We start from the raw sequence: 72089 nt of genomic DNA, 5'->3' as shown, positions 1-72089 counted from the left end.
TAGCAGAGGCTTTTATTTTGTTGTGCTATGACTCATTTCACTTAGTTAGGTACTTTATGTTGCTTCATTTTGTTTTGTTTGGGTATTTCCTTAAACCTTAAAAACTTAATTTTAGTCAGTGCTGTCAAACAAACCAGCACCACGCACAGTCTGGGTTCTCAGTTAACACCCTGCTCCTGCATGGTTCAGGAAAAGGAAAGGGCTGCAGAAAAAATACAATTTTCCCCTTCTGCTGGTTACTTCTGAGGGCAGTGGTCTGTAACTTGAGCACTGGCACATGAAAGCTGTTGGTGTTCCGCTCCCTCCTTGCTGAAAATCCATAATGGCTCATGAAAACTTCACAGGAGGTATCAAGAGTTGTCCGTAATGAATAACTCTGCTTTCATGTAAACTACTTAAAGACAAGATTTCTCTGCCAAGATCAACAGATTACAAAAAAAAAAAAAAAAAAAAAAAAGTTTACAGAACATATTGTTTCAAAGAGATAAAGAGCCAGAAGAGACACAGATCTTGTTTAAGAACCAAAGCCCATTTAATTTCAGACTGCTCCACAGTCATTCTCTCCCCTCTTCTCTACTCTTACCAAAACCCCTCTGTGATTTTTTCAGTTTACAGTCTGCTTTTCTTTTATGCTGGTTCCACCTAAACCTGCCTGTTCTAAAGGTCCAGTTTGAATTGCACAAAGCAATGAATGCCTCTGAAGGCTAAAGTGCTAAAAGGGCTTCCACCAGCCACAAACTGACCAGGCTGCACCTTGGCATTGAGTGATACTCATCCTTTAGCTTTGATGGCTTTTCAAAAATATCGGCTTTCAACCAAAAAGAAGAAAAGTGGCTAGAAATGCAAATGTCATGGACCAGTTCTAGATCTACTGCTTTCAGAACTAGAAATTCCCTGAAGCTAGCATATTGCTCATATATTACTTCTTAGTATTATCATGAGGGTTGAGGTTTCTTACTTGATTTGCCATGTGTTCAACTCTGTAATTGGTTAATTGCATTTCTTTATTGGTTATTCCACAAACCACATCTAAAAATCCTAATGCCAGAAGCGGTAAGGTAATTTCCAAGTAAATTCTGGGAAGGAAAAGCAAAAAATTGGATAAAAATACCAGTACCAATCTAGTCCTATGTATTTTCAAGTACTACAGCTTCCCCTAGAGCCACTGCTATGACTGAGAAATTCATTAGGACACTGTAAGACTTCTCTATGTGGCAGAATTCCTGTTTGTGACAGCATGGAAATATACAAAATACAGTGAAAGACATTCATATCCAAGTTATGCAATTGTCAACGTGTTCATATTTTAGTCAAAATTCACTAAGTGACAGGAATGTGACATCCCTTTGAACTGATTTCCAGTTATTTTTGTTTGCACATAGTTTGAGGTCATTAATCAACAGAACTTCCTTGAACCATTAACAGAACCGTTGCTCTGCTTGGTTGTTTCTCTTTGAAGGGGATTACAAAACCATTTGCTGTAGTTTCAATCCACATTGGTTCCTGCTCTGAATTGCATGTTAAGTTTTGGGATGGAGCAAATTCTTCATCTGGTTTCATGTCAAAACCATCTGAAGTCAGAGAATTCTGCACAGAACTGATGCAGAGCCATAAATTTTCCAAGTTCACTGTGGATTGGCCCAATAGTGTTTTTTCAAGAAAGGGTGGGAACTGGAGCAAATCCTTGAGGGAAACTGAGTTGTTTAAAACAAAACTCAAGACTGTGCAAATTTTACATCATTTCAGGTTTCACAGCCAGCATATTTGGAACTATTTCCCTATCCTTTTGTCCAGAAAATGGGACCTGGCCCACAGTGTTCAGAAAGGCTAGGAGAAGATCAGCGGAGGAAAGAAAATTTGCCAAGTTGCTCTTGAACAAAGTTCCACATATTTTTACTCCAAAGTATTCATACTTCTGTTAGGTTCACTTCCCTAAATGGACACATGTGCAAACTGGTGGACCTGACGTGTCATTTCCCACATTCAAATGTACAATCTAGGTCCAGTCACAAGTGGACACAGAAAACAAAGGATGCCATCATTTGTTTGGGCAAATGCAAAGCTAGCCAGCTTGCATTGGGTGTTGAGGATCAAAGACTGAGAAAAAGAAGTCCTCTGATATTTAAAAAAAGTATACACCTGAGGAAACCACAGTCTGATTCTGGTAGCAGGAAAAAAAATCCATACATGCTTGTAGGATAAATCAGCTTTGCCAGATTCTCAGTTAGCAAACCAGAGCACAGCTTGGTTGGAGCTAGCATTTTATAATACTAAAATTATTTTAAGAAAAATGTATTCTCAAAAATTATTTATTTCATGTTCTTTATGAGTTCCTTCTTCTCTTTCAGATGCTTTGTTGCAAAGCAGGAGCTGACAGTTTTAGAGAGAATATTTAAATTCTATCTCATCTTCCTGAGCTGTTTCATGTATGCAAAGCATCAATTTCAACTCAGCACAAGAAGCAAAACAAAGTTTTTAGTAGTGTCTCCTGTGAGAATAATTGGTATAACTGGAAAAAATAGATAAGCTTTGGGGTGTACAAGAGGACCTTTAAGTGCCAAAAAAGCATGTTTAACATTTTCCATTGATAAAAGCCATTAGTCACCAAAGTGTGTCCTTCTGCTTGATCAGAGCACCATAAATCTAAAAAAATAAATCCAGCTAGCACTGTCTGGGAACAGACATGTTCAAACACTGTTTGTTGTCCCTTCAAGGATGACAGAGCAACCCTGAAAACTGTGTCCATGATTTGATTTTCCAAACATAGTAATCCGGTGCTGACTGAGAGAGCCTCAGAGCTGTAAGACACCCACATGGGTTGGGGCTGTGTCACACAGGACCTACAAAGGGTCTGATGGAGACCAGGTGAGCAACAAGAGGTATCTCAAAGGCACTGGGTAACCACATTTAAGCAACTGAGTTCCATCTTGTGTGTCACAAGAAAAAACCATTGAAGCTGAAACCAGAGTTTATAAGAGAAGAGGCCTGCAGTGGTGGTCATTTACATTTTTTTACCTAGATTGATTTCATCTGGAATTAAGTTCTAAAATGGCATGAGAGAATGCATATAAATCAAACCTCTCTCCCTTTTTCACAAACTTTCAATAAAGTTGTTACTAAGGTGCTGGAAATATGATAGTTAAGGTTCCTAGAGAGAGACTTGTACAGGGCTGTGCATAAACCTGGCTATTGCTCTATCAAAAATAGCTGGAAATTAACTTGAAAGAAAACAAGATTTCTTCTGAGTGCTGAGATCCAAACCCAATAGAGTACTTAGGCTCCCAGTGCTTATTTGGGCACCTGACTTGTATTGAGACCAAGAGGAATGAGCTGTTGGTCCCGTGCCCATGTGCTCTCTGGACAGCACCAGCGCACCTGGATATCTTCACTCAGTGGGAAAGGCAACGCAAAAAGTGTCAGTTCCATTTGGTTTTGGTGTTTTTTCAAAACCTCCTCTAAGAGCTGACACTTCCAGGAATAGAAAATACAATCAACATTCTCCTGAAGTTTATAACTGTCCACGTGGAGTACTCATGCCACTAGTGATGACCACCCTAAGCTTCTCCAGAGCTGATCCGTGGCTCTGGGGGGCTTCTCCAGAGCATGAAATCTCATGGGTTCTTGTGGATTTGCAACTGTTTGAGCTTGAGGTGGAGAGTTTGATCTGAAGTGTGCTTCTGTTCAGCTTCATCTGCAGCTGCTGTCAAAATTGTGCAAAAGCACACAAGGTTTTGCATGATATTCATGGACACGGAAAAGGTACCTGTTACCTGCTTGAGCCTTAACAACGCAAAGGGATGTTTTGGACTTAGGGCAAATTCATTTTTGCAGGGTTTTTCTTTAAAGTTCTTCTGCAACCAAGTCAGATGTTCTTGCACATCTGCAGGTCTCCCACTGAGCGACTGTCAGGACTGCACAGTATTAAACCAATCTTGGCATTTCACAGTGTCCACTAATTATAAGCACATCTGTTGAAGAGCAGTTAGAGGAATGAAAATCCCAGCATCAACGTGGTTGATGCATATGTTTGTATACCCTTACAGCCAGGGTGGGAAAACACTACTTTAAAAATCTGTAATCTTCATTTCTCTTCCAAACAAATGTAAACGCTCCCTCAGCTCCCCTGGGGAACATCGCTGGAATATGGAAGATTCTTAGGGAAGATGAGCAAGCCTGAGGGCAAACTTTTTTTGTAAATGTCTTTGTGCCTGTTAAAACTGATTTAAGATGAAAATAAAATTTGGAGAAAGCAACCAAACTCAGTTCTGGCACCTGGGATCAGTGGGAAATAGCAGTCACTGCAGCATCAGCAACTTTTGGATCATGGAGTCATAAAATATCCTAAGTTGGAAAGGACTCACAAGGATCATCAAGTCCAACTCCCGCCCTGCCTACAGCCACCCCAAGTATCCACCATGTACCTAAGACCATGTGCACATCCCTTGGCACTTTGCCCAGCTGAGAGCCATATGTGACTGTAGATGGTGCCTCCTCTCACCTCTTGAACCTTAACTTGGGTCCAGCTTCATGTTTGTGGCATTGTGAGTTAACTGTCCTGCTCAGAAACAAGTCTGTGAGACTGAAATATTCTATTGTTTATCTATTTTAGCAAAGAAAGCAGTGACAGCAAAAAGGTTACCACTTCATTTACACAATTTTCCTCATTCACAGTAGATGATCTTGGCAACAAGACCTCTTATAAGACCGGTTTTCATATTCAAACAAATATCACATTACTACAGACAAAAGCATATTACTACTTGGTGGTCTGAAATCCTGTGTCCTGAACCTTTTGTATTAATGTGGATAAGGAATAATGATCCTGGAGTCAGTAGTGTCAGTCGGTGTCACAGTCAACTGAGAAGGGGATGCTTTGTCTCTGTTTTTGTTTGAGCTTCCAGCTCTCACGGGAACTTTGCTCACACCAGGCCCTCCTTGACCCAAATACTTCTTGTCTCCCTTCACATGTCCCTTGTAGCCAGGAAAAAGCTATTGGCAAAAGAGTGGGCTCTCCAGACATAACGCTGTCTGTCAGCCTTTGGTCCTGTGAGCAACATCAGCCCAAACTGCATCCCACTGATCTGTCACTTTTTATCTTGCATTTAAATGTATTTAACAATCAACAGAAAGTGTTTCAGCCTGTGGTGTCCAGCAGCTATTTTTTGGGAGAGGATACAGCTGGTGCAGAGCACGCAGTGGTTTTGCACCACGGATGGGTGAGCTGCAGAGTCCCAGCAGCCCGTTCGTCAGAGACATCAGCCTGCTGACAGCTCCAGTGCAACATCCACCACTCAGTCAGACACTCTGGAGTCATCCTGTCTGCCTCACAGTGCCGAGAGTCCTGGCAAGCCAGTTTATCTCTCTGCATAGATACTTGCAGCTCTGCTTGGACTGAAGCTGTGGGGCACATCAGCACATTAGCAAAGCTGAGAAGGAAATCTTAAATCCTTCATGACCAGAGTCTGGTACTTGGGATGACCTGGGTGGGAGATGGGGGCAGAGGAGTCTGACCTTTGTGAGTCACCACCAGTATCAGCAGCATGTTGCTCAATCCAGGGGATTTTGCCTGGCACCACTCTTACTCCCCAGCTCTGCAGTGCTCACACTTTCCTGGGGAAGAAACCCAAGGTGGACTGACTGTATTTTACCATGCCCCTGAAGAAAAGATTTGCACAGTTCAGGGACACAGCTGAAGTGAAAATCAAGCTGACCCCCACTGTGCAGGATAACCAAACCTTGGGCTTGGCTACCTGACAGTGTAGACAGCAAAGACTGTTTATTTGCAGGGTTGTGATGAATATGTGGACAATCAGGTTTCCTGGGAAGTGGCACCAAGCCTGCCAGAGTTTGACAAACTTTTGGACAATGCTCTCAGGCACATGGTGTGATTCCTTGGTTTGACCTGGGTAGGGTCAGGAGTTAGACTCAATGATCCTTGTGGGTCTCTTCCAACTCAGGATATTCTATGATTCTACAAATCAAGGGCACTCTTGGCAGCAGCTGCCATGCTGGCAGAGGACAGGAAAGGGAACAGGCTGCAAAGTTGGCACTGTTTCATATGCCATAAAACAAGCAGAATATCCTTCCCTGGGTCACTGCATTGAAATCAGCAGAGGGACAAACTGTCCTGCTCATGACTCAGGTGATGCCTCTGAGCAAGGAGTGCTCTGCTCCTATGCTGAGACCATGAAGTCAGATGTGAGCAAAATTCCTGTCTGGTTAAAATAGGGTGAGCTAAAGGACAAAGAAACAGCTCTGTTATTGTCCAGATCATATCCTTAGAGGCTATGATGCAGCTAATTCAGCAGAGGAAATAAAAAGTACTTGGATAAAATCTTCTTACACATTCCCATGCTCTACTCTCTTGTGAAAGTGTTTTTAGTGTAGAACTACACCACTTTAATAATATGCACTCCTTCAATAAAAAAGCATGACTCACACCTCTGCACAGGAGATAAAAGATGTGTGGAAACCATAAAAACACTAATCCAGCATGTAAAGCCAGCAAAGCCACTTATCTTCATGGAATATTTTAATGTCTGTGTTGTTCTTCCAGGAGAGCTATGGGACAATTTACACCTTCAAAAAGCCTCAGCTTGTAAATATATATCTAAAATATCTTTTCTAAAGCTGGTTCTGTAAAAGAGTTTTTAAAGAAATGATAGGGGGTTTAACAGGGCATTCTAGGTTTTAGCACCCTGAAGGTTACATTAGCCATACCTCTTTCATATATACATATAATGGAAAGGAGGAAGAAGAGCCTCCAACAGAGATGGCAAACAGAGAGGTGCTGACAGGGTGTCTCGCTCAGCATGAATCCTAAATGATTAGTGGTGCCATAAGCAGAGCAATTAGACCCCAGCTCCCTGCTCCCACCTGCCTTGTCTCACCTTGCATGGAGGTCATGCCTGTTCCTTTGGGCCACCTTTCCCTCTGGTCACTAGCTGCACCCCAGCAAATCTTGTCTCCTACCCCAAGTGCTGTGGAGCCTCGTGGTTAGGGCTCAGCTTGGCAGACCCTGGGAAGCCTTTACCACGAGCCCAGCAAGCAAAGTGAGACACTTGTCACCATCTGTCTTTGCTCTAAACTTGGTGCAAAGACAATCACAGTCCCTTGAGCTCATCTTTGGGTTGCCTCCCAAGGCAGATACCTCCTTCCTCATCCTCAAGTCCCAGTGAGATGGGGCTCCCGGAGCAGACACCTCAGTGGTAACCATTTTTGGTACTACTTGACATGATAAAAATTACCTGGGAGAGTCATCAGAGTCTGCAGTGGACAGAGAGGAGCATTTGTGGTCTGTCTGTCTGACAACACCACAGTTAGAGCATTTTGGGCTCCAACTGTCCAAAAGCTTCAGCTTCATTTCACGTACACACACAGACATACACACTCACAACAGTTGTTATATAGTCCGTGCTCTGTGGCTGTGCTGAGGGTGACCTCAATTAAAATGTGTCTTTGTAGGCAAAGTGTGGTGATGAACAGAGGTCTACAGGTCAGGAAGAATTCCTGGACTTCCATGAGGTTCATTACAGGCATCCATGCAGCTGACACAGAGTTTGTTATTAATCTTTGGCTGTAGCACTCTTAATTACACATCCCACCAAACTGAGATTTAGTAGACATCATATCATCTAAGTTTAGTCTAATTTAAACTGCTTTAGAAATACCTGGTATATTTTACTGGTATCACCCCAAATCTGAGCAGGCAGCTGAGTCTGCAGACAAGGAGGGGAGGGTGATTTGCTGTGGCAGGACTCCTGTCCTGGCCAGCAGCAAATCAGTAGCCGTGTGGAGCATGAGCATTTAATGGGGATATCACATATTCCCTGAATGTTCTGATGGAACATAAAAATCATAGGCAGCCACCCAGGCTTGTGTGTATAAATATCTTCCAGTTACAGAGCTGCTCCAGATCTGGGATCGCATAAGGAGATGTATGCACCACTGGTCAGAGGTGTCCAATTTGGATGCAAAAATTAGGATTTTATGCCAATGGTGGGAAGCAAGAATCTTCAGGAGGTCATTTAGGATGCTATATTAGGAGCCTGAGAGGGACTGTAGCCAATGTGGAGAAATTAAAGTCTCCAGACTGAGGTAAGCAGCCCCCATGAGGTCCCTACCCAGCTGATAAAACCCCTACAAGCCTCTAATAATCAGTGTTTGATAAGAGCTGTCAGGGAGGCAAGGCCACACAACTAAATCACTGTAGGATACTCACACTTTCGTGGTTCATCATCAGTGTAAATCCAAGCTAATTTTTGTTTTTGGAATAGCTGAAAAGTGGAGGCTAAAATATATTTTTAAGATATTAAAGTAATAAATATCTCTTCAATTTGTCAAATGTCCATACTTTTCTGTCCTCTCTTGGTCAGTAAGTTCAGCTCTGCTCAGCTCCCACCCACCACCCCTTTATAGTGCATAGAAAAGGGAATTAATTGAGATTGTCATATAATTTTGTGCTTAAAAATTGCTTCTATCCCTTGCTGCACTTTTCCGCCTCGCTGCCAGACATGTGACCACTACTTTACACATCCCAAGAGATTCAAGCATGTTTCTAACTCCTTTTAAGTAAAGAGCAAGCAATGAAAAGCTTCCCCCTGCTCTGGATCATGCTATGGATCACGTCAGAGTGACTTCTGTGCATCTGGTGGTACACTGGAGAAGAACTGGGAGCTCCTTTATGAGATTTTGTAAAGGCAATACAGAGGGATTAGCATGCTGTTAGTAATGCTGTTTGTTGCAGTATAATTTATGGAGGATGACTGGTAGTATCATCAGTTATTGCTGTTGTGCAACACTTAAAAATTTGCAGCATTACATGGAGAAGGCAGTTCAATGGGCCACAATATTTAGCAAGGGTAAAAGCAAGGGAAAAAATATGTAAAATTGTGGGGCAGTTCTTGTCAGCATTAGAGAACAAGTGTGACTAAGAGACATCTCTGCTGATGAGGGTGCTGAAACACACTAAGAAATTTGAGCACATATTCTTGGTGAGCACAATACTGCCCTGTGCAGGAAAAAGGGAAAAACCACATGGGGGGAGTCGGAGTCAGGCCATGCAGGGAGGGGAAGTTTTTTGAAGGCTGCTTACTGGTACTTGGTTCTCCAGCAGAAAGGCTGCTATGAAAATTTACTCACAGGAATAGTAATGGCACCTGTATTGGGATACTTCTTGAAATTAGCTATTTATTCTCTGCTCCCCCCTGCCTCCCCACAACCCTACTGGTATAACAAACCTCAGCTTCTTTCCAAAAGCATTTTAAGCTGCTCAATTTTCAAGCCTCAGAGGCTATGTGAGATAAGGATTTTATACTTGATGCCATAACTCTGAAGAAACTACCTTTCATGCACTGAGGAAATGATTAATCCCTGTCAGACTGCAGCTCACTGAGTTGTTCTTCTGCAAACAGCGTCATTGTGCCCAGAACATGAATACAGGAGAAGGAGGTGAAACCCACAAATAATGGCCTGGGGAATGGTCTGGCACCTCCCAGAATCTGTCAAAACTTTTAATATCTTGGCAGATTTTCCCCTTATAACAGATATCTTTCCATTTTTCTATCTTTCTTTTATCTTTTTCTCTTTTTGCTTTTTCCTTGTTTGTTTCCTTCTTTCTTCTGCCTCAGCACCTTGCCTTGCCTAGCCACCTTCCTAATTCAAACACACCCAGATTACAAAGTTTATATCTGTGAACAACATCTTCACATGCAGAAATAAAGTCAATTCCAAGATTTGGCATTTGCAGGAGTTGAGCCTGAAGTGTTAAAGTACAAACACTTTCTGATCAGTCATTCCCTTGATAACAGATGGCCCAATCTATGCTCCAAGATTGTCTTTAACTCTGTCTGACCCAACATAAAACCAAATGTTCATAAACTGCAGTTCTCCATACCCCAAGATGTCCATTTTTGGCTGTAAATCTGGAGCACATGCTGTTATCTGAGATTTGTAAGTCATGTGCGATACAGGGAGGTGCATTATCTTACTTGGGGGGTGTCTGATCGACACAGGCAGAGCAGTGCTTCCGCCAGCAGCTCCGGCTTCTCCAGGGAAACTTTCTCTGCCAGTGTTCTCAATGTGATAAAGTCATTTACTTATTTCCCTGGGCAATACCTCACCTTCTACCTTGGGTAAATGTACCAAGCCTAAGCCACAGGAATCACACTGCGCTTGGACGGGAAGGGACCTTCTTGTACCTCACTAGAATTTTGGTGCAAGATCTGCAAGGATGAGAGCTGCTTCTTTCCATTGGCATTAGTGTTGCCTCAAGGGCAGGAGAGCAGAGAAAAAAATGCCAGATGTAGAGCCCATGGAGGGGCTGAAATAACACCTTGAAGTTAACGAATTGTGAGAAATCAAATCATAGCTCAGATGTCTGGCTGGAAACATTCTTCCCCAGCATTCGTTCAGCTACTAATGGGTTGTGCCACACAGTGCTGCTGAGAAAGGAACTGGGAGATATCTCCAACTGGATGCTTGGCACACCCTCATTTAAGGAGGAAAAGGGCTGGATCTGCTGTTTCTGATAAAGTCACACATTCTGTTAATCAAATGGATGCACAAAAAGTATCACCTTTCTTACAACACATTGAACTTTTGTCTCAGGCTTCAAAACAAGAAAATAAGAGAGAATTTGTTATTAAGGTGTTCATAAAATAGACAAATATTCAGGTTTCATTGATGCAAAAAAATGTGTTTTTTCACAGGCATTATTTTTTGCAGAGCAGGGGGAAGGGGAGCTCCTAATCTGTTTATACTAGGATTAATATTAGGAGCGAGTTAGTTTTTCCAAGGTTCAGCAGAGCATGAGGGGGAAAACAAAACAAAACTTATTTTCAGGAATGTTTACCAATGGGTTCTGGTCATGATTTGTGTTTTGAAACTTGGGAGGCCAGTTTTTGAGCTTCACTGTTAGTGTTTAACTTAAGGATTAGGAATTATTGAGTTAGGTTCATTAAAATAGCTGGGTTTTGTCCTTCAAAAATTTATGAAAACACGGTGTAAGCCTTGGAAAGAAGGTCTCTTTCTGGGTAACAACAGTCTCATTCAGCTCTAAGCATATGGCTGTCTTTGTTTTAGAAACCTGTGTTAAAATAAGGATAAGGCTCCCCATTCCAGCAGAATCATCAGCTCTGTTCTCAGGGATTTACGTAGCTCAATAATACTGGTTTAAGCCTTGAGAAACCTACTGAGATTCCAGCATATTAAAACTACTGTAAGTGTGATGGGAGTAATTTCTTCCCCAAATTTCATGTTCAGTTCCCGGTTTGAAGAGAGGAAAGTGTGAAGCACCAACATCATAGACAGGATAAGGCTGGCAACGGGCAGTTCTTAACTCTCTGTGTGAGTAGAGGATGAAGATACTGAAATATTAAAAGAAAACCCAAACCAAACCTTGAGGAGGGACTAGTCCCAGAACTCAGTATGAGGACATCCTCTTGGGAATGCATGAAGAGGTCAAAGGTGCTTGTCCTATTGCAATGGGCTATTCCACAAAAGGCAGAATGAATTCCTATGCCCTGGTGCAGGAGGAGGACAAGGCTCCTCCAGGGGCAAACCTCACCCCCTGAGCTTCACAAATGATTTACAGCAGTCTGTGTGGCTTTGTGCCTATGCGTGGCAGGATCTCTACACTGCCATTCTCAGCAGGTCCAGTTCTGCCTTCAGCCACTTTAATGTACCAGAATTCAAAGCAGCTGTCCCCTTACAGCATGGACTAGGATCAGCCCCAACTTGTCTACGTGTGGTTGTGCTCACAAATGTCCCATTAATTGAGAACAGTCCTTAGTGGGTTCTCATTCCAAGAAGAGTTTTAGAAGTTTGGGTCACTGTAAACAGAATTGTGCTCTCCTCTGTTTTGGGTGTTTTACAGCAACTCGGCTCTTTTTTTCTGCAGCCCAACCAGCTGACTGTAGCTGGCAGGAAGACAGTGAATCCATTTTACAATGACTTTCAAAGTTTCAAAATGTGTTTTGGATCTGCCTTGGAGTGAAAACAAAACCTTTTGAACTTTTTTGTACTGTGAAGTCATGGCAAGACCATTTTTGCCTGGGAAGACTCTAAGCTTCCCTCTGTGATGCAGTCTGCGAAGACAGCCTTGGCACTGCTGCTGGGTGTCAGGTGGCAGCTCAGAGCTCTGGAAACAGCAGCTCAACAATGTATAGAAAAACCTGGAAACCTTCAGATATGGCTACAGATCTAGCTGATTCCTAGACCAGAGAAGTTGTGGATGCCCCATCCTTGAAAGTGCTCAAAGCCAGGTTGGATGGGGACCTGAGCCATCTGTTTCAGTGGAAGGCGTCCCTGCCCATGGCACAGGGGCTGGAATGAGATGACCTTTAAGATCAATTCTGTGATTCTGTGATTCTACTCTGGACAGCTTCTCCTAAGTGGGATAGCTGCTGTTACTTTTCTCAGGAATGCTACAGCTCTTCCTAATGGTGTAAGATCACAGTGACATTGAATTTCTGTGACAACAAGCCAGCCATGGGCAAAGTGGATCTGAATCTCGATTCCCAGCCACACCTTTCACTTTTACACATACCACCAGCTTGCTGATGTAGATACCACTCTGCTCATCTTTCCATGCTTAGCAGGGGGAGAGACACTGTGCAATAACTAAATAAAAAAGAAGAACCAAAAAAAAGCCTTTTCAGATTTGAAACCACGTCTTTTCCTTCCTTGTGTTTTTATATTCTTCCAACATCTCTGCTTCGTTTGTTGTTTAAGAGAGATAAACTTAAAAAATGCAAGCCCTGGTCCAGAAAATACCAATTCTAAGTTGATTTTTCCAGGCAGAGACCCTGACTATGCCTTATTTGTACTCAGTGGTATATGTCAGCTGTCACATACTTTCAGACCTGTGAGGAATTGCACCAGCATTGGATTATAATGTACTTGATTTTGAAGAGAGGAGAAGCTGTACTACTGTAATCATTATTTAAACCATATCCTTTTGATTTCTTGGATGCCAGGCTCCCATTCACACATAGCATTTCATGCAGTCAAAAATAAGGGGCCTGCCTTTGAGGGGAAAAAAATAAACAACACTTTTTTTTTTCATACAAATTACTCACTCTTTGCATAAAAACATGATTTCAGCTAGAGAGGGGGAGAAAGAAAATTTGAAAATGTGATCTTTCAAACACAGGGGCTTCCTGTGAAACATGACTCCATGTGTCAGGTGCTGTGATAGCACAAAGCTTCTCCCTGAAGAACTTTCAATTTGAATAGAAAACAGTTAGAAAAACAACATATTTTTAGTATATAGCTTTGTATACTCCAAATGGAGAAATGAACCAGTGAGAGAGTGGATATCTTATCAGAAATATGTCAGTTTGAAAAGGAAGCCTCTCTGGGAAGGCAGTCAGATGCACTAACCACAAGATTATCATTCTTAGTTATTATCTTTTCAAAAGATTTCACATCATAATTTCTGCCATTCTGGTTAATACCACATTAAATGGAAAAAGCAACCTACTTGTCACATAAATTACTAGAGCAGACCTGCCACCAGTTACCCATAAGTGTGCACTGCCTGTTTTACGTCCTTGATGATGCTGTGAGGCTTATAAAATCCACGTGGTTCACCCAGGTGTTACCTCCACACAACCTTTGCTATCTCTTTCTGCCTCACATATCAATTATTTCCACACATTGTTGTAGAGCTCATCTTACATGCTAGGATTAACTAAGAGTCAGATTCAAACACAGTACCCAATCAACTGGACATCAAGGCATTGTCCAAAGAGCTGGCAAACACCAAATGCCCAGCAGCCCTTCCAGATGGAGATTAGCTGTTTTCCCCTTGCCCATCCATCTCCCTTTTCCCCCATCAAGCATAACTGGGCACCTATGATTTCTTAGCCCGAAGTACATGGTTTATATTTGAAGAAAGGCATTTGTAAGAAGGATGACAGATTCACGTAAGCATCCAGTGAACTCATACTGTCTTCTTCAATGTTTATATTAACTTATTATGCTCTACTGTTCTCAAATAATTACATAACTCTTCACAGTCATTTCAAACAGCCCTTCAACCCACATCAGCCTCGTGTATAAACATTGGTGCTTTACACAGTCATTTTGTATGAAATTTGTCTGCAGGGCAACAGTTTGCTGCACTGTATGCCTTTTGTGAGATGACTCAGGCAGCAGTTAAGACTCAAAATGCTTCTGATTCCCTTGCAAACAATCTGTCTGCCTTCCCTTCTATCTGAAGCCCAGGATCTAACAAGGGGTTGCCCAGCATGGTCTGTGTCCAGAGTCCTGCTGATAAATCACTGAGCTGCAAATAACAGACACAAACAGATCCCAGGCATCTGGATCCCTTGCTCCACAACTTCAGGCACAAAGTCTTCCATTGTTTCTTCTAAACAGGTCCAATTTCAGCTCAAGCACCCATTGTTAATGGGTCAGATGCTGCAAGGTTGCAAGAATATGATTCTGTGCCCAAGCAGCATTAATTTGTGTCTCATTTGGGGTCATTAGCTTGGGCTCAGCCCTGCCCCAACCATAAATGAAGGAAAACACAGCCTATCTGGAAAGATTTGGTGGCTTTCTGCCCTTTGAGGAGCAGTCCCATGCAGTACGATAAAAAAGACGTGAAACTCCAGAAAATTATGCAAAACAACATAACTCTCAAAGAGACAAAGCTGCCTCTTTGGAAAAACTTCAGGCACTCTTAAAAGCAAGAGTGCATAGGATGAGTCACCGTCTGACTTCCCACCCTGCTTTTGAGCAGAGAGGTGGTGAAACAGTCCAGCAGAAAAAAATGTGTCATCATGACAAGCCTGTTCTTCTCACAGTGTAAAAAGTGCTCAGGAGGCAGTGAATCCCAGCACCAGGAGCAATTAGGCACTGGGTGTAAGGACTGGCAGAAGGCATAAGCATCATGTAATTCCAGTTTAAGACCTTTTTAAACACATAGGAGAAACCTGAGCCAACATCTTTGGCCTCGGGACAGATTCACGTCCCTCCACCTTCATCCTTAAGTGTTGCAGTTTTCTCTCAAAGGGAAGGGGATTTTGCACAGCACTAGCCCTTTATTACTTGAAAAGAAAACAAGGAAGAAAAAAATTTCAGGAAATTTTCCTGATTTCTCTCCAAATTTGAAGAAATGGACACTTCTGCCTTTCCTCTCACTGGCAGGAGGGGTTGTGATCTTTGTTCTTTGAAAGGGAGAAAGATGAAAATCTCTGGGCTGAGTAAAGAACATTTTTCAGTTGTCTCTTTCTCAGTGACACATCCTCTTATTGTATGTACACACAAACACACATGAACACACAGACACACATTTTCTATTTCATTAAAAAACATTCTGGTAACAATCAGAGGCAGCTCATAAATGTCATATTTCGAAAAGCATAATGCACGATTCCCTCCTTAGAGCAGTTTTTATGACAAACAGTATACCAATGTTTGTGTATAATTTCTAGGACTATAAAATAACTTTTTATGGCTCTTGGGATAATATCTGAAAAGTTGAGTACATTTTCGTATGAAATTCTTTCACGGTATTTAAAGAACAATATCCTCTGCCAGTCCACCCTCCCTCTCCTTGTTTCTCTTTCTGTGCAAAACCATGTGACAAAAAGCAAAGTGCTTTTAAGAAACATACCTCTGGCCTGGAGCCAGCCCCTCTTTTTATTTTTTTTTTCTTTCTCTTTTTTTGGTTTTGCCAGTTGAAGCTGACAGATATCTATAGCAAACAGTTAACATATATAAACATGTCAGCTGTAAAACAAATACACTTTGAAAGAAAACAGAGAGTTGGAGTGGTTCATGCTGCAGGACAATGTTGGTGCAATTATCAGACGCAGGGTGTGGGGTCTTCAGGGCACGTTTGCCAGGTCTATTCAAGGTGGAAATACCTTTCTTCTTCACTCTGTCAAGTCCTGTGTGGATGGCATGGAAAAAAGACAGGCCCCTGGTGTCACAGCCACCATCTGGTGCAGATGAAAGGAAGACATAAGCAGTTTTTGATGCTGAGGAGGTGTGCATGAGAGACAGCTGCAAGCACGCGTGCCAGGGATACATTTCGCAGGTCGAATGAGCTAAATCGTCTCTGAACTGCAACCACTTAGAGGTTTGATCCTGCAAAGCTTCTGCCGGATGCTGAGCCCTCCTCCCTCTGCTCCAGCGAGGCTTTCCTCTGCTGCTTGTTATGGCGTGGCACTTAATGTGATCGTAAATGAGCGGGACTGAATTAATTACAGATAGGAAAGAAAACCAGTTAGGAAAAACAATTAGCACTGTGGGCTGCTGCAGTGCACTGTGGGCAGGCTCAGAGCATCCCACCAGTGAGGAGTCACCTCAGCACCAGAGTCACCTTTAAGGTCATGGGATGTTGATTACAGAGGGATACATGAGGATTGGGCAAAACCCAAAGGGTAATGAGCAGAGAGGAGGAGAAGGGTGTCTTGCTTGGATCTGCTCCCTGCTCTGCTGAAGGGCACATCCCCTCACTAAGCACTGTCTTCTATTGGGGCAGAGGTGTTCATGGGCCCAGACTTGTAATTTTTGGCACTGCTGTTATCAGACTGAATGAGGAAAATAACCATTTTAGCCTGCCTGTCAGTCAATGAGTGGGACTGGCATCCTTCAACAGTAGTTCAGGGTGGGCTTTGGTGTCCAAGATGCCACGAGATAAATCCAGCCTCTGCTGAGCTCATGTCCAGAGGTTCTCCTTCTTGGTGGGCCCTATAAAGCAGTCTAGCACAGACCAGACACCAGGGTGGCTCCAGGCCATCAAACCCTAACAATAGGTTAAGAATAGACTAAACAGATAATTAAACAGATAATTAATTCAGCTCTCAAACAGGATAGGAGTGCAATTAAATGGACTCAGATTACCCAGGCTGGGAAAGACACCACCGAAGGGGATATGATAGAGATCGCAAGACTGGAAAATATGAATAGAAGATGACTGTTTGCTGTGTCTTCTAATACAAGAGCCAGGGGACATCAGATGAAACCAGTTAGTGGCAAGTTCAGAGAAAAAAAAGAAACAAAAGAAGAGCCATTTTCCCCAGTGTGTAGTTAAGAGAGGGAGCTCTTTGACATAGGGCCACCACATACAATCATGGAAGGAAAATCATTTAAATGCTATTGAAGCCAGAAATGCCTCTGCTGGCTCAGGGCAGAGCTAAGGCTGACAGGGTCTGGTGAGTGCAGCGCAGGACATCACTGGGCACTGGCCCTGCCCATGCCTCAGCATCCGTGGGGGGCACAGGCCAGGTCTGCCTTGGGTGGAAGATCAGTGTAGGACCAGTGTCTGTGTCCCACTGAAACAGCGTGAAATTCACATTTCAAATCGCAGCCCAAAGGTTGTTACCAGCACAGATGCTGCCTGTAGCTGGAGGGGAAGGTACACACCTTCAGCACAGTCCAGCCAGCGATACCTGAGCATCCTGGGAGCTGAATCTTCTAGAAAAAATTAAATCTGGGGTAAGGAGGGGCTTCATCTTTCGGATGCCTCCCAGGGACACAGATGAAACCTTTCTTCTTTTGTGATGGGAAGAAAAGAAGGATTAACAGCAGTGATGGGTGAAATTCAAACAGGTTTCGTTCAATTTGGGTAAGTCTGAAACAGATCTGGGATGGAATTTAAGCAATACACAGATTTCAGAAAATTCTTTCCATCAAAGTGATTTCCCACATCTCAGCTTGCTTTTATTAAATGCAGAAATAAATAAGGATGAAACCAAATGTTTTTGACTGCAAGAATACTTAAGATGTGATTCACCAATAAGGAAATATTTTGCAGAAAAGTAATTTTTAATTACCTTTTAATTTTTACCAGAAAGGTGAGGTTTTTGAAAAGCCATTTTAAATGAGTAAGATTTTTAATTCCCTTTTTTTTTCCTTCCTTCCTTCCTTCCTTCCTTCCTTCCTTCCTGCCTTCCTGCCTTCCTGCCTTCCTGCCTTCCTTCCTTTCTAATGCACATTTTTATACTCATTACTCCCTCACCCTACTCCCTCTACTGCTAAAAAAAGAATGAAAAAGATTTCTGAACCCTTTGAGAAAACTGCTGTTCACTTAAACCTACTGGAAAAAAAAAGTAGGAGAAAATATTTTAAATTTTGAAACTGCATGGAAAACAAAGCTTCTTTTTTTAATGTCTTTCTACCTGAAATATAGGGGGAAAAAACACGTGCAGAAATACTTTGAAAAGTGGGATGCCTCTACTTTTGCCTTTCCCACTGCAGGCACAGGAGATTTGATAGGTCTCACCTCACTCATGGAGGGGCAAGTGAGATGTCACCTGCTAAAGGATAATATCAGAGGTGCCACGGTCCCTGGTTAGATCTGCTTTTACAGACACACAGGAAGTCTGCAGCAGAAAAGGGATTAAGAACAAGCCTTAAATGAGTGACCTCTCCCACCCCCAAACCAGCCTCTCTCATTTCTTTCTCTTTCCCAACAGAAAACACACGCTGCTGATGGGGACAGTGAAAGGGAAGGTGACCCCTGAGACCAGTGAGCTGTTCTGGGGAGATGAAGCAGACAATGCCATGCAAAGCTGAAGCAGCATTGTGATTTTCCTTTTCTTTTTTTTTTTTTCCCCCTTTTTTTTTTTTGGCTCCTCAAATATCTTCAGCAATAAAAAATGCACCTGATTTCCACCCAGCTCCAGTCTATCATGGGACCTGCTAATCCCCCCAGTAGCTCAGAGAGTCCCCATGGCAGCAGTGTCCCCTTTTCTGGGTCCTTTTCTGGTCCCTGCTGCACAGCAGTCCCCTCATCCTGGGGCCAAATCCTGAGCCAGCACATGCTGAGGTGATGCCGACTGACACTGGCTGAAGATTAGTCCCCTGAGATTAACTGCTAACTTTATAGCTCTGGTTTCAGGGTGGGATTTTCCAAAGCACCTGTGTGGTACATATATATGTAACAGAGCAGGAGAAACTGCATGGATGGCTTTATCCCCCTCCATGATGTAACATAAACAAGTTGAGTCTTTTATTTCAATTCATGAGAAAATCACCCTCCAAATAATAAAAATATCCAGAGAAGCTTTCTGCCAGTTCAGCAAAGCAGCATGCTGCTTGCACTAAGCTGCTTGAGAAAAAGCTTCAACCCCAAGGCAAACATCTGTGGAAGTTTTATGAGAGCCTAGACCAAGAGCCAGCAGTGGACATCTGTGGGCTTCTTTTGGGCCAAGCACAAGAGATCCCAGTATCTATTGTATGAGGAAGGATTGCTGGATATCATGAGCTTCATAGCTAGAGGTGAGGAAACCCTCGGAGCTCCCTTAGCTGGAACATAACTGCCTGAGCTTTCTGACTCTTCCAGATTTATTTTCTGTATGAAAACTCCTTAAAGAAGAAAATAAAGGGATGGTCAATTTACAGATAGATGAACTTGGCATGATTTTCAATAACCTGCCTCGATCTTAATGCCTTCAGCCTTAGCAATCCTGGACTGGTAATAGCAGTTTGGACTGGCCATTTGACCCCTTCAATAAAGCAGGGCACTATTTGGAATTGCATCTCAACTGCTCTCAGATTTCCCTGTCTTAATAGAATCATAGAATGGCTTGGGCTGCAAGGGACCTTAAAGGTCATCTTGTTCCATCTCCCTATCATGGGCAGGGACACCTTTCCCTAGGCCACTCTTAACTGGAGGAGATGTCATACAGCCTCTGGGTCGTGGGCAGCTACAGCCCTGCCCCTAAATGTGTGGTAATTGCATGGGTTGTTGTAGGATTTTTTCAGGAAGATATTGGTTTGTTTTCTCTCAGGTCAAATCCATTGCCTTTTAGGATTGAGTTCTGAGACTCTGAGATCAGAATCTCATTTGGGGCCACCAGCATAATGATTTGTCCATGAGCTTGTGGGTGATATTGACAACATGCTGTAAGACACTGGGATGGTTCAGAAAGCTGAAGGGTGAGTGCAAGAGAGAAGAGGGACATGTGGCTGTTTGGTACCTCTGGGTCCACGAAGCATGATAGCTTGGGCAGCTGAGGAGCCATCATTCCCAAGAAACCCTGGAGAAACCCAGCTGACATTGTCTCTCCGGCGCCCGTCGCTGGGCCTGGGCCAAAATATAACATGGGCTAGGACAAGAACACAAACTATTCTGTGTTCTTGTTTACTTTACAAGCAGAGATGTGACCAACATGTCTCACCACAGCCCTGAACTCCAGTTCAGCTGAACTGGAGACTGCAACAGCTGTGGAGAGGAAATGAGCTTGCATGAGTATTCGGCTGCCAGTGTCCCCTTTCAGCTGAAATTAGTGTCGATGTTTGTTGATGCTACAGGTCATTTCCTGTCTCTCCTGTTAAATCTGGAACTTCAATGGATTTCCCAATGGTAAAGAGAGTTCTGGCCAGCTTTCCAGCCAGCTTTTTAGGCTTAAAAGTGTTCTCGTGAGCACTGGAGAGTAATTATGAAGCAGGATGTAACCCATGTCCCACAGAAGTTCATAGCAGAGATTGACAGAGGTAGGAAAACATGCTGCTGTTTGTGTGGGGCTCTCCCTGCATAGCAAGCAGCAAATGTCACATACAGATAGGCAAACAGATATACAGCAAAATTCTGTCAGCTGGAAATCTTAATGCCAGGGATCATAATCCCGGATTGCTGCCAAAGTCAAAGAGTTATTCCAATGCCATTACCTTAGAGGCTGGGCTTTGTCCTCTGGGTTATCTTCCAAAGCTGTTCAGGCACCTATGGACACAGTCACCACCCCTACAAGGTGAGCCATGCCTTCAGTTTGTGGGTGTCAGCTCTGGCATTGATGCACGTGTTTTGTCTCAGTGCAAGCAGCAGAACAGTGAGTGACTGTGGAAGAACCCATGGTAGCTTGGCTTCTTTTTGTAGTCAATTACCTGTTTTCTGGAACTGTCTCCTCATTCAAAACAGGTGGGCAGCTGCACAAGCACAACTGGGCAGCTTCAAGCCTTTGAAGCATCAGCTGTCATCCTGGGATCTCCAAATACTGCACTCAGGAGTTAACCGAAGAGCTCACAGACAGCCAGGATGCTGGGGCTGGGAGCTCTCTGCAGGAGTGCCCAGTGTTGCATGGAGGTTGTTTGCTGGTATGGGGCACTAAGCTATAGTTTTGGGGTAGGAAGACCAAAGGCTGCATCCCAACACCCCCATAAATGTGGAGTGGCCACTCACTGAGCACATGAGCAGCCATGGAGCTACTCACTGCCTGAAGACTCAGCTAGTCCAACTGGATATTAACCTTTGCTTAGTTCAACTTTCATGATTTTGCTCCATGCAAATTTGAGGCATGCTCTCTTCTCACTGCTTTTCTGCTGCCTTCTTCCTCTTTTTTCAAAATAAAATTTCCTCTGTATTAGGGAAGAGTGCCCATGGGTGTGTTTGGAAATACAACCTGAGGCAAGCAACTGCAGCAAGACCAATCCTGTGGCTCTCAGGCTTGCTGGGGAGAAGCTTCGTGGTTTCTGCTCTGAATTTTCTCTCGTATCTCTAGACGAGCCCGTTTCTCCCAGGTTTCTGTGAAGAAGCCCTCTGAGAGCAGCTGGCTAAATTCGGGTGGGGTGAAAACTCTTTCCCTGCAGGTGTCACAGGGAGTTCAGTTTGCCTGGGACAGGGAGGCACTTGTGAAAGAACAACACTTTCTGCTGAATTCTTTCTTTGCTGTGCCATGGCCCCACAATGAAGTCTGGGTCTCTCTGTGCCAGGCACCACATAAAAAACAGAGGGAGAAACTTTTCTCACCCCAGAGTTTGCAGTCTAAACAGATGAATACTGCAGAAGAGTGAGCAGAGTTTGGCTTGCAAATATTATGTTAGCTCCCTGATTTCTTCATGGATGGCTGGGCGGCAGATGTATTGCTTTCTTTGAATGGTTTGGAGGGGTATCCATGCAAGCCTGGGAGTGGAACAGGATCTTGTCTTTATGGCAAATTTGGCAAAAGGAGACGTTCCCAATTAAATTTGGGCATAATCAGATGAGCACTTGCAATCCTAGCAGAAGGATTTCAAACGGAGCTGGTTTAATTTGCTGCATACAAAGCATTGTGTTCATTTGAAAATGCTTTTATTCCAGAATTAGGGCATCTCTGTGTGGAGTTTTTAAGGGAGAACTATTCTTTCTTAAATCTATCCCTTCTCTTAATCTAAATTAACTTCCTTGGATAGAAAAGTGTGTGTATGTAACACAGAAGGGGCCAGGGGAAAAGCAGGAAGGGATTAGCTGAAAGGAAAAACAAAGGAAGGGGCAGAGACTTGAAGCAGGGGAGATAAACCGACAGTGAGAGGGAAGGAAAATAAAGAGCAGCTGGAGGGACAAACCCATTGGACCAGAACCTGAGCTGGGGGATCCCCCAGCATGTACAGTGCCAGGCAGCCTCCCATGCCAGGCAGGGAGCAAGGGCTGTGGGGTCCCCATCAGGATTTGCATTATGGGGCCCTCAGCTTCTGGAGACACCATTTGCTGGGGACCTCAGCTCTGGAGTTGTTGTTTGTTTTCTTCAAGGAAAGGAAGTGTTTGCATTGAAGGAAAACATTTTTTCCATAAAAGTTGTAAGGAACCACAGCATGTTCAATGCACTAGTGCAAGTTGTTGCTTATTACAAATTGTTGCTCATCACACTTTTGGAATCAAAGGCAGTGAAGCCAAAACGTTCTTAAAGCTTAAGTTAAAGTAGAAAAAAAAATTTAAAAAAAAGAAAGAAAGAAAGAAAGAAAGAAAGAAAGAAAGAAAGAAAGAAAGAAAGAAAGAAAGAAAGAAAGAAAGAAAGAAAGAAAGAAAGAAAGAAAGAAAGAAAGAAAGAAAGAAAGAAAGAAAGAAAGAAAGAAAGAAAGAAAGAAAGAAAGAAAGAAAGAAAGAAAGAAAGAAAGAAAGAAAGAAAGAAAGAAAGAAAGAAAGAAAGAAAGAAAGAAAGAAAGAAAGAAAGAAAGAAAGAAAGAAAGAAAGAAAGAAAGAAAGAAAGAAAGAAAGAAAGAAAGAAAGAAAGAAAGAAAGAAAGAAAGAAAGAAAGAAAGAAAGAAAGAAAGAAAGAAAGAAAGAAAGAAAGAAAGAAAGAAAGAAAGAAAGAAAGAAAGAAAGAAAGAAAGAAAGAAAGAAAGAAAGAAAGAAAGAAAGAAAGAAAGAAAGAAAGAAAGAAAGAAAGAAAGAAAGAAAGAAAGAAAGAAAGAAAGAAAGAAAGAAAGAAAGAAAGAAAGAAAGAAAGAAAGAAAGAAAGAAAGAAGAAAAAGGGACAAATTTCTTGCTTGTTAAGCCAAATTTGTCATTACTACTAAATAGGGCAGGGGCGAGGAAATTCTCCACATTTTGCCCACAACAAGCTGACAATGCCATATGCAACCTGTATCTCAGGAACAAGAGCCGTCCTTCCCCCAACAGTAATGGAGGGGTGATTATATCACCTGCACACACAGGCCTCTGTCTAAATAAACAATACTGCTTGCCAGACTGAATTTCTTATGAGCAGGAATTGTGTTTGGTGTGGTGCAAAAGCACAGCCAAAGTTCAGTTAAAAAAAAGAAAAAAAAAGAGATGGTAAGGAATAATAACATTTTATGCATGAATTCACTGAGAAATACAACAAGAACACTGAAGGCACCAGTCTTCTCCAAAAGCTTTACAACACCTTCTTCTCAATAACATGTTCTGTGGCTCCTGAATCCTTCAATTTGTTTCTGCCCTAAGCCATAAGGGTGAGTCTGAGCTTATTGGCAGGAATTTCACCATTAATCTTAATAAAACCAGGCTTGAAAAGGGAGAAACCCATCCTGGTGCATGTCATACAGTAAGAGCTGTCATACACAGAATCATAGAAAGACTTGGATTGGAAGGGACCTTAAAGGTCACCTGGTTTCAACCATCCTGCCATGGGCCACCCACAAGACCTTGTTGTTCCAAGCCCCATCCAGCCTGGCCTCAAACATTTCCAGGGATGGGGCATCCACAGCTTCTCTGGGCAGCAGTTTCAGTCCCCCCCACCCTTTGAGGAATGCATTTCATCCACACTTCAGCTAATTTAAATCTCCCCTCTTTTAGTTTGAAATAGTTTCCCCCTGTCCTATCACTGTCTGCCCATGCAAGGAGTCACTCTCCCTCTTTTTAATAAGCCTCCTTCAAGTACTAGAATGCCTCAGTGGGCAGGGAAGTCTCCCAGTACTTAAAGTACATATAGGGTCTCCATTTCTTTAAGTGTAAATTAGGTGAGGAAAATCTCAGAGGTTGTTGTGATTCCCTGTACAGTTTGACTGGAAGGAAGGGTGATACTTTAGACCTCTTCCAGGAATGCAGTTCCTCCTCGTTGCTGCTGCACATCCATGACCAGGACTTGATCCCAGGGCCACAGGAGCTGTTACAGCTGTGGAACTTCGCTTTCCAGGTCCAGAAGGTTTGTATTCCTCTGTGGAGTGGCTCATTCTCCTGCACTGTCAGGTAGCACGTGGTCTCCTGGGGCTCCTAATTCATGTTATGTGCAACCGTTCAGACGAGGCTCTTTGAACTTGATCTTGCACTTGGCAAACCTGGGTCTGCTCCAGCTCTCCTGAAGGCTTCCTGTGTGGCATTTGGAAATGTGTTTATCCATCCTACACTTCAGTTCTCCCCACTGAAAAAAAAATAAGAGAATTGTGTTCTTACCTCCCAAGGGACCAAGAGGTGAAATTGTTACAGACTGGGAAATGCTGGATCTGAGGGGCAGTGAGGTATAGAGGTGTCCTCTTGGTCTGTCTGTGATTAGAGTGAGCTGCAGGGATTCAGGTGCTGTTGTCAGCCTAATACAAAAGCAGATGTGTGTGATGTGCAGCTACATTTTTTTTAATGTTACTTTTTACCCTGCCTGCATTTTTCTTTTCTTTGTGTAAAATTATGACCTTTTAAATATCAAATGGACTGTATATTATTACAGAACAGTTGCTCGGTTTTGTAAGGGTAACAAATACGTTTTCCATTATATTCTCCAGGTGCATTCTATAAAAGGGGCGTTTATGGTAGAATCATATATATTTCAATAAAGGCTTAGTAGTTTTATGTCAGAGAGAGGTAGCCCTGAAACCAAAACCATACATTTCAACTTCACTGAGATTGCTTTTTTGTTTGAAATAATGTAAACCCTCAAATAGGAACAAAACATACTGGGTATTACACAGGGTTTTGAGAGAGTCACTCAGGAGTTAGGGCTGAAAAAAATATCGATCATTTAGATGGGAAAGTTGGAAAACGTAATAAATGCCCACAAAAGTAGGCAGACAGTTACATAATACTACAAAACCTGGAAACTGATATCCATAGTCTTCACTTTTACTATTTGGAATCTTACTTGGGAAAATGGTTAATTAAAGCTAAGCCATTGAAATGGTAATTTACAGCCCCATTTGGAGCAGAAGCCTGAAACAGTGAATTCTGGAGTAAGGCTGTGCATCACTGAGTTTCAGCACAAAACTGCTGTATAGACATTGCTGGAAAAGCTTAGCTTTTGCTGTCTTGTGTCCATTAATCAGCATCTCTGTGTATACACAATGGTTTGAACCGTTTTACAAATATTTGTCATTTGTAGGAGGAGATGTTGCCAAGACTTATCTTGATACTGCAACCATAAATAAAGTGTCTCAACACAGAGCTCTGAATTTAAAACAAACTGCTTGAAGAAGGTGAGGACAAACATTTTTTATTAAATATGAACAAGCGTTCAATCTTAAGCCAAACACAGAAGGAGTCTTTGATATTGAGAAATCTAAAGAACAAGTGGAGATTTTGGGTTCTATCCATCTTCTGTGACTCCTGCAAGTGTTTTCCACTATCACAGATTTATTCAAGTGTGCTTCATTATTTTATTAAATCTGCCTCATCCTCAGTATCCCAGAGATTTCCAGGACAACATTAAAAAAGTGGTTAAGTTCTGTCAGGGCTGTTTTGTTCTCAGATCCTCTCCCACCAGGGGAAACAAGTAAAACTGCCTTTTTTCAGGCAAATTTTTTTAAAAAGTCATATCCATTGCTTATTCAGAACATCCCCAACAGGTAAGACCAAAAATATTCCTTTTCAGAGAAGATACAAACTCCTACAAATCTGAGAAAGAAAATCCCACTAGCAAAGAGACTTGAAGCCTTTCCAGTGCATCAATTATTTCACGTGCATGTGCTGTGTGTTCGTTGCATTTTCCCCTGCAGCTCCTGGAAGGGGCTGTTGTCAGACATGAGAGAACTCCAGAGGTGTGATCAGGCACAATGAATGTCTCTGGGTTCACTGATAGACAGACTCTTCAGGATGATCAAGCCAGTCAGCACACAGCATCAGTCTTGAAACAACTTAAGATACCATCTTAGACTCGTGCCAAGTGGGAGATGAAGTGACCGCAGCAGTCACTACCTTACACGATTACCTCACCCTGGAGAATGAAAACCAGTGTCCCTACTGTTTATAAACCAGAGCCAGCCCTGGCACATCTGCACCATCTGTAAGGAGCAGATCCTGAAATAAATTATCCCCTCAGTCACACTAAGCCTTTTTAATTTTTTTTTAATTATTATTATGAAAAGTGCTGAGTTCCTCTCCAAACAGGAGCACAGGAGCAAGCCACAATGGATTTGGTGACAGTGAGAGCAAAGACCTGGAGGCAAATGACACCAAGGCCATAAAAGTATATTTCTTAGCAGACTGGCTCCTGATGCTTCTCTGTGCTCGTTTTCTCTCCTGATTTTGCTCTCTGCTGATCTGAGCACTGGCTTTCAGAACAGTTTGTTTTCCACATCTGCAGAAATCTTGCACAACATTAACTTTCAGCAGCCTTGAGCCAGCATGTCCTTTGTGTGCCTGGTGCGTTCTGCTGGCCTTGAACCGTGACAGCAAATAATGAAGTTCTGTTGACTCAGTGTTTATTCCTGATAAATCTCAGCCCCCCTCCCCTGCTTTTCTTCATGCTGAATACCTAAATGTGTTCTCAAAACCTTTAGCCAAGTCACATCCAAACAAAACATCTCTTGCTCTCACAGTTGTCCCAATTCTCTGTGAATTTCTATGAGAGCAGCCACAAGTGTGTACCATTGCAAAAGGTAGGACATCTGCTCTGCTGGGTATCTTTCAGTGCTGGACACACACCTGTGTGTCTCATCTTTGCCTTTTTCTTGATTTCCTCAAATACTGTTAAGATTGGCAGAACTTTCACTTCAAATCTAGGGAAGTTACTCCATCACTCAGTTCCTAATGAATTCACCTTCTGTATAGCTCTGAGTGATGAAAAGGGGAGTTTTAGCATATAAATCTATATTGCTAGATGATGAAGGTGGTCTTTGAAAGGGAGAGGCTGGGGGTCCTTGTGCTGCCTTGAGGCAGCTGGGGTGGACTGCACAGCAGCAGGGCTGAAGGTGGGGACCAGGGAGGAACACCCCGTGCTCACACCAGTGTAACTGGGACCAGTCTGGCCACCAGCAACCACTGAGACACAGGAACAGGGAAGTTCACATCTTATCTAAAGGATAAAAATAAGGATCAGAAGCCTTCCCTGGATTTTAGGCTTCGTGCTGGAGGTGCTGCACAAACCTGGTGACTTGGTCTGCTGGGGCTGCTTTGAAAAGGTGACTTGAACAAGAAACAAGAACGGTCTGACAAGAGCTGATTCAAATTTCTGCACTATTTGACCCAGACCAGCATTTTCTTCTGGGATCACCCCAAGTTAGGCAGGGCATGGATTAATCCTGATTCTCCACATTCCTCGTCAGCCTTTAATAGTTGAGTTCCTATCTGTCAGTCTGCCCCAAGCACTTCCAGCTATGAGCTGACATACTTCTGCAAGATGTTTCAGCTTTGACCAAGCCTCCTTTCTGTGAGCAGAGGAGAGGGATCATTACAGCCAGCACTGGCTGCAGTTTTTGACTCCCCACAGGACAAATGCTGATACCCTTTCCCAATGTTCTCTACCACCCTTGCAAAAATCAGCGTATGGATCAAGACTGTGCTATTTTGGACTCACTCCATTGCCTGAAATATTAAAATTATCAAAGTTATTTGAGTTCTTTTCCTTCCTCTTCTTTCCATGAAAAACTTGTTCCTCCCTTAAAATATGGGAGAAGATTCTGAGTCCAGCACAGATTTGCCTGGCTGTGATTTATATCAAGTGCTGCACATGCACTTTTTAAAGTAGGTTTAAAAATGACTTTCCCTAATAGAGATTAAATATTGATTACTTAAGTGATAGCTCTGTCTGCGATAGGAAATAGATGTGTAGCAACCTCCACGCATCAGTCACTCACATTATCTGAGGAAATATCTTACCAGATGAAATACAGGAATTTTGCAAATTCTTTTCTTAAGCCATCCTCTTCTTCTACATAGATGCATTTAAATACATGTACATCGATCTTTATATATGTAGATATGTATATAACTCCTTTGAGTTTCCCTGGGGAAAAAAAAAATCTAGCTCCTCACTTTTCATTTCACTTCCTCTCCTGATTATTTAGCGTTTTAGTAGTGATGTTAGTGCACCTTCCCTCACAGCTTGTCATACTATGTGTCCTTATTGATTTTGAAAATGGGTGAGCCTCTGTCATGGAGAAGTGGGGCTTGCCCCTTGCTGTGCTGGTGGCATGACATGAGCATGTCCCCTGCCAGTGGCAGTGCTGCATCAGCAGTGTGGCAATGCCATCGGTGCCAGGTCATGCAAGGAAGGGGAGGGACAGAGAGTACGTGGCGTGATATGACCACAGTGACCAGAAACAAATAGTCCTGGGGTGCAGCAGTGAGCCCTGTGGAAGTGTCTGCTTTGTGGCATTGAAGAGTTGGAAAGAAGCCACTGAAGAGCTGGAAAGAAGCACCTCGTTTTGCAGGGGAAGATGAAGACTCTTTCCTTCACCATTTCACTCAGTTCTTCAATTTGGGGCAACCTGATCCAGTGAGTGGCATCCCTGCCCATGGCAGGGGGAATGGAACTAGATGATCTTTGGGGTTCCTTCCAACCCAATTCTGTCTATGATTCTAGGTATGACAGCTCTTACTGTGTGACATGCAGCCCAGGTGGGCTTCTGCCTTAGCTGCCACACTGAGCCCAAACCCCAAGGTCACTGACCAGTCACAGCCTGGATGCCAGTGGGCAGAATGGGACCTTTGCCTTGTGTCTGCCACTGAGCTGCCTGGGTCATAGCCTTGGCTGCTATCAGCTCTGTGGCACCCAGAGCTGCTCAGCCCAGAGCTCCTCCTGAGCTTGTGTCCTTGCAGCACTGCCAATGCCAGTGCCTGACTTTAAACAGGCAGACTCCTTTGCCAACTTGTATTGCAGCATTTTGGTTATCTACTGAATTTGTTGGGAAAAGATAGCAATTTTCCCCGACCTTCCCCTCCTGAGATAGCATCAAAGCACGGTTAGATGTTAGATAAAGCCCAGGGACACATGGAGCCCTGCCTGCAGAGTGCACAGCATCTTTGGAGCATGTGAACGTGGCACAGAAACCGGAAAAATGTCTGTAAGAGCAGCATCTGTTCTATTACTCTGTTCAGATTTCCTGAATCATGAGAAGATAAGAGTCCTTTTTTACTCCTGTAGGACATCTATTGCTGCAGCCACAGTATAATATGAGCTTAAACTGCTCAACCACATTTTTCTGCTGCAAATGTTTTATTTGAAGTTTTCCTCATTTAGATGGAGGCGTGCAGAATACAACCACCACCCTCATTCCTGCAGAGATCCCACTTTGGGTTTCCAACGTCTAACATCACTTTTCTAAGGCCAGGAAGTTGTTCAAAAGAGATACCCACTGCTGACTCTCTGCAAGGCCTCTCATGCCTGTCTTCCTACCAAAGAGTGTATCCATTTCCAGAAGTTCGCTAATAATTAGCTCATCCTCATTGTTCCCCAAGAGATTACCACTGTCTGCTGTCCTGCAGGCAAATAAGCCATAACAAGAAAATCATTCTAAATAAAACAAACACTGCAGGAGACGTCCAGAGGTGAAATATCTGCTTGGTACCTGGCTCCCTTTCACCTTCTACAGGAATGGAGCCTCCAGCTGGCACAAATCCACAGGCAGGCAACAGTGTGAGCATCCTGCCAGGAGACACTGAATTGCAATCAAATTGTGCAAGCCAGACCAGTGGGCTGAAAATCCTTCATTGTGCTGCCAAACGCTTTGGCCTGAGTTGGGATAGTAACATGGTCCCTTTTAGCACTTGTCAAAAACAATCTATCTGGCAGCAAGGAGCTCAAAGCAGCTCAGAAATAGGAGTTAAGTTTCAGCAAGACCCTCTAAATTTGAGCGAGACCCAGGCTAAAGAAGGAGTTTGTCAAGGCCATACAGCAAATACATGTGGTTGCATCAGAGGAGCTCTTTCTTAACCCTGACATACTTGGGGGGGAAAGACACAGAGAGAGACACCCCAAGACAACACGGAATATAGTGAAGTGTGCAATTAGCTGGGGGTTAAAATTATTCTTCTTCTCTCAGTGCCTGGGACTGTACCTACAAAACTCTCAGAGTGGCCAGAACTCTTAAAAACATCCCATTGGCCTTTGTTTTGGCTGGCACATTTGAGACAAAAGGTTTTGAGGCTCTTGCTATGAGGATAGAATGGGACTGCAGCAGCATCTACTCATTCAAGGATATTTTATATCACCAAAAGTCATTAATCACATGATGCAAGTTCCCACAAACCAGATAAGGGCCTGCCTCTGTCCTGCAGACATCCTACAGACCCCATGTGGAGAACTCTGACTGAGGCCATGAAAGGACGAATGCTACAGAGGCTGCAAAATAATGCAAAAATCCATGTAAGCACAAACTTGTACATAATGGGTGTGTTTTCAAAAGCCAGGCACAAGAGTGTGAGCTGAAGATGAAATAACAGCCTTTCAGCTCAGTATGTCTGCGCATATGTTGACTTGCTGTGACTGTAGCAGTTTAATGTGGCACCGTTTGTGCCAGTGTGCATTTATGTCTAGGAAATTGTTATTTTTTCACACCCCTCAGAGCCATTGCAGACCCCTTAGGAGAGCTCTGAGCATGTAAAACAACCACCTTTGGAGCACCCACAGCATGTGCTGAGGTCAGTGGTCTTTGATGGTCTGCAGGAAAAAGTCACTGCACCAAACAGGCACATGGCAGTAGTGGTCCAAGAGATCCTCCTTTTGTTATATAATGCTCTAAAGTGTATAATAAACACCTCCAATTGAACTTTGATCCAAACTAGCAGGAAGAAGGAACTTCTCTCTGGTCAGATGTCTGAAAACTGATGTTTCATTAACATATTAGCTCTGTCCTAGCTCATTAAAAGCATGTATTCATCTTCATTTTATTAAACCCATCTGTGGCATTACATCTGGGTTATGAATCAGTCATCTGATCTGCCCATTTCCTTGCTTTTAATATTTCAAAACCACCATTAAAAAGTAATATAAGCAGAAATTTCAATCTCAGATAATTATCAGTATCTATTAATTGCTTTTCAGCCGGCATATTGTGCACCAGGTGAAACATTAATAAAAGAGTAATGTCTTGAACTGTCCTAAAAAGTATGCTTACTGGGGGAAATCTTGATATTTTCAGCAGGACTCAAACATCAGGTTTGTTAGCTGTTCCAAGGACTAGCTATAATACTGAGTCTTAAATTTTATTTCTGTTTTTAGTTAAAGACGACAATTCTGTGAAAACCATGGATTATTTTGAAAAGGTTCTTAGTAGAAAACCAGATATTCTATTAAGGGAAATAGATTCATTGCAATGTTTTTAATATACCCCTTTATCCTTGCAGCAACTACTAACTGCTGTTGGAACTGATGAAAAATTTTAAAAAAATAGTTGTAATTGTTCATATTTTTAATTGGGATTTAGTCAGACTGAAAACATTGTTGGAAGAGGAAGTTCAGCATGAGAAGGAAACTGAGTTTTCTTTGTATTTTAAAGTGAACTCAAACAGTATCAAACACAAGCAAGCATAAACCATAAGGAGTGAACAGAAGTCTGACTTTTTAGAAGTATGGAAATTAATCAGGAGGAGGAAAATTGAAATTGTGACCAATCTGCAACTGCTGAAAATGCTTTTTTATTCTGATGTGTGTGTATCAGATGCCCTGATTCTCCTCTCCTTGACACAGTTGTAAATTGGAAGTGAGTTTTGTGGGAGTTCGCCTGTTACAGCCTGAGAACGAGACTCAGAGACCCCAACAGATTGCAGCAAATAGATCCTCTCGCATGTACACTGGTAGGAATTTTCTAAATGTGCTTCATTTTGAAGCAATCTGTATTATCAGAAACCTAGATTTGTGTTATCTAATTAGGTCCTATCCCACACTGAGGACCTGCTCAGCTCTGGGCATCTCTCTGAGGGTCACCCAGTGACAATTGCCCAAACTGGGCAAAAGCCAGTGCAACAAATCAGTGCAAGAAGACAGTGAGGGTTCAGCTGAAAACAGCAAAATAAAAGATGGATCAGGGATTTATCAATTCCACAGAGAGAGGGTTTGGACTAAAGGAAATATTGTGAGATAGAGAGATCCTGTCTGAAGGCAGCAGTCCTGTCTTCATTTATGTCTACTGAGAATTTGGCCATTCTACATGTTGATTTTGGGGCCAGAATTCTGATGGCAGTGCTCTACTCTTTAAATCACGGCAGTGACGAGTAGGAGCAGATTAAAGGCGTCAGGATTTGGCCCTTTGTAGATTAATAAAGGCACGCTGAATGGGAATTTTGTCTTTGTGATTTTCTTGGAAGTGGACGAATAAAGTGCTTTGATCTAGAAAGGGGAGTGTGAAAGGTCACTGGCTAAGCATGTGTGCTGAAGTGCCCTGAGCCATCCAACATGATTAGCATAAATTAGAATCTGACTGCCCAGCTTTATTCATCTTTATTGATGTCTATATAGTTGCAAAGGCACAGGGACTCTAACAATCCCAGCCAGCACAGAGAACCAACTGGGGCATGCAAAAATCCATAAAATGTTTAGTATTTCCAAGTGGAAGTGAATATATGAGGGTTAGTGATGCACAAGCCTCATAATTTTAGAGTTTGGGTTTTGTTTGGACCTGGATCCAGACCTTTGGAAGCTTATCTGAAGTTCCAAAACTCCTTGTGCTTGCAAAATTGCAGCCAAGTTTTGTGAGTTTATCATGAGATTTTTTTCCATTGTTTCTAGCCCTGACTGAACCAGTGACAGTTGTTACCAATGCCCAGCTGCAGACCTATCAATATAATATGTGCATATTCCCTCAGGCAAACTGACACACTGACTACAGCCCTAGGAAACCAGAAGCTGTATAAAATTGGGCAAAACAGGCTTATGCCATGTTCAAAATTTCTACTTCAAGGTCACTTTGGGAAGCAAAGACATTTTACCCCCCCCACATACCCCAAAAAAAAAAAAAAAAAAAAAAAAAAAGCATTAGGCGTGTAGATTTGTACAGCAGGAAGAGGTAGATTCAGTTTTGTATTTGCTCAGAGCATCCATCTCAGTCCAGCAACCAGTTAGACAAAATCCTCCATCACCCCTCCTACCTCTGTATCTTTTTTAACACCAAGCTACCAGGACTTCTTGATTCAGTCCCCAGAAACACTGGCCATCAGGGTGAGAGATCCCCAATGTGTTACTCAAGCTGGCAACAGTAATTTCACCCGCTTGGAAAATGAAGGTTTTGTCTTCTGAAATTATTGCATAAGCAATAAGAGAGAATCTTTCATTTCTGACTACTTGATTATGTCTCTTGGACGAACAGCAGGTGATATTCAGGGTTCACTGATTTGCAGAAAAATGCAGTCTTTGAAAGCAAAATATAAACAGAACAACATCCACATTACATATCTCTGTTAAGGAAGTTCCTATGGTCAAGGCTCAGCTATGTAAAAAACATGTCCCAAATGGCAATCCCTAAAACAGAAATCTCAGTGTCAAACCCATCATTTTGATATTCACCCTGACCTCCTAAGAAACAAACTTTAACAAACAATTCCTGCCTCAAGCCTGTAATGCTTGGCATATATCCTCTGGAAAAAGCTATGATTCTGAGCTGAAGATCCCAAATGATGGCAGATTCCAACATTTATGTTGGCATTTTCTTCTAATGGCTAATAATTGTGATTGCTCAAACCAAGAATGTTCTTTCTGTAGTTGTACAATTAGGGAGCAAATGTTGTCACCACTGTAAAGAGCTTGACACAAGAACAGTTATCTTGTAGCTGCCAGTTCTTCAATCATGCTGATTTTCCTTTTCCCACTGGAGAATTTTTTCCTAAATGGACAGTGAAATAACATAGTTACTCTAGGTGCCGAATAGAACCTAAACCGAGTATTCAAATGGGCTTTTGTTTTTAAAAGTAAAGGAAAAAAAATTATATTTACAACACATGCCTTTTGTTTGTCTTTAAACTGGAAACACAGTATATAATTTTCAAAAACCACAGTGCCTCTATTTTTTCCGACCACAAATTAACCATAGTTCAGTGCAGTGAAATGCAGTAAGACTGATGGAATGCTCTGCCTAAGGGATGACTTACCCCTAACAAAAATTATGCTTTGCTTCCTATTTGTTGTGTTCAATAATATTGCCTCTCTAAATACTTTTGGTTCAGTACTGACACCAAATGAAGAGGAAAGCCTCCAGAATGTACAGACGTGCAGGATTATGTTTCATTTGTCTTTGTTTGTTGTCCTAATTCAAACCAGTCACCCAACCACTGACTTATGACTTGAGGAGACATATTGTGGGGTTTTTTTCAAATGTATTTCACAAAACCACCCAAACTCAAAGGGCAACTTTCTGTCCTCAGCTACACCCCTGCAAGAGCAGCAAAGTTTGTAAGTTTGCACATGTGCAACAGAGCGGTTTACAAAAAATTCTGCATGTTGCCTTTTTAGTTTGTTATGTTTGAAAATACAAATTATTTACTCCAGACATGCCTGACCAGTTTTTGCAAGGGGCCAATAAACAATATAGATACTTTGTACATCTACCAGTACATGAGAGGATTTTTTTGGCCCTGATTAGAAATGTACTCTTTGAGGATTTGTTTCCTCACCCAGTTGCTTTAGTGTCAAAATTATCTCATTAAACATGAAGTGCAATAAAATTCAGCTTTTCTCCTACACTCTCCACCCTAAATTGCATATATGCAATGAAAAATAGTTCAAAATTCTTTCCAGATGTTAATTAAAAATACCAATATCCATTAGAAATAGCCCTTGGTACATATTTATACCCATAGCAGATGAGTGTGTGAGAACACGCTTATTAACAAAGTACTGAAAAAAATCCATATTCTCCATCAGAAGGTCTGCCCCAATTCCCTTGGTAGAATTAGTGGCTGAATGCATCAAATGCCTGCCATGTTTCTGAAGGCTGGTGTGAACCTGTAATTCTGCTGCATGTAAATAGCTTCCCTGAGATTAATTGGAGTATTCAAGCAGGCAAATGTCGTGCACACTGGGTGGCAGGATCAGGCCAGCAGTTAGCACATCCCTCACAGTTACAGTGACTTTTCTTCAGATTTAGCAACTGTGATTGCTACAGAATTTCCATTAAATTTTCTCACTTGCATCCCAAAAGAACAGAGACTTAATATTACAGCAACCATAATTAGGAAGGATTTAAGAAAACTAAATCCTATTATGTGCAATGCCCCATCGCTGGCAAAAAGAATGGTGCATATTATCATTTTATCACTGTCTGGTTTTAGCCATTTTATTTAAAATTTGATTGAGGCTCTAATAAGGATTTGCTCTATATATCCTCACCTCCTCAAGTCTCCACTAAGTCAGAACAGTGAGTTTTTTTCCCTTAAACTGTAAAGAATGAAAGTTTGCAGGGAAATATTTCAGCTGTCAGCAATAGGTTTGAAGAAGGAATTAAAATTCAAGAACCCTTGTCCCTTGTGAAGAATTTATCTAATGTTAATCATCCAAAAGTAGGAATCTAGTTTAAACTTGCTGTCTCAGATGCCTCAGTGTCCAGAAGATGAACAATTCCATCTCAAAACAACTGTCAAAGTTAAGTGAAATAATTACTCCCAGAAATGTGGTTCTTTTTGTTGTTGTTTTTATTTTCCCTGCAGAAAGCTCCAAAATGAACAGATAGTACCAGGCATCTAAGTTTTAGATGACCAACATCCAGCTAGGGCAAACTTCTGGTCAATGTCCATTTAGTATCTCAAGCCTTTCCTGGATTTTTGATCACAGAGGCAGCTCTCTCAGCAAGACATGCAATTTACATCAATAACATGGCCTGGAATGCTGGGATGAGCTGTGCTGATATAGATCTTGATGTCAATACGTTGTACCTCTGTACCCACACAGTCAAGATTCCAAGTGCTGAGGTCTCAGCCTGTCTCCTTGATTAGCCCTAATAAAATGTATGTTTTTGTGATGAAATCCAGACTAACCTCTGTTCGATATTCAACTTTCATTGTAATCTCAAAGATTCAGGCTGATTTTGCTCCCAGACAGTGCATTTTGATAATGCCTCAGCTGCACAGCTGGCCCATTCCCAAGTAAAAACACAGTGGTTCTGGTCAAGTTGTGTCTGGAGTGTTGGATTCATCCTGATTATAAATTAGAGGAGACTCCAGCTCTTAATTCTCTCTTCTGCGTGAATAGCTGCTGAAATCCCTGTAACAGGTAACATAATACCAGGAAGTCTTCCATAAAACTTCAGGAGAATCTCAGTTTAGAGCTAAACTCTAAAATTCACGCAGATCTCAACCCTGATGCCAGCCCTCAGCTCCCAGGCAGCACAGTCAGGATTACAGAGTCACAGAGTCAGGACATCACATGGTCCTCAGAAAAATTCTCTGAGTTACTGCTGTGGCATTTTCTTTAGGTGCTGGGCCACTGCCCTGCAAAAATATGGAGTCCCTACCCTGTCTGACAATATTTACTGGTGTACTTTGGTTGAGATATCCATGCAGAATGGAGTTTTACTATGTTTCCCACCAGCCTGGCTCCATTCCCCAGACACCTGTGTTTCCGAAATGCAAGAACTTGGCATTGCATCAGTTTTCCTATTCCTTCATATCTGAGTTTTTCTCTGTATCCATCAGGACTAGAAACATTTATTTTATTTTTTTTTTAATGCCTATGCCAAGCTCAAATTAAGGCAGAAGTGTCCACTTGCACTGGGAAAAACAGATGTGAACCCTATCCTTTACAAGGGATTCCACAGACATCCATGTCCTGACCCAAGGACTGCACTGCTGAGTCAAACCAGATTGATCTGACAGAGTGTCACGGACTGGACAAGACATGCCTAGGAGTAAACAAAAAACCAGGCAAAAATATAGTGATACTTTATTCCAAACTCTTTCCAAGCAATGAAGGATTTGTGGTTCTTGAACCCAGTGTAAGTCCTCTGGCATTTCATAGTCCTCTTTGCCATGGTGCTGCCCAGCAAAATATTGATCAGTGTTTTGAAGCAAAAATAAAACAACACCCAGTGTCCTCTGATACTGCAGACCTTAACAACCCATGAACGATGGACCACCTCAGCCTGCTTCAAACATGTCCCAGGTGGTTTCATGTGGTCCCCTTGTGGGAGGGGATGGATGACAAAAAATAGCTTCCTCATCTTCTCCATCACACTTTTGACTTAATATCTACTGACTGGTTTGTCTTCTATTTTTTTTTTTTTTTCTGGATAAAGAGTCCTATTCTAATTATCCTTTGCACAGACACTAATCCAGACTTCTGACAATATCTATTACCCTCTCTGTATCTTCTCCAGGTCTGCTATGGCTTTTTTTCTGAGGCAGGGAAACCAACACTGTGAGAAGGTGGTGGTACATTATGGATTGGTCAAGGAAAAACAATACTTTCTTTTCTGCTCTCTATTCCTTCCATAATAATCAAACATTGAGCTGATGTTTCTCATTGAGCTAGCTCTTACAACCCCAGATATCATATCTGTGTCATAACTCAGCTTTGACATCACTGAATATACGATGTTGAGCCTGTGGATGGCAGCCCAGGCTACCCAGGGTTATTTAAGAATGGGCAATGTGATATTGCCTTTAATTGCCCTTTAATTGCCCTCCATGAGTACTAAGGACAGCTGCAGCCTTTTGCTCTGAAGTGCAATCAAAGCAAACCTGCTCTGAGAGAAATATTCCCCCTGGCCAGACATGGAGGAGAGACTGAAAAGTTATTGGGGTCTCCTCTGCTCTCTTGTACCTCCACGACTTTCACCTGCAGTGGTGCTGCAGTGGATCCAGTGGCTGCTGAGCCCTGGGAAGCAACCTCAGTCCTGGCTGCATCCACGCACAGCTCTGGTCCCTACAGGCCAGAGACAAGAGGGTGTAGCTCAGGGAAACCAGCTGTCTGGGATAGAAGCTCTCAAAGCCTGTAGGCTGCATTAATACATTGGCTAAGACCATCAGCTGTGGAGGAAAGAGAAGCAGAGGTTTGGGTGCAAGGCCCAACCCCTCACAGGTCAGATTTGTTGGAGCACTGTACTGGAGGGAGCTGCCTGCCATCTCAGCCAGTGGGGTTCATGTCCCTCTTCTGCAGCCAGGTCCTACATAACCCAGAACTCCCCTTATTCCCCTCCCTGTGCTTCTATGAACTCACCTGCTGCTTTAACCAGGAGCCCCACCAGGCTCCTGCATCATGCTTCCGCTCTACTGAGGGAGGGAGGTGGGAGGAGAGCAGCAGAGCAGTGCTTCTCTGTTTTTCCTGGATGTCTTTCATTCACCCTCAGCTGAGTTTTCTCCCCATTCAGAATAACTAGCATTCTTTGGGGCACATTTCTCCTCACAAATCTCGAGGAGGCGGAAGCGCTGCAGAGCTGCTGCTTCACTAAAGAGCACGTTATTCCAAGGCTAAGATCTTATTACAATTCCCTTACTACAGCAACACATTTTTTCCGCTCCTTTTCGAAACCTCAAATGTTATGGCGTCAATGGTAAAGAAGTTTCGGCTTGCTTGGATTTCAGTCTCCTGGCCTTGGATGGAGGGGAAACATTATTTCTCTAAATACACAAACCCTTGTGCACACACACACTTGCACACTCCTAGACCCCAATCTTGCAGTAGGATCAGCTCCAGCATGGCCTTCTGCCCATCCGGAGTTGTGTTGAATGTAAATCAAGCACATCTGACAGCTCAGGCTCTTTCAATGCAGTGCTTTGGTAAGGCTGCTACTGGTGTGATCCAGGAAAACAACAGCATGGATCAAACCCAGCCAGGCAACTGTCCCAGTGTTGTGGCAAAGAAGATAAAGTTAATAGAGACTCAAATGATGCTGCAGGGACTTGTACATATCCAGGTACTGTTGGGGGGAAATGTGGCTTGTGCTCCCCATTGCAAGGCAGAAGTGGTGGGAGGTGGGAACCCAGAGCTCTCACTGCTGCAGCTCTGGGCAAACAGGCCAGAATTCCACCACAGCACAGGGACACAGAAAAGCACCTGCTGGCACACTTCCTCAGCCCCCAGGCTTCTATTCTTTGCATATATAAGATGGGAGGGAGCTGTGGGGCACAGAAATTGGTAGTGGATTTTGGGAGAGATTGTGGTGCTGCTGTTGTCTCACTGGGCTCAGTTTTGTGCCCTGTACACAGCCTGCACACCCTGGCCACCTTCCATGGTGACTAAATGGGTCTGTCCCATCTCACAAGACCAGCACAAAAACCCAGCCCTCCTTGATGACTTGCTCAGCACCCAAGGCACTTGGTGCTGTCTCTGTCACCAAAGCATCTGGTCACCTTCTGGCCTTCAACACATTTTTTCCTTCAGCAGCCCAGGGATAGGATGGTCTATTTATCACACTTGAAAACAAGGCAAGGAGCATAGCCAGATTGCTAATGTTTAGGTGCCTGAAGATGCAGATATGTGTCTCGTGGAATTGTGAAGCATGTGGAGGCACTTCCCTACCACTGAGCTTGAGCCAGGTCTCACAGTGGGTCTGGGCTGTATGCAGGATGAATTGGGCAGAGTTTATAACAGACTCTGTTGATGAGACTGTCAAACCCCCCTATACACTCCAAGAACAGCTTGTTTCCCACCAGTGAAAATTGTTATTCTCGCACTGTTGTTTCACAAGTTCTGTTTCCAGCAATGCCTGATCACAGATAAGAGAAATGCAAACTCAATATGTACATCTTGGGCTTTGTTTATCCAGGACCAGCTAGGCATTGTGGTGGGAAGAACAACATTTCACTTCTTTGTCCACAACTTCTTCGTCCACAACTTCTTCATTTTCTTCCACTCAGACCTGAGTTCCCAACAACACTTCAAACCACTGGAACAGGATAATCCCCTGATCTGGAATCAGTTTCTGTCTTGCCACATGGGCAGGTACTGATATGATTCAAAAACAAATCCACTTTTCTTGCAGTTTGCACTCTACTAGTGGCTTCCTGCAGGCTCTTGGTATTGCTTAACACCTCTCACAGAAACAGTAATTGAGCCCAGGACTTCCATCTCAGCTTCAAAGCTTGCCAGATGCCTTGCCAGAGCAGAGGGGATGAATGAGATGCCTGGGAGTTGTCCTCTCCATGCCTGCCACAACAATGATAATCTCACCAGAGGAATCAGTGGTGTGGCATCAAACCTGTGACTGGGAAAGAGACTTTTGCTACCAACAGCCCTGGAGCCCTAAGTGATGAGTACTTGCAGAAGGAGCATCTGCATTTCTGAATCTCAGTCAGAATTACCTTTTTTGCAAATTAAATAAATGAGAATGACAGGACTCAGGTTCACCTGAATAACAATGTTTCAGGAGATTGGCTGGAGCCTACAGAGAGGGGTGACTGTTTGGATCAGATCTGGATTTCATCTCCCACAGGTTAAACAGATTCTGGAGATGAAGGAAAGATAAACAGCAATCTTCTTCTGAGCTAATTTTCACTGTTCCTGTGAGCCTCACAGCTGGATATAACACTCCAAAGTGATAACTGGCAGAGTGGTCTTCACAAGAATGGGAACTTTCTGGTGAATTAGAAGTTATTTACATGACTTGTAAAAATCTGGATATTATTTTCTGCCAGTGCCAACCTAAGATGTAGTAACTTGGACACAGGATGGCAAGCCAGAGTTAAAATAAGCCCATGAGGCAGGCATGAACTGTCATCCAGCTTGGCCAAGAAGCTTCTGTGTCCTCCTCCCCACCACAAAAATTAACCTGATTAAAGGCAGCACAGTGCAAAGCAAGAGAGTTAAGTTGCAGTTACCTTGGAAGAAAGGATGGACAGGAATTGTTTAACCCAGCCCCTTGACCTGATTTCTAACAACAGGAGGCAAAAACCAGAGACAGTTGATATCCCTTTTATCATAAAAGACAGGGGCTCATTTTTGCTTCTCTGATTTAGGTGCTGCAAACAGGAGGAGGTGGGAAGAGAGCAGCCTTTGTTCAGTTGCAGGTTGCATAAGTCGCCCACAGCGAGCTGCTCTGTGCCTCCCTGGGACCAAAGCATGATGGTGACCCTGGGGTGGAGGTGCCTACCTCATGCCCCCCTTTCCTAGAAGGGCAGCATCCCCCAGCCTAGCTGCCTTTTTCTGGTTCTTTATTGTATGAACTCTAGGCACTTTTGGTGCCTACTCCCTTTGGTCAAGGGTCATGCTGTTAGCTCATGTGTCCTGCGGCTGCTCCAGGACCTCCTTCTAGCCGTGATGCCCCCTGGGAGAGTGCCAAGCCACCAAAACTTCCTGCAGATATCCACCTCCGTGACAAAGCTTGTGTTTAGCCTGGAAATAAACCCTGAACTCCTGTAATATGGGAAGCTACAATGGTCCTCAGACCAGACTCAGAAGTCAGGACATCCCTTCTCAAAACCTAAGCCTTTGACTGGGCAGAGCAGGCTAAAAGCAAGCCTGAGAAAGGGAAGAAAGAAGTGGAGACCTTTAGAGAAAAAGCATATTTGAGTGTTTATGAGTGATATTCCCTCTTGTCCTCTTTTTAATTGATGCCAAAATTCTCTTAGTTACATCTCTTCCGCCAAGCTCATGCCTTGACGTTGGTCTGCCATACCTGGCCATCTGCTCTCTCTGACCTCCTGCCATGCAGAGCATCCCTCTCTGAGCAAAGAAAACTATCTGTGCTGTTCTTCCAGTCACATTCTCACAAATCCAGCATACTAGGAGAGAATATCTCCTTGTACCATGCAAAATACCTGAGAAGTCTGCAAGCCTCAGGGGCCATCACAAGGAGAGAAAAGAGAGGTTGGTTTCCCCAGCTGAATCTCAGAACTAATCCCCAGGGGAATAAAACCCCTCCGTAGTCCTCACGAGGGCTGTTGTTGGCAAACTTTGCATAAACAAGACTCCCACAAGGGTCCTCAGTGTTTCCCTCAGCCCGTGTCTCTTGTCGGCTGAGGAGCCATGTGGTATTTGAATGTGAATGGCGGGCGCTTGCTGGCCAGAAACGGGCATTAATCACCAGCCTCTGAGCCGAAGCTCCAGCAGCTTCCAGGCTCTCTGCAGGAGCTGCTCAAGAGCAAGGAGGGGAAAGTGGAGTCAGAGGCCAGCCCTTGGCACAGCAGAGGGGATTGAGGCATGGGGAAATGGCTGCAGGATTCAGCCGAGGGGAATTAGGTTCATAGGATCTCCAAGACCCTTAGGATTCCTCTCTTTCCTATTATTGCTTATGACAGAGTTGATAAAACACCCCAGAAAAACCACCAGGCAGCCATTAGCAGACGTCAATCTTTCTAATCTTGGTTTTGGCCTTGAGTGATTGAGACCAGGTTGGCGATGAAATACAAATCAAGAACACGTGAGTTTTGGGAAAAACTAAATCCAGGCAGCAAGCTGTGTCAGAGGAATAATAACTCAGCCAAACCAACGTGTATCAGACCTGGCTTCCACAGCACAGTCTCAAACTGGATTTCTAGTAAATATAAATCAGTGCAGCTCCACTTAAATATGGGGTTCTACATACCAGACAAAGCTAGCCAGGATGTCAGAGATGGCATAGTGCTTCTGCCACCAACGATGGCCCATGGATTTCAAATGCTGCTGGGGAAAGCAGGCATCCACCTGACAGTCAGATACCCAAAACCTCTTGTTAGTAAAGCCCTCTGGGTCTCAGATACCAGTTAACTTCCAGGCTTCTTTCTCCTGAGAAGAGTTTTTGTCATATGGCCCACTTCAGGGAGGGCCACTGGTCTCTCATCTCTGCCTCTCTGCTGTGGTCACACTGTGATTTGGTGGTGGCTTCCATTTGGTCTTCCTGACAGAGACCACAGCTGCTTGGGCTTTAAAAAACTCACCTAAGCTCATATGCATCAATGAAAAATATGCAGGTGAATTAAGAGCTTGAAGTGTTTCATCAGTTCATTATCAAATGTTACTAACCCTCCTTTAAAAATAGGTGACTCATGTAAGGTAAGGAAGCCCAACTCCTACCAGAGCAGGTTTTTATTACAGGCAGACTTAAAGCATAAGTCTTTAATAAGGCTGCATACAGCTAGGACTAATACAGTCATGTCTCAATGGAGCTGCTTCCCAGATGCTGACAAATCAGACAACTTCTTCTTTGGCTCAGAGATCCTATCGATGTAGTAAAAGTGCTTCCACATGTTCATTATGCAGTGCACATATTGCTGTGTGGTTATTAATGTATTTGCTGTGCAGAGCAGAGACCCTGGCCTGCCTAAAACATGGGTCTCCCCTCACTGCTTGGTGTCTGTCTCCAGCAGCATGTCCTCTGATGTGGAGAGAGAAAAGACAAAATTTTCTACCCCATTAAATGAGTCAGATTCTTAAATCACTTCCAATCATTTTGTAATCCTTAGATTTAGGGCATACAATATTCTAAGTTAAGCAGAAAGGGTCTGCAAAGGTTAAAGACAATAAATCAGAAGACAGTAAAAAAAGACTAAAAAAAATTCAAAGGAAAGACAATATAGGACTTGAAATAACCATTTGATGGTGCTGAACAGAGTGGGTTTGGTGACAGTTTGATGGAAAGAAGTATTAAGTAAGAATGTGCACCTAAACTCACTCCTCTGTGGTTGGTTTTTTTTCTTCAGGTGTTTAGATTTGCAACAGAAATGTGGCAGTCACTCACCAGCAAATGAACGTTGTACAATGGTGATAACTCAGTCCCAGCTTATGGCTGGCTGAGCTTTGTTCATGGCTTGTGATAAAAAACTGATAGGAAAGCTGACCTCAATTATTCACGTTGCTGATTGCAACTTCCTTCATCAGCCCGGACAAGCCAGGTAACCTCTGCACCTCGGTTTCCTCCTAAGCTGTGCACCTGTGGCAATAATGGAGTTTTAATGTGGACACTGCTGCACCAAGGTGAACTATGAGCATGAGAGATGGCAAAAGCATGGTCTGAGCCCAGGAAGGCTTTTCCACATAAAATATGTGAGGTACCTGCAGTGAGACCTCTTCTGTTGCAGCCGTGGCCATGGCTGGGGAGATGGGACACCACTATCTGAGGGGCTGGATCTGTTCCTGACGGTTTGTGTAGCCTCTGTTCAAGCAGTGACTGCTAAAAGAGGGAAAAAGGTAGGTACAGAGGAGCCATGTGAAAAATAAACAAATCAAAGTCTGAACCCCTGTGACAGAGAGCAGGGTTTGCATGGAGGTCTGTTTGCCAGAGAGGCTCACCCTGTTCCCATCATGTTTATTTGCAAAGTAAAGGTGAAGCCATTGAAATAACAGCCTGATGTAGAGTGCACCAAAATCAGTGGAAAGACTCCCACAGTGCTCAGCAATATTTGGCTAAAGTTATAAAAATGTCATGTTCACAGTGCCGTTTTGCTTCTCTGTTTTACAGCATTTCCCAGACAGGAGTGGTGTCCATCCTTCACACACCACTGGATGAGAGAGAGAAAGCTGTACATGGCTAAACAAAGGAATTTGTTAGGAGGGCAGAGAAGTGTTGCAGGCTGACCCAATTTGTAACTTCAGGTCAACACAGCGTGTAAAGAGTCAATGAATAGCTAGGCTGGGAAAAAGAAAATTAAAATATAGTTGAATACCTGTGTTTGTCTTGCTTTAAAGGTTAAATATAACGTCAGGAAATTAACATTTAGTTTGGGGTCGGATTTTGAATCAGTTTCACTCTGCTTTGGATGAATTTCATCCAAATTTTTTTCAAGTGTTTCATTTCAATGTGAAAACTACAAAGCTAGTTCTGTTTCAGGACAACTCCGACTTATATTTTCTGTTCTGAGCTTTTAGTTCTGTGGCCACACTAGAAAAGCAGCTATTCAGAACATCTTAATTATAGATGAAACCACAGTCATCTCAGTGCCAGTAATGAGCAGATAACTTCTTGGACCATACTGACTGGCAGTACAGTAGGAAGCCAGTGCTGTGCATTTCAAATTTTATTTAACATTCTCTTATAAACCCACTTCTCCTGCTCCTCTGCTGTTTTTCCAAACATCACTATAGTGAAATAGGAGCATCACAACAGTACAGAGAAGAACAGTGGAAGTTTTGGAAATACAACACACACAGCCCCTTCCAGGCACAAAGCAAAAGCCAAAGAGCACTGACTGAGCAGATTTATGTGTACATTCTTACTTAGAAACTCTTAATATCTAAGAGTTTCCCAGCCATCAACTGCTTCTTTCAGGTTTTATGTTAACATGTTGATACACACACAAATCCTAGAAATGAAAACGATGCAATTGCTTTGCAAAACTTGTAATCCTGTACTCATCCTCAGCCTCCCAGCGTGTGTGCAAAGGTTTACTGCGCACAGTAATCAGCAGTACGAGCACATTGGGCACCTTCACTCAGAGCTGTCTCCTGGGTCTGTGATGCTGTCTGTGAAGGCAGGACCCTGCCAAACCCACCAGTAGTAGAGCCCATAAAGGATCAGTCACTTGTCAGCTGGCAAAGGCAGAACAGGTTTTCAGCACTATTTTTCCACGCAAAAATAGCCATGGTTTTAAAAAATAAAAGATAAGCACGCTGACATGGGGAATGTGAGAACAGACTCTTTGGTAATCTCCATTGCATATACGGATGCTCAAGACACATGCTGGGACAGGATGACAGCACAGGGCTGCAGCAGTGGCTTGATTCTTTTAGTAGCTTCATTTGTAATCAGAAAAGGTATTATAGAATGAGATATTTATTCAACTGTGAAACTACTGCCATATAAAAACACTGACAGATCTATGTAGTGTCATTTTTTTTTTTTTTTGTGTAGGTTTGTGGATATGTTGAACATGACTCTTGCCATCCATAACTGCTAGAGCAGTAAGGTCTGGATGCACAATGTGTTTTGGAAGAGATATGATCCTTTAGGCTCAGGAAGGTCTAATTACCAAGCTGAGAAGGACATTTTTTCCACAGCAGGTCAGCCCAAAATTGCTTTCTTTAGGAGCAGTCAGAGCTGGTTGCATTGGACCCAATGGCCAGATGCCCTGACCACTGGGCTAGCACAGCCATGTCTGACTCAGTCTGGCAGTGTGCCCACTGCATATGCTTAGCTCTTCTGGAGCAAAGTATCCCTTTTAATAAAAGTTTTTCTAAACATTTTATTGGGGGCAGTATTATTCTTTGGATTTTGCAGGAAAAAAAAACAAATACCCTTCCTTCTGGCTGATTTTTTAAAGTTTAGTAAGAACATAATTGGAATCCTTCTATACTGAAAAATATTTTGCCAGAGATTGATAATGGTGTGCAGACTAAGGATAAAGGCAAATTTAATCACTGCTTTTATTATTCTGTTTTCCTGAATAGGGTAATTTCCCATCATCCTGAGTGGCTTGAACAGCCACAAGCCTGAAATAGTGATGATGGAATTTCCTGGGAACAAATTAATGTGGAGGCACTGGGATATTGCAGTAATAGTGTGGTGAAGGAATGTGCCTTTTACCACACGCCTCCTTCGTATTGATGTATATTTTGGCTAACACCAAGTGTCACTTGCAAAATGTGCACCATGTTGTGGCCTGTGTTTTTCTGGCCTCTCCCAGACCAAAGCAGGGAGCCCTATTTCATGTTAGTCACTCCTGATCGTGGTCCTGCAGCTCTTTCCCATGCAGGCAGAGCTCCCACTGATTTCCAGACAGACATGTACAAGTTAGGGCTGCTGGATCCGTCCCTAACATAGTAAAAATAGACAGTTACTTGGTTGTTTTCATGAAAAGGAGAGGAAGGAGAGCATTATATAACAGGAGGGTTTTTGGGGGGAGAGCTGGTTTATTTAAAACCTCCAGTGATAGCTGCTTTCCCTGACTGGAATTGGCTCTGCAGCAGGGCAGGAAAGCTGGGATCTTGCCATTGCTGGAGAGCAATGCTCTTTTCTTTATTAGAGGACAATAAGCCACATTCAAGACATGCTAAAGAGCTGGAAGACAAGCAGGCAAAGCAGAGAAATTCAAAGTGAGGGCCGGTGCTTGGGAGCCTGATGTTTGCATTTGCCTGCAAGGGAGAGGCAGACACCACTGAAGATGCAGCAGCTCTTTGCCAGTGCTCTCAGTGCTAGTGGGGATCTGGAGGCACCAGTGGGTTGGTTTAATGGACACCTGTGCAAATTGCTTGCCTGTAGTAGGTAGAAATTCTGCAGGACTGAGGCAACTTGGTGAGTGCAGTAGGCAGGGCACACCTGGGTGGAGATGGCATTTTTTAGGGCTCTGAGGGAAATTTAAGGACCTCACAGCAAGCAAAGAGAAGGGGTGCACAGGGGCTGGAGGTTCTGCTATTGGGACTTTTGCCCTTGGGCCATGTGAGGAAGAGAGATCTCAATGCTTGCAATCTCTGTCCTGGCTCTGGGCACCATCAGCTGTCCCCTCATGGACCACCACAGGCCAGGTGTCACCTGCTCAAAGGACATGGCCACAGAGTTGCTGACAATACATGAGCAGCCCAAAGGCTTGTCTTGTCTCTGGCAAGAGAAAATGCCTGAAGAGAGTGAGAGCAAAACTTATCTACTACGTCCCTAGATGTTGTCCTGGCTGGCTCCTGTCCTGATCCATATCTTCTTGGGAGAGGCATGGAGAGGCATGGCTCTCCAAATACTTGGAGGAGGTTCCTCACCTGTGGCCTCACACCAAAGCTCCGTGTGCTGTGGGACATGGGAGCAGGTCTCAGGCATGGCCATGGAATGGTGCTGGCACACCCTGAGCTGGCTGCAGGCCTCCCAAAGGATGCCAGCGCTCTGATGACACCATGCTGGGTGTCCTCAAAAGTCCTTAGAGAGAAGTATTTTGTATTGTGCATGCATTGATCCCAAGCCCAGTTTTCCTATTGTTTTCAGTGGAATTTGTTTTGGGCCACAAGGCTCTGAATCAACATAGTGTTGAGCCTGACAAGTCAGGAGAACTAGAACACCTGATTGGGAAAAGGCATTTCTTAAAAAATTATTTCCTGCCTGCGAAGCTTACACGTAGACTTGAGTTTAGAAGGACAAAATGCTGTCAATTCTGTGGGACTTCAGCAAATCCTGCTGTGCTTTGCAGAGCACCTGGCTGTGGGCTCTAAAAGTAGACCCACTTCCAAGTGAAATACAGAATATTCTCACTGGGAACAACAGGCTGTGTTTATTCCTTGAGCCAGTTTTTTCACAATATTGGGGTTCACAACATGCAAAGGCAAGGAGAAGTATCAGGGTCCTGGTGAAAAGCCTCATTTCAGAACATCACTAAATAAAAAAAAACAAACAACCTAACAAAAATGTATTTCAGCAGTGAGACATTAATTTTCAACATTGAGCCAAGGGGCATTTCTCACATGTAGTTTGAAATGAAAAAAGGAGAATTGTTGGCACAGCCTTTGCTGCAGCGGTTCCAGAGGAGTAATTAAACAGGAGCCACTCGGAGCCGGCTCAGGGGAAAGCCTACACCTTGGTCTTTCCACATACTAGGAAGTAGGAAGGACTGTGTGCCTGCCTGCTTGCCTCTGTGTATGTGTGCACATTGGGGTTTTTTCATTTTTTAATCATATTTGTGCATTATTTTCCTGTGTGTCCATGGCACCTTATTTCAATGAACAGTTTGAAAGGCATATGCTGTTGAGAAAAGGGGAGAGAAACTCTCCTGATCTTTTTTTCTCTTGTCTCAGTGAACATGCCATTCTTTGATGCTTTTCCTAGGGCTTCTGTGACCTATGCTTTACACCACCTGGCTGGTTTAATTCATGAATCCGCTATTAATATGACAGGCTCTGCAAAGGTGACTAAAATGTTAAGGAGACAGATGTCATCAATATCTCTCAAGGGTAAATACTTGAATTTTGCTCCCTTTTTCTGTGGCTGGTCTCTGTTCTGATCTTGGCACTGTGGCTGAGCCACAGAGACTAATTCATTTTTGTGTCTCCCTCAGATGCTCTGGATGAATGTTAATCATAATTTTAACAGTTCCCTGTGCTTTTCTCAAGTATCAAAGCCTTTTTTTTCTGCCACTCCTGCTGGAGAAACCCCATCTTACACAAATGAGCAATGTAGCTGTAAACATCCTTGCAACTCATAAGAAGTTACAGGGTGCTTTCTGCTGCTACCAGGGCACATTTTGTCCTTCAGGCAAGAAAATATTTCTTTGCTAAGGGTATTGCTAGCTCCATGCTGAATCTGCTCAGCATCTTGCTCTCATAGAGATTTCACCTGGAAAAGTATCTCAGGATCTGATGTAGCTGTCCCAGTGGTGACTGAAGTGGAGGCTGGACTTAGCAGAAGTAGGTCTGGGGCAGATTCAGCACAGGGAAGGGAGAAAGGGTCCCAGTGACACAACCAGAGTGTTTAGACAACAAATGGTCATCGCTGGAGGGGCTAAGGAGAGGATGGTGATCTCTGCGGTGGGCTCAGCATTAATGGGAGATACCACAAGTGAAATCAAAACTCTGCCTGTGCTTAGAAAGCAGCAAAAGCAAGGAAATGAGTAAATCTCTTCACTTCCTTGCAAGTTGTTTAGTGCTTTGGATCACAGCTAAACTGCCCTGATTAAGCCCATGTAAGAAACCAGATGTCAAGCCCAGATCCAGCCATGCTCTTGGGTCTGGGACACAATTCATATCTGAATTCATATCGTGGGCCTGTTCTGGCCTGAGCACGCTGCACTTCTCCTCCTAGACAAAGCCCCATATCTACGCTGTCCACATCATATTTATCCTTAGGAGACCGAACCAGGAAGATTGTTTCATCTTCGGAGAAAACCTCTTTTGCAAACGGGCATTGTGCTGGTCTCATCTCTCCTTTCACACTCCTTCCCAAGGCAGTTACTTGTCTGCTGTAATTTACTCTTTAATGCAGCACTTTCCTATTCTGTGAGACAACAATCATGAAGCATTTAAATTCCAATTGAGTAGGGCTGGAGTGCAGAGGGGCTGCGGCTTGTGCAGCGCGGACAATGGGAACCTGAGACAGGGGACACCAGTTCAAGGCCCCCCAGGAAGGAAGGCTACAAGCTTCTCCCTCACATTCCCATCTCCCTAGAGATGTAAATCAAGAAAATGAAGGGAGGGGAAGAGGAGGAGGGGGGTGTTTATAGAAAGAAAAGGGAAAATGGATTGAGTTGTGCTGAATTCTAAGACAAGGATCAGCTACACAAGAGAACTATTGAATAGCTGTGAAATCTGGAATTGAGCCATCAAAAAAGCTGCTGAGCTGCATGTGAATCAGGTTGATTGTTTTTGAGAAGCACCTGATTTTTTTTTTTTGCCCCCTCTCTCTCTCCCAGGCTCCGTGCTTAGCCTTGGAATTTGAACATGACTGCTGATGGGCTAAATTGCTTTTCCTTGAGATAGAGACATTTTAGGGAGTGGGAAAGGAGGGAGGGTGGGGGAGCATCTCTCTGGATGTGAAGGCCGTGGTACCCGGATCGTGAGCTGACAGGTTCCCCACTGCTCTGGGGAATGGCATCGAGGAGTTCCCACTGCTGGCAGAGACCAAGCAGGAAGAGCAAAGAGCTGCAGCTCTGGGACAAGGAGTTCCAAGGGCTACTGGCTGCCCTGTAGTACGAGTACACTTTGCCTCTCTTCACCAGGTTTGTTCTCTCAGGAATTCACATTTCCTATCTTGTCTCCCAGGACAGAGACAGCACCTATTTCCTGCTGAGGGGTCCCTGCTGGACCTTGGGGAAATGAATTGCAAAGCCCCAGTTTAATTCTACACGTATCAGCACAGTGTCTGATTCTCTCATGTGCAGTGGTAGACTTGTAATTCCCTCTGCAGCATTCACTAGTGAGGGAAGCAAAGCACAGGGATGCTACAATGCTTTTTCCCAAAGAGGACTGTGATTCCAGAGTGGTCTAAAAAGGTACCCTGAAAGAAAGAAAAAAAATTAGCTAGGCTGCTTTTAAAAATCTAGCAGTTTGCCTAGGGTTATGGAATGAGTTGGGATTGCAAGAGTGAAACCTTGCCTTTCCTCATTTGGTATGTCTGAGAACCGTCTCTGTTCTAATTTATTATTATTGTATTGCATTATTGTGTAATTTTATTGCATTAAAAATCATGTGAATAGCACCATGGTGCTCTGCAAACAGAGAGCAACACAGAGCCACTGCTCCAAGGAGCCTTGTTAAACTGCTTCCAGATTTGACTCGAGAGACCTACACTCTATTACCTTATGCAGAAAACATCTACACTGTTTTATTGTTGTTTATTTACTGATCACCGAGAGTAAGCACTGTGCTGGGAGAACTTGCACAGTCTGGACAGTTCTATCAAACCTGAGCTCTTCTGCAATAGGATGTGCTCATGTGGCCTCTTCCTCCTTCCCTCTGTTGTGGTACCCTAGCTCAGCCCAATCCCACAGCCTCTCTTCCTCTCCAAAAGGAGCTGACAAGACTCAGTTTCCCCCCAGGCCTTGGAGGGGTGTTTAGACCCTGTAGACCATCTCTGCCTGTAGACCACCCTTCTCCTGCCCATGTTGGTCACACTGAGAAGCCCCAGGTACCTTGGAGCAGCCCCGGGGTCGGTCTCAATGCCACCTTCCCCCCACAAGAGCGTCTGTCTCTTCAGAGTCTGTGTAGCACCCACGCACCAGACCAGCATTAGGACGAGCTTCAGCAGCTGCTGGTTGCCACAGCAGCTCAAAGCAGCCAGGGTGCTGCCGTGCTGGTGTCTGCAATGACACTGGACACACCCAAATGAGCCGTGGCTTGCGTCTGGAGACAGGGAAGGCTTCGGGCAAGAGGGAGCCCAGCACACCCTGCTCATGCTGCCCCGACCCCAGGCACCAGAGGGGAAAAGGCTCAGTCCACAGGGTGTTATTTCTTTCCTTTCAATGGAGAAGACCCTCTCATGGGATGAAATGTGCTCCTAGTAGCGGGGGGAGGGAAGGAAATGCCCCACCATCCCCTCTCAGCCCCCAATCTGTTTTTGTGCTCTCGATCCCTGGGCAGATCCCAGCACCCCAGCGCTGGTTACGCACAAGGTGCTGCCCTGAGAAAAAGCTCACACAATTACCAGCCATCCATCCCGCCGGGTGAGGGGACTCTGAAAGGTCCGTGGCGGCGGTGCCTCAGCTCCGGAGGGAGGTCAGGGGCAGCGGGAGGGCAGCGGGAGGGCAGCGGGAGGGCAGCGGGAGGGCAGCGGGAGGGCAGCGGGAGGGCAGGCTTTGTGCACCGGCCACCGCTGCCCGCTGCAGACCCCGGCCATTCACACGGGGCCCGACCACGGGCCCCTTGAAGTTAATGAAAAGACTCTCCGGGATGTCAGGGGGTTTGGGCTGAGCCTTCGGTGTGCAGAATTAGATCCACATCCTCTTTAACTCAGCAGCACTGTGAGCTCCAGGAGCACCCAGAGACGCCCAGGCTGAGCACTCTCGGATAGGTGCAGGAAGCATCTCTCCATGGCAGTTGCTAAAGAACCTCAGGTTTTTTTTCCTTTTTTTTTTAGCGGAGAAAAATAATTAACCTTCACCTCAGGTCCCAACTCGCATAACCACAGATGAGATTCTACTAATAATTTGCTTGCTTAAGTGACTCATAATAAACACTGTGAGTTTACTTTTGCTTTGAGAGCAGCTGATCTTTGGAACAAACCACCCACAGGCGCAAAATCATGTCACCCATTTGCTGGTTTAACCCCCTGAGTGCTGACACATCTGCAGACCCGGCTAAACTGCTGCTTGCAGGAAAGCCTGGAGCCTGGCAAATTTTGTCATCGAATGTAAAATAATATCCAGGGAGGATAAGATCTTTTATTTACCTGTTTCAGACTGGGATGCCTTTGCTGAGGTCAGTGGCCCCCACATATGGATCCAGGGATGAGGGTGGAGGGAGAAACTTCCTGCCCCATCCAAAACTGCTGACCAGCTATTTATTTGCATTTTCTGAGGTGGCATATTTTCCATATGACAAGTTCTCCTGAGGATCCTTTTATCCAATAATTATAGATGAGCATGCTCAGCCTTGATTCCCCCTCAGGGCAGCCTGAATCTCAGCAGTGCTGATAGGGGGTTTGGAAGGCACCAAGGCTCACCGTGACCTCACGCTGAGCACAGGATCCTAATGGGACACCACAGAACTCATGGGCTAATGCCAGTCTCAGGAGGACACATTGCTGCTGTAAATAAAAAGAGGCAGAGTCTGTTTTCATAGAGCTAACCTCTTTTGCCTCCAAAGCACAGGGTGGGGTGCCCACCCTCACTGCCTGCACAGAGAGCCCTGGCTTTGAGGTGCACAGACCATGTTTAGGAGGAGCCCAGTGGAAATATCATGATCCCTTGTGCAATGCAGAGATGACAAGTACGCACTGGCCTGGGTGTGTAGCTGCCTGTGCCAACAGTGAAACACCCTCCCATCTGCACACTGTGACCCGGGCACACCTGGTGTCATGGCCGTGGTGCAGGAGGGACTGTGCCCTGTTCTGCAGGTGGAGATAACTGAGTCTGAACCAACAGAAGGGCTTCCCCAAGGTCATAAAGAAAGCCCTGCCAGAGCATGCCCTGTAATGTAATTTAAACATCAAAACCCAGTTCATGGAGCAGCAATTGCTCCTATGCTGTGCACATGTTCCTTTGCCCTCTGCTTGGCGCTCGATGCAAGGAAGGTTTGCAAGAGCAGCAAATTGGCCTCAGGCTGCTGAACAGCAGTTTTCCGTGGAGCTCTCAGACTAATACATTTTTTGGAAGAGAATTTTATTTCTCTTCATCCCCAGCTTATGATTTCAGCTAAGCAAAAACCTGCTTGACCTAATTTCTCCACCTTGAGATCAAAGGTCGTGTTTACCAGGATTATTTCAGTCTTCATTGTAGGCACAGCTGGTAAACAACATGGAGATTTTACAGTATTTAACTTTCTGATAGATTTATGGAGGCTCCCTGCTTGACTTCCTTTGCTTCTTTCAAAGCTATTGCACTCACCCTTCAGATGATACCATGCACTATGTACCTTCAGGCCCAAAACCCAAGCTGAGCAGGAGAAAAGAGCAGTGTGTCAGCAATTATTCACCCTCCCTCCCCAAAGCCTGCCCCAAACCTCCACTCTGGATCATCTGCCTCCCAAAGAGTGCTCATGTTAGGTCAGGAACAGCCCAGCCCTGCTCAGGTGCAGCGATGGGCATTGCCAGGCTGCCAGCTGCAACCAAAGCAGAGGCAAGGCCTACCACCTTCCCTGGGCTGGAAGCTGCATAACCTCCACAGGCCAGTGTGGAAAAAGCTCTTCCTCCATAGGGAAAATGTTGAGGGCTGGGGCTGGCTCATGAAAAGAAACAAAAAAAAAGAGGTCTGCTGGTCCAGCAGTTGCCTAAAGAGTTTTGCACCCTTGGGAGCCATAGCATGCTGCTGGGAGAACACAGGAATGCATCTCCATCCAACACTTGTCCTTCTTGCAGTGCAGTGGTGGTTGGAAGGGCTCAGGCTGGATTTTCCAAGTTGCAAAGCCTCCCACTCTTTGGATTTGAGAGACAATTTCTTCTGTCCCACAGTTAAACAGCTCCAGTAGTGACAGCAGAGGGCAACTGTCCAGATCCAGAGCTCCAGCTCTGCATGTGCCTGGTAACACCTGGTGGCAGAAGGAGCAGAGGATGTCCCTGTGGGCACCAGGTGTGCTCTGGAGTTGCTTAGCAGAGGACAGGGACCAGATGAGGATGCTTTCCCCATCCTTCTCCAAATAAAACTCTGGCTTCTGCAGCACCTTCCTCAAAGCAGTGTTTGCATCACCAGTTACTCAGGGAGGGAAGTTTGGGAGCTTCTGCTTTTGCCAGAGCATTCATGCCAGCAAAGAGATTATTCAAATCCTCTGCTGAGGAGTCATCTGGGGGGAACCTGTGCTACGTGCAGTTATTGCCTCTGTACTGCAGAATTGATCCTCAAGCAGAGTCAGTGACTCACAAGGAAATATTATTGCACCTACCAAACAATGGCCTAAATATATAGTATTCAGTATATTTTATCTTCTTTCCATCAGCATCCACAAGGTAACGTATCTTATTCAAACACCATGAAGTCATACTTCCCTGGTACAACCATTTTCAATTATTTATTGAACAATGGAGGTTGGAATGGACTGAGTCCTGCTATGGTCAATCCTTTCTTCTTTTTCTAGTCGAGTCAGCAAAAGGTGGTTTAGGTGTATAGAGGTAACAACTTGTTAGTTACTGCTTTGGAACGGGTTTGGACCAGGCTCCCAAAAAAAGGGCATTGCTCCCTCTTCAGAGGCACTACCCTCACTAAAAGCAGTCAATGCAAGGCTTTACTTGCCCTCTTGCCCTGGGGAAAAGATGCAGGCCTGTACTTTTTTATATGTTTTAAGTCTGAGCTGTTTTATTTCATTTATATCATGAGGTAGTCAAAGAATATGCAGAAAAGCTCTGGAAATATCAGCCTGTCTGCTTGAGGTTTCCAGGAACCTCAAAGCAAGCTCTAACCAGAGCATAAAGCAAAGCCCAAACCCACCTGTGAGTCTCTTAACTCTAGACTTCCTAAAAGTGCCACAGCAAATAAGCTGGGTAAGAAGTTACTCTGCACTACCTGAGACAATTTTGTCACCCTCCCATGCCTTCATGCATACCCCAGCAGCTGCGGAATAGATGCTTTGGCAGCTCAGGTGGTAGATATTTGCAAGGACCAGATCTCCAGCTTCAGAGAGAAAGCTTAAATGAGACACGTGAAAAAATGTTTGTCTTTTTAAAAAAAAGAAAAAAATCCCCTCAGAAAATTCTGGCCACTGATGAAAAAAAACAGGCTTTTTTACTAGAAAATTCTGAAGCTTTCTGAGCAGCATAGCAGCCAAAAAGCATTGCCATTACTGCAAGATAGGAGGAAAGACTTTTAAAGCAAAAATATTTATTAGTGTGAGTTAAATTCTTGGCTTTCAATAATCTACTGATTGCAATGGTACCACAGGAGATGGGGCCTATTTGCTTCAGGGGACTGCCCCGGCTTTTACAAGGAAATGGTGTAAATGAAGTTAAGCTGTAATTTGTGGATAATTGAGTGATCAGTGACAAATGTCCCTGTGACACACAACAAGCTGTCATGGAAAAAGTATGCTGCTACAGCAACATGTCACATGTGGTCTTAAACTGATTATTCTAAATCATCCAGTGTCTCTGCTCAGTGTTTGCTTAAATAAAAAAAAAAAAAAATCCCCCAATTTGACCTTTACAAAGTTTAATTTAAAATAAAAAAATAAATAAAAGGCATCCAGAGATAAGTCAGAGAAGATTTTTCTGCCAACTTTTCTGGCCAGGCGGGTGAACAGACCACTAACACGAGTAAAGTGAGATGCTCGCCCTCTTTGCTTGCAGAAATGTCATGCAAACAAACATTTCCAGGCCAAAAACCCAGATGTGTAAAATAATAACCCGGTGTGGAGAGCTGGTGTCACAGCTCCAATTTGCACAGATAGGCCGAGGGTAGCCTATAATCACAAACCTGAGCCTCCCCAAATATGCTCTTTCTGGAACATTGTGCCACAGAAAATTAATTGCATTCCAGCTCCAGGGAGCATTAGCACTTCTCTGAATTCAGGGCCAGCCTAAGGAGCAGCCGTGCCCTAGGCAAAGAATCCAGCCCCCTCCTGGCCTTTGCCCCTTCCTCCGCGGGACTGAAAAGGAAAAATTATAATAAATCACAGCCTTTAGAGACACCTACTAAACACTGACTGGAATATAAATGTATAAATAAAATAGGAACTGAACGCACTCATTTCAGCCCTCGATTGTGGCTTTTCTTCCCTTCTCACTTTCATTTCTTCTTCCTTTTCTTTCACCTTTGTTTCACACATTCTCCTCTCCCTACCCCCTCCCCCTCGTCTCCCTCAGTTTTTCCCCTCCTTTGTTGTCTTTTACTTTCTAGCCCCTTTCCAAGACTGTCCTTTCTCACCCTTTCTGTTCATCATACCCTATTGGTAGTTAGATCTCTTTCCTTCTTCCTCAGCACTTTTTTTTGACTCTTTTCTCTTCCCCAAGAATGTCCTGAAGATAAGAAAACAGCCCTCTGCAGAACAATCTGTATCTCTCAGAGATTTCATCCTTATCATTATTTTCCTTACAAAGAGCAGTTCCCATTTAAGATACCTTATAAGTTTTCTCAGGGCTGGCATTTAGGTATAAAAGAATCCAGAATCATTGGTTTCCTTTGGAAAGTTTGGCATATATGTGGTGCTTTCTTTAGATAATATGTTACTTAGGAGCAAACCTGTTACCCTTGTGCAAGATTTCTGTGACTGTGGAATTTTCAACCATGCAGGTAGTTAAAAACTGATCTGTCTTGGTAAAGGGGCTTAGATCTGGCCAATTTATACACTGTTATTCTTACAAGTTTGAGTTACTGTGAGTCATGTAGAGTGCAAGGAGTAAAAAAACTAATTCATGATCCTACCAGCTTCTCTATTCACAAGTTTTATCACATTAACCATCTAAATCTCTCTAACATGATATAACACCCCCACTGGGGATGACTTATGTCGATATAAAGTTGCTTATGCTGCTCCAGTTACTCTGTCAGGGGAAGGGAAGGAAATACGTACAGAAGGTCCCTTTATGTTGAGGTGTTTGATTCTGCCTGAGCAGCTGCAGCTATGAAAAGTCTCACACTGCTGGTCAGTGGAGCTCTGGCAGTACAGAAACTATCTGTAACAACCTGCATATAGTGAAGAAAAACTATTTTGTGAATGAACAGTTCTGCAGCAGAGAAGCTGTGTGGTTTTTCTGGGATCCTGTGGTATCCTGTTGACATGTGAAGCATTTTATCTTTTAACAACACCTTTCCAAGGGATCTCTGTTACAACACCTTTCCAAGGGAAGCATTTTTCTTACTATGTTTCCCATGAACTCCCTCCCCAGTATATCCTTTTCTTGTCTGCTGACTCCAGCTTGCTCCGTATGTCCTCAGGATTTGTGTTGTAGAGGCACTGCTGAAAATGAAGAGGCAACTTCTGCTGCAGTTGGTGTTTGGGTTAGCCCATCTCAGCTGGGCTGCCATGCTCAGCTCCTGCATCCCTGTCTGTGTTGAGAGGGGTCTCCATGGAGGAGTATATGAAGGTCTGGGAAGTCTGACATTGGTGTTTCCCCTTGCTCTATAACCAGATATACAAAACACTGACATTGTTGATTTTTCTGCACCAACTCTCCCTCAAACTTCCCAGGATGATGACTTGGATATGGGGAAGTATGATCCTGTAGCTGTAAATTCCACAGCTGTGTGTACCACAGCCATGACCCTCAAATGCTGGCTCAGGGGTCTGGCCAGTGTCCACCAGGGCTCCTTCCAGCCCATGGAGAGCCCACAGTGGTGAGCACTGATGCATGGCCACACTTCATCCCAACAGGCAATAAGGCAAGTGTGGGCTCTCCTGGTCATGGAAGCTGAGAAACATTCCAGGAGCTGCTGTGGGGATATATCAGAGGTCTGAAGGAGAGAAATAAAGGCTTCAGACTTAAATATTAATCAAGGTTTGTCCTAGTAGTATGAGGCATGGTAAGCGTCTGAGCTCAATGTCATGGAGCTCAGTGCAAACTGATCCTGCCAGGAATGGGGCTGTGACCGAGCTTCAGACATATTTCTGCAGCTTCTGTTAGCTGTGGTCAGCTGCACTTGAAGAACTGATGGAGATCCACTCCCTCATTTACTAATTTTTATGGATAGTGTATCAGATGTATGTTCCTGACAGGTTGCAGGCACATGGACAAAGATCCAGTGTGATATGCTGTGCCTCTCTAACTCCCAGCATGACTGACCGTACGTCCCTGCTTCCTTAAACTGCTCCACAGAACCTTTTCTCTGGCTCCAAATGAACTTCTTGAGGGTGGTGGTGCACCTCCAAAAATTTGTCACAGATTAGTAGTGCATTCAGACAAACCTGTGCAACACCACCTGGCCCATACACATACTGGATGTCTCAGATATATCAGGGATAAAAAGTATGATCTTATCAACTTCACAGAGTCACAAAGTTGGAAGGGATTTCTAAAGGTCATCTAATCCAACTCTCCTGGCATGAGCAGGGACATCTTCATCCCAATTAGTTTCATCTTCCAGGGTTGCCCTGCTGTCTCTGATCCCTGCTCCATTCAAGTCAATTGGACATTTTGCCATCACTCTCAGTGAGCAGAGCTGGGAGTGCTCTTCTCACCAGAGTTAAATCCAAATACAGCATTGCTATTGAAAACAGGGAGACTTGTTTAAAGTATTGAAAGCATCTTAATTCCTAATCTCTGTTCCTCAGATGGAATTTAATGTTCTGAGAAAATGTGCATATTTTCTCACCAGAAGAATAAACTTAATTGATCCTTTCATTTTTAACTCTCTGCCCGGTGGCAATCGGTCACCTCTTTGCAATAATAGCTGCAAAGAAAATAATCTTTGCTGGATCAGATGAAAAGGTGGAGAAAAAGTCACAGAATTAACTGGCAGAGCAATCTGGTTGTTGCCCTAACATATGGAAATAATAAGTGCCAGCCAGATAGAGCCTGAACACTGAGCTTTCATTTTGTTATTCTAAGCACAAAAATAAATATTTTTATGACTACATGTAAAGAGTAAAAGCAAATAGAGTTAATATGTAAAAATATACATTTTGCTTCATTATGTGTAATAATACATATTGATTTCATTACAATATTTTTGTTAAGATCAGTTTGCCTGGGAATAGTGGTCTATTCCTAAAGCACAGCCTGCCTTTTTCAACCCATCTTTCTGAGGTGTCGTGCTAGTATAAAATGAAAGGGAAATATTAACTAGGCTGTATTATAAAGAGTTATACACTGGTTTGGGGGGAAGGGAGAAAGGCATTTGGAAAAATGTGAACTAAAAACATTTTTATTTTTACAGTTGAACGTGTCTGCCTGATTTTCAGTCATGGACTGCTATGGGCATGAAAGAAGAAATAGAGAGGGAAATGGCAGCAGTGCTCCGACTGTGAAACGTTCCAAGCAGTAACACACCAGGCTGCTTTGTGGCATCTCTGCAGCCCCTGTAAGATGAGGGCAAGGGCACTGCTACAAACCTGGAGCTCAGACCCAGCAGAAACTTGGAGCCAGGACAACCACAGAAAAGTACAACATTTTGCAGCACTGCCCAGGCACAGGCAGAAGTGGAGTCACTCTTCCCCAGCGCTGGCATTGTAGGGATTCTGCCAGTCCTGCCCAGCACCTCCACTCACCCAAACATTGGGTGTCCTACCCTTGCCCTGTGTATCTCTTGTGATGCCTGAGGACCACAAAGATCTGAATTTTGGCAAACAGGTGCCTTCTGGAGCCTAACACTGGAGAATGATCTCACATGCAGCTGTGTCATTGGGAGTCTCATTTTATGTCATCTCTGCCCACCTACCCTCTGAGTTAATCCAGTTTATCACTGCCCCATCCCAGTCTGTGAGGCTGACAACTGAGCAGCTGACAGGCTCCAAATGTCCAACCACATTTCATACACGGGGGGGAAGCTGTGAAAAAAACAGTCACAATCCCTTAGCATAAGGACATGGAATTTTACAGGCATCGTGGCGGGTAACTGCTGTTTGCTTTTATTATTCATGGCCTGGTTTAGCCCAAGAGAGAAAGTGATATTTATGTGTATCTTGGGGGAATTCATACAATAAAAAGATAGAAAACAGCAAAGCCTAAAACCAAGCAGCCTTCTCACCCTTCCTCAAGGTGCAAAGACTGCAGTACCTGCAGTGGTTTTGCTGACACTGAAGCTGAACTCAGCTCCTTCTGCATCCACTTTCTGAGAGCTTTATTTCTCACTCCAAAAAAAGAAAAACCCCCTTGACCAACTCCAAGTTTCTTTGGCCCCATGCTTGTATAACAGACCATCTGTCTGTTTGAACTTCTATGGGCAAATGGTCCTGCCAGTGTCATATCCCTCTATTGATTTTGGTCTGGGTGATGACACAGAGGTTAAAGATCAGCCTATATGTACATTATGCAGACTCGGAGGAATGCTGACATGAGGTGCTTGCAGCAGCAAGAAAGTCAAACCAGAGAGCACATTCAGAACGTTAAACAGCAAATCTTGGCTTTGCAAACATTAGTGCTGGCTGTATATGGGAAACTTAAGCTTTTATATCCAGCAAGTCTATTCTATCAAGTATCACTTAGGCTGTGGGCCGATTTACCACACTTCTGTACAAGTGATTTAGCAGATATGGATTCTTTTTAAGAAATGTGCTTATTTGTTTAAAAGCCTGTTATCATGTTGTGGATTTGGACTGAAGTGAACTTTTTTTTTTAATCTAGTGAGTGGGTGAGTTTGGTGAATTTTTTCAAAATCTAATGAGTAGGTGTATGTATTGCAAAATATTTCTGAAAGTGGGCAAAAAAAATGGTTACAGCAGATTTCGGTGTTCCAAACTCTGGATAAATGAAGTGATATGTCAGCATTTGTTTTCTTAAGGGAGCAAATAAATTGTGCCTCCTAAAAGGGTAAAACAACATGTAGGTTTCCATTTGTTACAGTCCTACAGCCAGTGAAAAATCTCTCCATAAGCAATGGACATCCCTGAAAGAAAGTGTGATATTCCCAGAGAAGGCTGAAGTGCTTAAATGGAGAGCCAGAATGGGAATGGGTTGACTCTGAGAGGGGAGGAATTAGGGTTGAGCCGAAGAAGAGAAACTCAGAGCTGTAGTGCTGGGCCCATGAGGTTGGGAAGAAATTAAATACTGATTTCATTGCAGCTTTAGTTGCATCTTAGTTTTTTTTTTTTTTTCCAGAGTTCTATCAGAATGCCTTGAATCTGCCAAATTGGTTGAAAATCATGAATGGGGCAGTCTACTCCACGTGTTTTTGTCTCAACTAGAATTCCACTTGCATTGCACTGATTTTAATTCCAATTTGAGAGTAAACTAAGCACAACCAAGCATCTAAAGAATTTCCAAAATGGCTCATTCAAACATGATTTTAAGAATGGGTAAGGATGTGATATGGTTATTTTGGGAAAAGGATACTCTCACAATCTCTGAAGAGCTGATGACCTCAAGGAGACTTTGTTTATCAGTCGGATGCCAGAATGTGAAACTTTGGCCTTCATTTTTTTGGTGATTGTTGGTGGAATTGGATTTTAATTCAACAGGTGAGGACAGCTGCTTACTAAATGCATTGCCAAAAAGTACTTTTTTTGAATTTACCCCTGAGAACACAGCAGAAGCTTTCTGATTACCCCTATTGCTAAGGAGAGGTAGCATAAAAGGACCAAGAAGAGGACAGTGGCAATACAGATCTCTGCTGGGTTCCACCACCCTTCCTTCTGCCTAAAAGATACTCTTTTTTTTGTTTAAGTTTTCCTTTGTTTGGAGGTTCTGTGGCTTTTTGCTCTTTCTTGCCTTCCTTTTGCAGTTTCTTCCTGACCTCTCTGCTGTGACTAGCTCTTCTCTGGGGCACATGCAAATACTCCATATTCTCATGCCCTGGCTCGTTTCATGACGATGTTTCATGTTGTTCTCAAAGGTCTGCCCTGGAGTCAAGTCATTGTGCAAGATGCAGGTTTTGCTTAAGAGCAGGCTAAAGACAAACAACAGAAAATACCTTCTGAGAAAGACGAAGAACCTCAGCTATTTTTAATTTCATCACCTTCAAACGACATCACGTCCAAATGTCTGCTTGAAATAATGGGACTGAATCAACACAGAATTTTGGCTCTTCTTCCTTATTCCACTCTAGTTTTATATCTCCTTTCAAACAGTCTTATTCCATGTCTCCCCACAAAGATACCTCTTTTGGAATCATTCAGCTCCATGGCCTCGTGCCATGCTTTGTTTGCTCTGTATTATACTACTCTTGTGCAAACTTTCTTTGGTGCAGGGATGTGCAGGGATTTTCTGGGCTTTGGCAAAGCTCTGTTTCTGCACGGCTTCCATGATTGGGAAGCTCTGTAAATAAATAGTCATTAACACCTTTGCAAATTGTGAGATGGATAATGTCCTCCCATGCATTTGATGTAAGGGCCCCAGTTCTTTCCCAGAGACTTGGGGATTGGACTTGATGATCTTAAAGGTCTTTTCCAGCCTAAATGAGTCTATGACTCTATGACAACTGAAGTTAGTGGAGATGCATCCATTAATATCACTTAAAGATAGGTGGTTTAGCTACTAAGTCTTCTCTTGGGTGGTCAGAGGGTGGCCAGCTAAAGGCAATTTCCCTTGGTGTGTGTTCTCCTAAAGTTGCCTAATAAACCATATAGTTTATTGGTTTCTATGAGTCTTGTTTGAGGAGGCTTTAAGTCCTGTACCCTTGAGTTTTGCTGGTGTACTCACACTATTTTGACAAGGAAGATGGTGTCCAGCAGACCCTATTCTCAACTGGAATGAAATCACTGAAGCCCAGTAAATGTGGGAATGCTTTTACATCAGCTGAGTCATCGTCCCACAGTCGTAGAAGAAGGATGTATCAATGGACAAGATGGGCTATGTGGAAGCCAACAGCAAATCTCCTAATGGTTTCCTCAGAGCCAAGACTTCACCCAAATGGATGTGTGACCTCCTTCTAGGGCCACATGTACCCTGCAGCATTTAGGAGATTAATGAACCCCCATCCCCGGGCTGCCATAAAACACATCTGTGGTCACACACGCAGCTCTTGGGACAGGCTTTATCTCCTCTCATTGTTTGCTCTGTGTGTTTTAACATAGAGCCTCAGGATACAGCTTGGCTGTGGTACAGCATTTTGAATAAAGCCATCCCGTAAGCCAACCACAGCTAAGACACTGTAATTCTCATAGAGACACCATGTACTTTTTATGCTCCTTAGCTCAACTGTAGTCACAAATCCCTGTTTGTACTGGCAGATCCTGTGAAAATAAGCTTTAGGAGCTACTTGAAAAAACTGTACCTCCGTGATGTTTAGCTGCATTGCCTGGTCTTGCCTGCCTGCTAAGAGTAGCCCTACATACCTTGCCTAAAACAACCCCACAAACCGTTCAGAACTTGTAATTCACATTATGTTGCATTCTGTGGAGGCTGTAATTAAAATCAAAAAGACAACAACCTATTAAAAACCAGTTCTGCAATGATTTTCTGAGTACAACCTGCCTATATACCAGTAGCTGGTCATTCTTGCCAGTTGCACATCTCTTTTAGCACATGACATTAGAATCATAGAATGGTTTAGGTTGGAAGGGACCTTTAAGATCATCTCATTCCAGCCCCCCTGCCATGGGCAGGGACATCTTCCACTAGACCAGGTTACTCAGAGTCCCATCCAGCCTGGCCTTGAACAGAGTCCACAACCTCTCTGGGCAATAACATTACTAACCACCACGTAAAAAAGAGCTCTTTAAAGCTGCTTGCTGAGACTCACAATGGGGCTAAACACAATTCAACCTGCATTAAATTTCAGTAAAATTGATTGTTTTCATGAAAGCCCCAAACCCTGAGCTAGGACGCTCCAAGCTACTTCAAAGACATGATCTCTGCCCAAAAGGAGCTTTCAACCAGACAGAAGCCCTGGAGGTGGGGCACTGGGGCAGCAGGGAGACAAAGGGCAGCTGAACAGCATCAAGAGCTCCAAACAGTACAGGACAGGTCTTTATACATGTGGTTCTTGTAGCTCACTGAATAGATTTATAGTCCTGCTTGGGTAATTTATTGTTGGCTAATTAGATATAAGATTAATTAAGTAGCTTGCTGGCCCTTAATTACAAATTTGGTACCTTAATTTATTGTAATTTCTTCTAAATAATGACTATGCTCAAATAATGCTGATTTATATTATGGTAGGATGCAAATACAATGAGCCCGACTCTGTGTTGTGCAAAAGCCTCTTTCACACTGCTCCCAGGGCATAACAAGGTCTTAAAGTGAGCACAAACATAATTCCTGCCCTCCAAGGCGCCTTTATAGTACCAGTGAGCCGTGATTCACCATGAGTCAGCAGCAAGCCACTGTAAAGGCCATGACTTGCACAGCTGCTGAGAAGTTGGGATCAAAGGAGCCGGCCTTGGACTCCCATGAGCCTGCCCTTCGACAGGGGAGCCCCGAGGGCAGGCAGTTGGTGTTTGTGTAGCACAACCAATTTGAGCAAGTGGGGGTTGCTCCAGCCTTCATTATTGACCTGATTTTGCCTGCCAGCTCCCTCTCCCAGTTATTGCTCTGTTTCGTGTTGCCCTCTGCAAACCTGGGACAGAACAACCAGAGTGTAAACCAGAGCTGGGGCAGAGGCTCAGAAAAAAGGATATGAAACGTTGGCGGGAGTAGGATGGCTCTGGACAGGGGGAGAGTTGGATGCTGAAGTGTGCAGGAGGAGTGGCAGCCTGGACCAAGGTGAAGAAAGGGTATCTGAAACACCTGACCCACAACTCCCGGGGGGCATCCTGACAGCAGTTTGGGGTAAAACATTGTTGGTTGCAGCTGCAGCAATCAGGGTTGAGGTAAAAGACTTTGCTTATGGGTGTGTTGATTTTCTTCCACTCCTCTTTTTCCTCTGCTTAAAACTAGATCCCTAATGAAAGGAGAAATCAGTAAAAAATCTCTGTACTCTGTTGAAAATTCCAGTTTGCATGAAAACCCTTGATTCATTCAAAAATGAGTAACACGTCTTGAGTACTGTGCAGTGCCCAATTTGAAAAGCACTTCCCCGTATGATTTTAAAAAGCTTAAAAGTGTTCCTGGTTCCACTTTATTTGCTCAGTTACATCCTGAAGGAGTGAAAAGCACCAAGTTTGCTTTCCTAGATGGTACATAAATTAAGCTGCTGACCAGTCTCCCAGCAGCCCCTTCATGGATTTAACTTTCTCAGTGCAACAGCATGCGGTGATTACAGCAACTCTAACCAAAAATCAGTCATTACTCTACAACAGGTCCTGTAAGTCTTGCAGCCTGCTCTACCTTTCTCACGAGATGTGCATATTTTTTTTTCCAAAATACCTTTTACCCTTGGCCCTGGAGAGGTGAAGGAAGTGTGCAAACATCATCACCTACAGATCTGGAAATCTGGTTCAGGTATTTTGTATTTCTTTTTGCCTGTTAAGCCCACCACTCAGAAGCAAAGAACTATGGATGAGTCATCTGAATCCTTGCCCATAATCTTGGCCACAGAAGGAATGACAAAAATCATCATTTTGACTCCTTGGTCTCTGAAACACTCACCCACTGTGTTATTGAGGGGTGTGTTTGGACATAGCCTGTGCACATCCATAACTACCTAATGAGAGGGATTCAGCAGAGATTGTCACCACCAGACACCCTGCAGAACCCTTTCCCTCTGCTTGACAATGCCTTGGAAGTGAGTTTGGGTCTGAATTTACGACACAGATTAATACCCATGTATCAGGCCCAGTGAAAGCAATGCTTCATAAGGATATGATCTAACCCTGGAGTTCCCTGTTTGGATTAATATTTATGGAACCTGTAACCCCAGCTTAAGCTTTGGGCTCTGGGACAGGAATCATGTTTTCCAGAAGCACAGCAGAGCCACATAAATGTCAGAGGGATGAAGATAAGGCTTTAGCAATGTCCCTGGTGCTGGGATGCAAGTTTTTGTACTGGAGTAGAGCAGTGAGCACCCACTGCCAGGTTTGGTCTGGGGAAAGAGCCATTCCCTGCAGCCCCAGCCACAAGAGCAGGAGCCAGGACAAGGTGAGAGGCTGTTAATTCCAACAGGACTACCTTCAGAAAGGATCCTGCTGAGAAATCTGTCTCTAAAATTATCTTGACCCTCTGCCATACGCACACACACACTTTTTAAAGGGATAAGAAATGCATCTTCTCTTTATCCGTCCCCTTGTGAAATATAAACAATTCTTGATGGATTTGCAGCTTACACTAGTAACTGACAGCCTGCTAGCTGCTGGCATGATTACTTACAGTCTGGCAAGCATGAGATGACTGCAATGCCTGCAATGTGCAACCCTTGAAACGTGGTATTTTTCAATGTTGCTGAGGATCAGATCTTCAGATCTGCTCAATTCTTATCTAAGCAGCACAACTGGCCAGAGAGCCAGCAAACTGTTTTGAGACTGATCTCTCCCGAAAACCTGAACGGGTGTATTAAAAGGGACAGATCTCCTCTGAAATGTTAGTCTAAGCTGTGAGTGCTGAGCACTTGGAAACCAAGCCCTGAATGTGCACTTGTGTGAGCTGGGATTTTCTATATGAACAGTTAAGCAGACCCTGCCTATGTCCCATTCCAGGGAGTTGGATGCCTTGATGGGATTCTTTCTGAGTGAGAGTCTAGATCACAAATAGATGGAGCATTGGCTAGGCACAGCAAATAAAATTCCTTATTTGCTCACATAAAAGCTGCATTCAAAAAGTAGGGCACCACCGTTGCATACATCTGCTCTCAGCCAGCTAGCAAGCTAGAGCTCACCTCCATGCCAGACAGAACTTGGAAACTTGCTCAATATTAAAGCAAATCCTGCCTAGACCAGTAAAAAGCTTTTGTGGGTATAAAGGCACCCATTAGCACCAACCATGTGGGGAATAGCCCTACTTCGAAGAACTTTTTGCAAAGGTGATTTGAGCGTTCAGGTGCCCACTCTGAGCATTCTGCCCACCCATCTGGCAGAGATGAGGCTGCATCAAACCTTTGCTGAGACAGCAGCTATCTCTGTGGGACCACACAGCACAAATTCACCAGTGACACAGGGAAGAATGAGAGAATAGGACTTCTCTATCAAACGTGCTGAAGATTGGGGTTTGGCTGCCTGTGGCCATGTACATCACATCTGCCACTGGAAGATGCCAGGCAGGCAAGAGGACCACTGCCTTGAGACATGCAATGAGTTCTTGCCCCTACAAAGGCGAGGTGATGTGCTCTCCTAGCAGCTGGACACTGAAGTGATGACCAGGCTTTCTGTCACCACCACCTCTGGGAATAGTTTGCTTCATTATTTAGGAAAGAAATACACACAAAATATATTCTTAGGGGGAAAAAAAACAAAACAAGCCATATATATTTATGTCATGAAGCAGAGCAGACCTTCTGCTCCCACCTGGCCTACAAAAGGTTACAGGCTCCAAACCAGCTCAGCACCTGAGTTTATAACAAAGTGAAGCTTTTAAAGAAAATCATGAGCAGCTGAAGAAAGAGAAAATGAGAGTGGGGTCTGTGGGGGGAAAAAAATGTTTTGTTCTGTCTGCTGAGAAAAGGTGGGAAAGGGAACTTGTTCTTAGAATGTGTGTAGCTTGAATTGAAAATAGGAACGAAATTCAAAATCAAGGACAGCAATTGGCATTTTTGCTTTGACCCAGAGGTGTCTGTTCTTAAGGTCTGTCTGTTACAGAAGAAAAGCTTCTGGAGACAGAGCTGGCAAAGTCTGCAAGTACCAGAAATATGCTGGAGATGCTGCTTCGACAGGTGGTCCATGAGCTGCTCTGAAAACATTGTTAAAGAAAAACAGCTCTCTCAGAGGACACCATCAGTGCAGCACTTCCATAATCATCCCATGCAAAGCCCCAGCTGCCCCTTGCCTGTGTCATCTCACTCATGAGCAAAATAACTTATTTTCTCTGTGTTCTGTGTTTTGGGGTGCTTATTTGCTGGCACACTATGTCTGTTATCTATAGGAACACACGTGAGTTGCAATAGTTTTTAAAATGATTTGTGAGTGACCTGAACCCTTTCTGTGTGCCCACATCATCTCCACACACCGAGAGTCCTTTGGGCACCATGGTAGAAGCACACCACAGGTGCCCTGTTGTGCCAGCCCTGAAAGAAAGGAAAAGAAACACTGGACAGTTTAGGAGCAGTTAATAAATGGGAGAATTTTCTTTCCTACACTGCTGGTTGGCACTTGATGTACAGCCCGAGGCACGGGTGCTTTGACTCCACTGTCAGAGGATCCAGCTCAGCACTGGTGTTGTGATCACGCATCAGGCCAGGCTCTGGCCCAAGCTGGAATTTGGGTACGAGTACAAGCCACTTAAGGCTGGCTGGGAGCACATGGCTCTTTGGTAAGGACTCAGTGCCATGGTTCCATGCCAAGCCCTGATGATGCAATTCTCTCCTAGCCCTCAGTCTTTTTGTAATCATAAGTGATTTTTGTATTGGAAACTTTCAAAACAGTTGCCTAGTTCAGTCAATGTTACAAAACTCCAATAACTACTGAAATCACAGGATCCTGGTGACTGAGGGAAGAACAAACCACTGTGAAATTTCCCTGTATCTCTCACATGCAACCTGTTCCAGAAAAGGAGACGTCACAAGTCTGTTTCTTCTAATTTTAAATATATTTTAACTTTTCCTGATATCTGCCCAAAAGGCCTAGGGAGAAATTACTATATCCCATTACAACTCTCTGGTGCTCCAGATAAAATTGGTTTTTCTTACTAAGCAGGACAAACAAAAGCAGGTTTGTGCTCATGCAGGGAGCAAGCAAATGTGAGTCCCTTCAGTATCTATCTGCAAGATACTTGCACTCTATTCCCATGTTCCCAGAGAGTCATGTCCATGGACTGTGCCATGCTTTACAAAAGGCAGTTGTTCTCTGTTCTTTCCTTCCCATGTTTTCTGAAATTGGGCATTGCCATTTCTTAGCAGTATGATTTATGAACAAAGTACGTGAACCTGGGTAATGGCCTTTTTTATATTCTTTTCTCTTTGAGTTGAGTGCTTTTTATCAGATATATGTGACATCCCAACATCACTTTGTCTAGCAAACTGTCAATTTGCAGCAATTGAGAACACCTTTCTACCCTGTAACTCATAACAGTTCAACCAACGCGTGCTGCAGAATTTCATCTTGTTTGCAAAAACTGTGTTTGCATCCCATAATCTTAATCTCAATCTCTCCAGTTACAAATGCAATTTTCAACAAAAGAATTGCTGCAAACACCTCCACTTGCCTTCCAGGACTACTGAGCCATGGCTGAGAAGCCAATCACTGGATTGTCCCCATCTAAGAGCAGTTTAACACAGCAGTGCCTGAGTCCTCTCCACAGCTTCCACAACACGTAAAGTTGTAAAAAAATGGTGCATGAAACATTTGGCTGTAATGTTGCCAGGGAGTATTTTTGCAGGGCCTCTGTGAGTCCATCTTTGTTTGTGGTTTCTTAAATTCAACATGACCCTAAAAACTAGAGGGCAACTTGACACCTCTGAAATATTGCAAAATGCCAGCAAGTTCTGGGTATGCCAGAGCCCAGGAACTCTGTGAGTAATGGCTGTCAAGCTCTGACCATTGTTCTCAGAGGAGAAGTATTGTCCTTTGTTTGTGGGGGTTTTTTTAAGTGTAATGATCAAAATTGTTTTGGCATCACTTGCTGCTCGTGCTGCCAGGCCCATGCACAGAAACACTGCTGGCACAAGCCAGGAAAACAGTGTGAATTTTTTGAGCCTGGGAGAAATCTCCTTCCCATAGGAGAGAAATAGAGAAGCTTTTATTGTCTTGGCATTCAAAATACACCTGGGCTGAGAGGTCAGGGAAGAAGGAATAAGTACCTCTGAGCTTAGCTCAACAGGGTTTGCAAAAGAGAACATCTGTGACAGGGATGTGGCATTTGGGGACATGGTTTAGTGGTGAACATGGTGGTGCTGGGTTAATGGTTGGACCCAATGATCTTAGAGGTCTTCCGCAACCTTAGTGATTCCTTTATTCTGTGAATGCATCCTCAGGACCAAACTTCCCACACGTAATTTAAGGGTCAATGCACACTGTTTCCCGAGCCCAGCTTGCCCAGCTAAAACTGGAGCCAGAGATCTGCCTTTTCCCTGCTGTCTCTTGGAAAAACTAGGAGCAGCCAGATTAATATGAAGCTGCAGTGGCTGCCAAAAATGTGGAGTATTGTTATTTAAACCTTAATTCAGTTACAATCCTCATCACCTCCTCAAACACCTGTCTTCCTCTATGTGCGTCTGCACCCATAAGAAGTGTGTCCATGCCAATAAGGCTTGAAGCCAAACACACCCTGGTGGTTTTTGTGGCTAGATTGTCTCCTAGAAGCCATAAGCAGGCCGATGCAATTAGATGTCAGCACCCACTGCCTTAACGTGTAGGAGCTGTGCTTCACACCTTTACAGAAAATTCGCACCCAATTTGCATTCTGACCCCTTGCAGTCCTGTTATCCAAGGGTGTCCTTTTCTCATGATAAATGTGTAAGTAACTGCATGCTGAGGAGGCTGGTTGTACCGGCAGCTTGGTGGGGCTTTGGGCTATGCTTATCAGATTTTTTTGTGTCTTTTTCAACGGAAAGACATAAAAAGTGAAACATGAGCTCATGTGACTGGTTTTATATGCTGTGAAGCAGGGGCCTTGAACAGTTTAATATTTAGCACCATCAATCAGTCCTTTCTCCCCAGCTGAGGATACATTTGGACTCGACTGAAACTGCTGTTTTTGCCAAATTAAAAAAATCAAACCCAACAAACAGAAGATATTTTGTCCTGTTTCCCGAGACCTGTTAGCTGGTAAATACATTTTATTCTAAAATGCATTTTCCTTTGTTTGCAGCACAAACTATTCTGCGTAGAAGAGTTTGCAGAAAAGATGCAATGAGTATTTTTGTATGTGATGGACCCTTAAGTCATGAAGAAATATCATGCACATCACTGGATTTTAACCGGAGGGTTTAAAATATTCTTAAAGAAATGCAAATCTTTTGATTGGTGTTACTTGCTTTATCAGCCCAGTGAACTCAGTTGGTTAGAGCATGGTGTCAGTAACATCCAGGTTGTAGGTTGGATCCTCATAAGGGCCATTCACTTAAGAGTTGGACTGGATGATTTTTGTGGTTCCCTTCTAACTTTCATATTCCATGAAATCTATGTATGTCTGCATGACCAGAAACACTAAGGTTCTAAAGCCTGAAGGAAAGGAGGAAAATCATGGATGCAGATAGGAACAGTGTCTCTGCAGTGCTGTTAGCCGGCCCGGGGCTGCGCGGTGCCTGCGCCCGGGCAGTGCCGGCAGCGGGAGCGGTGCCTGCGCCTGGGCGCAGCCCCAGCCCCGCA

General features: G+C 43.7%; 1 long non-coding RNA gene across 3 annotated transcripts; it reads left to right on the top strand.

Moving 5' to 3' along the window:
• Positions 1–26960: 26960 nt before the first annotated feature.
• On the top strand, positions 26961–64220 carry LOC138110030 (uncharacterized). 3 transcript variants are annotated; one of them, XR_011150767.1, is made up of 5 exons: positions 26961–26997; positions 43880–44366; positions 60038–60711; positions 61918–62276; positions 62651–64220. It is a non-coding gene; the product is annotated as an uncharacterized lncRNA (long non-coding RNA). The 3 variants fall into 3 exon arrangements; XR_011150768.1 differs by having other exon boundaries at positions 60038–60450; positions 61918–64220; XR_011150766.1 differs by having other exon boundaries at positions 61918–64220.
• The last annotated feature ends 7869 nt before the right edge of the window (positions 64221–72089 follow it).

The sequence above is a fragment of the Aphelocoma coerulescens genome, chromosome 4, assembly GCF_041296385.1.
Source record: "Aphelocoma coerulescens isolate FSJ_1873_10779 chromosome 4, UR_Acoe_1.0, whole genome shotgun sequence".
NCBI classification, from domain to species: domain Eukaryota; kingdom Metazoa; phylum Chordata; class Aves; order Passeriformes; family Corvidae; genus Aphelocoma; species Aphelocoma coerulescens.
Note: the sequence above shows the minus strand (reverse complement) of the source record. Positions and strands in the feature narration are given on the sequence as shown.